This window comes from Pseudopodoces humilis, chromosome 1 (genome assembly GCF_049639895.1).
Source record: "Pseudopodoces humilis isolate 2021_Gansu_Grassland_sample_001 chromosome 1, ASM4963989v1, whole genome shotgun sequence".
Taxonomy (NCBI): Eukaryota; Metazoa; Chordata; class Aves; order Passeriformes; family Paridae; genus Pseudopodoces; species Pseudopodoces humilis.
Genome location: NC_142200.1, coordinates 119,015,912 through 119,088,000, shown reverse-complemented (window position 1 = coordinate 119,088,000; position 72,089 = coordinate 119,015,912). Strand labels below are relative to the sequence as shown.

The window sequence follows — 72,089 nt, the reverse complement described above, 5'->3', positions numbered from 1 at the left end:
AAACTCAGGAAAAACAAGAGTTTAAAAACCTCAGCTAAGGATCATTTACTGTATAAAAGGCAGATATTTAGAGACTGATAAATCACTCTGGCAATGTTGTTCACATCCTTGAAATGCCGAATGACTGTTGATCTCTCCCCCAATAAAATTTATTTCTTGAGTGGTCTTCAGAGGAAAAGGGAGAGTCACTGTGTTTGTTGTTGGAGATGTTGCTGTAGGCTGCAGAACACAGCCCCAGCTGGGCTTCTACCTGAAATGAGAAAAATTTTGTGCTTGTTTGAATAAACTGTTCTTTTAGGCACAACACCGTTATTCACATTCAAAACAACAGTAAAAAATGCTACTGTCTCTGCCCACTCCTGGAACAAGATAAGCAAAATCACCTCTCAGAAACCACCAGGACAAAAATACGCACAACTACACACATCTCTATATATCTATATCTGTAGCTTCATCTACATCTATCTATATATCTATCTCTATCTCTATCTATATCTATATCTCTATCTCTATCTCTATCTATATCTATATCTCTATCTCTATCTATATCTATATCTATATCTATATCTATCTATATCTGTATCTACCTATGTACCTATAACTGTATTTATATTTATTTATAGATATATACACATCTATAGATACATAGGTAGATAGAGATACAGACACACACATACACACATATATATATATGTGTATATATATATATATGTATATGTATCTATACCCATCTTCTGGGTAAGTGCAAATAAACCCTCATATTAAAGCAGTACTGGCAAGTCCAGCTGAGGGTATGTGCTGAGAACACCAGTTCAACACACCAGCACTGCAGCCAAGGCAGAGGGAGACAAGCTGGATGGAACTGCAGCAGCAATGCCATTGCAAGAAGGGAACAGAATTAAAAGCAGGAAACAGGAGAAGCCATGAAAGGACACGTTGCTGATTCATGCTATATCCTGAGTTGGCTCTCAGGGAAAAGGCATGACCTTCTCCATAATTTTTGCAGGTACTGAATCAGTTTTGCACATAGAGTTGCACACCAGTTCTACATTGCCGGAGGAAAGGAGATGCTACAGAAAACTGGGTGAGGTCTAATGATACTACCAGACCCTACTGTAATTCAAGACTTTGTGTTCAGTGGATTGTTTATCATCATTTGAAATTACTGACCTGAAACCAAAAAATCCTGCAAAAAAGCATGTCTTAATGTTTCAGAAAAGCTTGCATTGCTGAAATCATAGATGCATAAAGGAATCTTCTTTGCACAACAAAGAAATGGTAGTTTTATTAATTAATTTATAATCATGTGAACAGAATTGGGTTTTTATTTATTTGATTAATTAAAAAACAAAAAAAAAAGACAAAAAATAACCCAGACATACATCTGTAAAACTAGAAAGGAGAAATTTTTCACCAGGGCAATGAAGGCAATCACCTTATCTGCTGAATTTTTAAGCTTGATACTCCAACAGTTGTACTAAACCATATATCCTGTGAAGGCAGTAAAATCAGAGATTCAAGGGAGAAACAGCATCTCACATTGTTGTCACAGACATTCTGCAGTTGTTGCAGGAACATCACTGTCTATTACTGAGCAGCATTTCTGATTATTCGCTATGAATCCATCTACTGCAGCTGATAAATTTGCAGTTTTGGATGATGTTGCTAAATATTTCTTGATTTTGACAAGTCACAGCATGGTCAGTTTTCTGGTGAATGCATTTCTCTGAATTCAGGATTTTATATTTGGCAACTCCGCCATTTCTCTCACTGCAGTGTAAAATCCAACAAAGAAATAGGTCAGTGCAACTCTCTGGATGAGGAAATTTAAGGCAAGAGATACTACAGAGATACATCTGCAATGTATGTAAAGGTGAATAAAGAGTACTTTCTTCCTTAACAAATTAGGAATTACAAATTTTGATTTTCAATATAATTCTCAGTGATGTCAGCCCTAACAGACTAAGTTGCAAGTTTTCAAGGATTCCATAAATGATCTTAGAAAGTCAGATCTTATTTTCCTTAAATGACAACCAAAAGCTAGTTTAAACTAGATAACTACAGTTAAACACAAATAAAACAGGAAAATACTGAGAAATAAAAAAAAGCAGTTCTCAGCTACAGAGAACAATAACATTTACTACTACAATATTGATTTGTATTGTCTTTTGTGGTCCCATAGGCAATAACAATTTCTCCTTAGTGTGCACATGCTATAGTCAGCAAGCTAAAAATACCTCACATTTTTGTGGGCAATCTGTTTCAAAAAGCCAAGAGAACATCACCAGTCAAGATAAATACAGTTATGGAGGCTACTATACAGTAGCCAATATGTTCACACAGGTTGGACAACAGAAGGCTGCTAAATGCATTTTATTCTTCCACTCTCTGCAATTCAAAGGCTGCTTGAACTTCTTTACTGCACCTTTTAAATTACCAATCAAAAGGCAGGCAATGAATCATGTCTTTGGTTTTCCCAGAACCACCAAATGCTCTTTGTACTAAATGTACTGGGAAGGTGAAGAACTGAAAACCTATTTATTCCTTCCATCACCAAGCACCACAAGAAGCCTGGATAGAATGCAACATTTCTATTAAACAAAAGCCAGGTGAAACAGTGTGCAGTCAGCATGCACACTGAGTCACCTGAGAAATGCTTGTGTCCTGACAGTGTTAATAACCACTGTATCAATGATCCAGGTGGAGGTGCTTAAATCTTTTGCTTTTACAGAATAATAGTATTTTTCCTGGTAGTTCTTAGATAAATAGCAGAATTTGTGTGCTTCCCATCGACATTCTGCTGTTTCTCTAAACTGTCACGGACGTACAGGCGGCATGTCTAAGTATTCTGCACATCACTGCTTAGAAAATGTATGTTGTTTAAAAATTTAGAAAACCTAGTTAAATCTATCTTTTTTTGAATGGGTTGTTGACTTACAGCTGATTTTACTCCTTCAGGGACAACAGAGAACATAATTGCTAGGTTTAAGCATTTAAACATGTGGTTAGATATAAGACAATTTAAATATCTCAGGTGCTGCTGCTTTTATTTCAACTTCTGTGGCTAAATCACCAGACTGCCATGGGCAGCAGTGGTGGCGATTCAGTAGATGGCACTCCAGCCTGGGATTCACGTTGTTGCCGGCACCCAGCCCGGGCAGTCCCCAGCAGGTGGAGTGGCTGTGTCCGCTCTGCCTGGGCGGGCACCTGCGAGGAGATGATGGGGAGCCACAGGGGACCTCTGAGAACACCTGGTTGTGCATGGTGTGAGCGGCGTCGTGGTCTTGCAGGGAGTCAGTCATCCTTGCACCATCCTGCTGTTGACTCTTCCACGAGTTTCATGGCTAAAGGGACCCCAAGCTGCTGCTTTTTGACAGCAGATTGCTGCAGTCTGTACCTCCCCTTTCAGAAAGGTGCTGTGGGGGGTGATGTTTGGGCTTCCTCACATAATTACAAACAATTCATAGCCTGTGTGCTATTCTGCAGTGGAATACCTTCTGTCTGCTCTGTGCAATGTGTTTTACAACCCATCAGAATACTATGGATTGGGGTCAAACTAACAATGTACCCCTTTTTCCATGTTCAGAGCTCCAGAGTAAATTTGCTGCTAACGTTCTGGGTGCCATTTTCAAAACACTGTGCACCATTTTTCTGACAGACATAAATACTGAACTGTTCTTCAGCCATACTGGCCCTTATCTCAGTGGATGACTTCAAAGAATTGGAAGATGGGGCTTTGAGCAACCTGGTCTAATGTAAAGTGTCCCGGCCCATGGCAAGGGGGTTGAATTAGGTGATCCTTAAGGTCCCTTCCAGACCAAACCATTCTGTGATTCTATAATTCTACGCCCCTGTGACATAACATATGGAGAAGGGGGACCATGAAAGCAGCTGTTTCTGTATGGCCATCTCCCTGTGAAGGTCCACTCAGGATGTGCTAATCCCAAGAATGGAATGGCAAGCAGTGGCCAAAGAATTTCAGAGATGAATGGTGACTTCCCTCAAGATGGCTCCAGATATTGACATGTTGTCCAGGAATCTAATTATGCTCATTGCTTTCTAGTGACTGATCTATTTGCTGCCAGTAGATCAGCAATCAGAGCTCCTGTCATGAAGATTAGTGCCTCCATTAAGAGGATGTTGTGATCATTTAGAGGGAAGTAAGTGAACCAGGGGAATAAAGATAGTAACCTAAGTCTTCGACATTAACCGCTTAAGTATGGATCAAGGCTTGAATAATGAGATTTTGGTTTTCTTTATCTCATGACAGATATGCAAGATCCATGCTGAAGTCTGCAAATGCATTTTTAGGGTGAATGACAACAAAATATTAAACTTAAATTCAATAGATATGTAAAATGACATGGATTAGAACATTAAAATCCCTTACCAAAGATATTGTAAAGGACTGTTTTAAACTACCAACAATTCTGATGAATAAGAACAGCTTCTCAAGCTGATTTTGGGGGAGCCGTGGTTGTTTTCCTGCTTGTGATTTCATGCCTGTGGGTCACACTGGTGTTGGTGTGATGTCTTAAATATATGACTTACTATTTGCTTCATTGGCTTACAAATGGCCTTATTGAACATTTGGGCAGGAGGCAGATGTTGTTTAACTTCATCCAGGACAGGTGTGGAGTGGCAGGAGAGAGCAGATATTGAGGACTGCAGACCAGCTGTAAACGGCGATGTGCAGTTTGCCTGCTGTGCATATCTGAGCAAGAGCAACAGAAGAACCAGAGCAAATGGTGATAAACAGATATTTAGGAAACTTCTCAACAGTTGGAAGTGTTGCCTCTGCAAAATGTGAATATTTCAAATTGGTTAAAAGACTATGCCTTGATAAATCACTACCTTTCCAAGAAAGCTGTAGTGCTAAAATAGCCCTTGGAGCAGCACCTACCGAAACATTCCTGCTCCTTTTTGCAGTAACACCACTCACACCCTACAACATGTAAATGCTGGACTAGACTCACAGAGCAGACCTGCCAATGCAAGGCTGAGGATGCAGCAAAGCACTTGAAGAAGAACAGTGAAAATAAATGAGAGCGCTTTACCCATATAGATAGAATGATTGAGTATATACTGGGGATATTGTATGAAAACAAAAGACACAGAGTTTTTGGTGGTTTTTTTTTTACACATTTGCAAGAAACCTGTAACACCAATGCCATCACAGGCTTGATTCCGAGTGTACCCTTCACTCTTTCCCATGATGAATATAAACTTCCCTCAAAATAAGTAATGCTGCATTTTTAAAAAGAGGAAAATTTATTTGATAGTGCTTTGAAAAAACAAAATTGAAGTTTAAGGCAATACTGAAGCTTGAATTAGCAGAGGACAATGTATGTACCTAAAGACATCAGCACTGAAGTAGATTGCAAAGACAGTTACAAAGATGTACGTACATGCCTTTGTATACTTTCTCTTAGTGGATAAGAAAGATACTGGCTCTTAGTGGAGAAATGAGATTCAAACTTTTGAACCAAAACTGAGGTTCAAACATCCTTCTCTTGCTTACCACCCTTCATATTCCTTGCCATCTGAAGCTGCTCAATTAGAATGGCTACAGACAGCCCCCTGTGCTTGTGTCTACTTTGAACAAGCACAAAAACAGATCCAGCTTCATCTTTTTGTGTCTGACCCAGGCACATGTCATTGTTAAGACAATTTGTCAGGGTCTCACCTGAAATTTGCATGCCTGTTCCCCATACTTAGTGAGAAATTAATTCTGTAGCTGCTAAGGCTGGTCTGAGTGGAGGTCAGTATAACAAGGCCTGGACATTGCAGATATGAATGAAAACATGCTCTGCAAAGGCTACAGGTAAAGTAGAGTTGTTTATGTAGTCACTTGAAATCTCAGATCTCCCTGTTCCCCAGATATTATACAATGTTTCTGTAATCAGAATATAATCGGTGTAAGGGCAACAGCAAGCCCAACAGGGCTCCCCATTCACATAGGCAAAATGCTTCTATTACTTTGTTTTAATTTGTCTTAGTACAAAATACAAACACAAAATTAAAAAAAAACCCCAAAATTTAAAAGAATTAAAATTAATTTAAAATCATAATACAAAATTTAAAATACAAACATTTTCTGGGAAAATAAATAAATAATTGCAAAAATGCTTCTGGTTTCTTGCTTATCTGTGCTAATGAAGTGAGAGAATTCAGCAAGGTACAGCATGGAAACAATTACATGAAAACACAGCAAGTGCGTGGTAGAGTCCCACATCCCAAACTGAGATGAGACAGGAGGCATTACAAATCTCTCTAGGAATGTCAACAAACAATGTCAACAAATCTGAAATTCAGACCAATGCATACTGTAAAAATTTAATGAAGAAATTCTTACCAGTCTTCCCACATTATGTTATTATCCAACATTGGTAATTTACAAGGTAATTAAAAAACAAACCCAAATGTTTTAAAATTTGGAGTCAGAAAGAGGAAATTAAGCCACAGGTGGAAACTAGAGTCAATCAAATGCCTGAAGCTATGTCTAATTAAGTAACACATTTCAGATAGATCTTGGCATTAGCTTTTTTTTGGCCATGTAATATAATTTAAAAACCTCACTAGAGGACATTAAGGACAGACAAAGCAATGATCTATATCACAGGACTTGTCTACACAGGAAAGAGCTAAGGATAACCACTGCAGAGTATCTGTTCTGCAACAGCTTTCCATGGGGACTTTTTTTTTTGCACTAAGTGTGCATTTGTGTGGTTTAGCTGACCATGAGAAGTGAGCTGTGTAAAAAGCAAACAGAAACATCCATCACGGAAAATAAGAGCATCTTCTTTAGGAACTGGTACACCACAGCTTCTGGGCTCTCAGTTCTGCACTTCAGATTGTTTCCCAGTAAGCACCTTACACGGATCAATCCAAAGTGCACTACTCCTTCACTGTAAATGTACAAAATAAAGGAAATGGAACAATAGACCACATGGATTCATGATGAGGTAATAGTTAGTCAGAAGCTGCTTGTGGTGCTGAACTACTACTGCAACTCACACATGTAGCCTCACAAAGCCCAGGCTGCCAATTGCAAAGAAGCAATAGTCCAGCACCACTCATTCATTACAACATGTTTCTTTGGCTGTAAATGGCATTACAGATGCTTCTTAGACAATCAAGAATCTGTTTCAAATATACTAGTGCATACAGTGTAATTCATATTGTAAGTTCAAATATTACACAGATGTGATGGTTTATTCCATGTAGATTTTAGGCTGAAAAAGGTAGCAGCTTTTCTTCACTGTAATAACTTTAAGACAATGGATACACTCTTCTGAAAGCAACAGAATATGTGGGAAACAGGGAGGGCAAAACCTTCTGATGTGGCTGTGCCAGGCGACATGAGGCATCTGATGCATCTGACTTACTATTAAAAGAACTAAGCAAAACATCCTAAAATACCAGAGGTGATTCTGAACAACTGGTATTTTTGCTTGCCCATCTCCTATGCCGAAAAAACCAGTTGGCTCAGTAGATTTCAACCACATGGACTTGTAAAATTTATTTGCAGTAATGATTGATATAACTAAAAGTGACAGCCATTGACATGTTAAATGCTGTAGGCAGAGGTTGCCTGTGGGAATCTTATCACCACATGAGAGTAGTCTCAGTCCAATTGTGCAGGTTTGCCTAAAATGATAAAGCCTTGTCGAAGAGTTCCCTAAACTGGCATTCGAAGGGTATATGCTTATGCCTGGGCTGAGGAAAAGACTAAGATACACTGAGGTAATGTAGCTTTAAATCAACTTAATGCATTAATACTAGTAATTGTGCCAGTATATTTATTCTGGCAAAAAAAAAATGCCACCCTAAATGGCTCCTACACCAGCACAAACCCTGCATGTAACCAGGCTACACAGCCAAGGCAGGAGTAATGGCAGGAGGAGTTCACCACGGGAACAATCGTTCCTCAGCCTGGTGAGATCCATCCACAGGCAGCATCTCAGAGCACTGGGAAAGCAAGGTGACAGCCTTTAGCTTAAACCTCTCTTGTTTCCTGCTAAATGAGATTGTGTGAAGTGGCATTTACATGAACCAACAGCAGAGTCATTGAAACTCAGCTGGTGCACAGTAACTTGTTCAGCTGCCACATCTTCAGCAGAAGAGTAAGCCCTGAGACTTTGCTGTCAAAGTACCAATGGGTGAGGCTTGTTCTGGCTGTGGCTAGGGTGTTAGTATGTTAGGAAAAGGGGGCCATTCCCCAGTACCCTAACTACTGTCAGTAATTCCAGAGCCTTTACCCCTTCTGTTTCCAAACCTGCTTCTCCTAATTGCACCTCTGCTATTCTGGATCTTCTAACTCCATTGGTAACCACCTGTCCGCAGTTTGTCTTGAAATATTCACCACTAACTTGACCCCACCCATCTGTGCTCATCTAAGACAAAAACTATCAAACCAAATACCTTTCAAAATTACGAATTCCTCCCAGCCTCTTTATTGTCACACCTGGTTCCCATTGCTGGTACTCCAACTTCCTTCTGCCTGAGAGGAACAAAAAGTTACCTTATCAAGCCATTGCACAGACACTGTCTAGAAGTCATTTGCAAAAGTCTCATCCACCTCACCAGGTGAGACCCACCTGCCCCTCAGGTTTGAGGTCACATCAGCACAAGAAGCAAGTTTCCAAGGATTCAAGAGTGTGGTGAGAACTGTGGGGTAATCTGCCAAAGGAAAGGGATGCTCTTTGGAAATACACATGTGCAGCCTGCTTAAAGTACAGCTCCATATAAAGTTTATGAAGAATGGCTAATTTTTTAAGTTTTATTTTCTTTTTTCCTGGAATAAATCTGGAATAAATGGCACATGAGAGTTTATTACTAGTTTCTTCTTGTCAAAAGAAAAAACAGAAAGGTTTGTACCAACTGAGAGTATTTGGACCGAAAATATCACAAGCCTGCTCTTATTCTATCTCTTTTTATGAATGTATCAGGACAACAGTGGGCAGTACACAGTAATCCACATAGGCACTGCCTTTCATATGACATGCACATTTTCTGTGCCAACCAAATGGCAGCTCATGGCCAAGTCTCTGGAAACTTAAATAAAAAGCTACCATTTTATAGCCAGTCTGACCCAGACATCTCCCACTTGAGGTATAGAATTGCCATCGGCTGCTGTTCTGGACTCTGGGGGCACAGGTGTTTTGGGAGGATCAATTAAATCCTGGGCAATGTGAATTGTCTGAAGGAGAGGTTTGTATCTGCCTTGACTACAAACATCTAATTATGTTGCATAAGCAGGGAAAATAGGGCTGCCAGCTGCTTAGCTTTTGTGCCTTCCATCCCAGTAGAAAGGGACACAAAGAGAAAGGGAAGATAGGAAAGATGGAAAAAAACCTCTTATCTGGAGACCCTTTCAAGAGCAGGGTTGTTCTGGCCTCACATTCTGCAAGAAACCAGCACACAACCAAGAAACTGCAGATTGAAAACCAGTGTATGAGGCTCTTCCAGTTAACCACTGCTTTACACCATTATAACCTTCTCTGAAATAGTCATAAATATCAAGCCAAATTTTAGGCTTGTATGTTTTGTTACCTTAGAATTTGCCCTGGACGTTGATTTTAATTGGTCAGTCTGGTGTATTCATGCAAATAAACAGTGGCTCTATCCTATTTTATTAAACCTGACTTTGAGAAACAAAACTAAGCAAAATAAAAATTGAGTAGAAAGAAAGGGAGGAAACAATAAAAACCTGGTGAAAAGCAAATTTAGGGAAGAAAAAGAAAAGAAAGTCTTTCCTTTGCTTTCCTGAAGCAAAGTATTCCTTTGCTTCAACCAAACATGTAAAGGAGGAGATCCTTTAAAAACATTCATGTTTCTTTCATCCTTGTTTATTTTTTTCTTGAAGAGTACCATGCAAGTCCAGCAGGTTGACTAGACAATGCTATGCAAAACCAAGTGTGTGGCAACGAACCATAGCTCTTACTGATGGCTTTCAGTTTTTAATAAGGCTCTTGGCTTCAGCTCAAGCTGAAAAGATGGCGAAGGAATTTCATTAATAATCCTTTTCTTGGCAGTTGATAGTTTTCTTTTTCTTCACACTAAAAAAATCAAGGCTTTCCATTTGTCCTTGTCTTCATATCAGATATAATACAGAAAACTGGAATTACTTATTGGTAAAAAAAAAAGAAAAAAAGCAAAACAAAATAAACAATCCTTTTTCATATTACATGCAAATCCAAATAATCCTCTCCCTCCCACAGTCTGACCCAATTTTGCTTGGGCAGACTTTGCGCTTCTAAGCCCGGCACTTTTGAGACTGCAATTTAGCAGATGCTACTGAATGTGAGAACACAGCACTTGCAAAATCAACTCTAAAGCTACCACACTCATTGCACTAATATGTCCAGGGTCCTGGCAACTTGCTTGTTCTAACCAAAAGTCCTCCCTTGGACTAGCCATGGTCACCTAAATGGACAAGCTAAAACCAAGAGTTTCATTCCTTCAGCAGTTTTAGATAGGAGAACATTTGCCCTAGCTGCTTATTGCCATACATACTTGGAAAATGGATACAAATTAGTAGCAAGACACTGCAAAATGTGTTGATTTCATGCTTTATTGCAAATAAGCTACAAAGAAATCCCTCCTTGCCAAACATGGCACTGTAGTTGAGGGACAATTGTAGTTTTCCACCACAGAACACAAACTAGCAAGAAGAAACATTTTTAGAGTTCCTTCTTTTGTTCATCTCGCACTTTTCTTAATCCTTACACCTTCCACAAGATGAAAACACTGAGCATCTTCAGCAAGCATTTTTCAGAACTGCAATCATTGACTACTTCTCTCATTTTTTATTAATGCTTTCTAAGAGAAATGCCTAAGAATCCCACTGCAGCCTAAAGCTGCATGATTTCCTCCTCTTCAGCTGTGAAAAGGAAATTATGGGAAAGTCTTGAAAATAATTATTTGTGTTCATAATATCCCACATTTCTTTGTTTTTAACTCTATTTATTTAGTAAGTTATTTATTTAATAACTCTAGTTATTTAGTTTGAAGCAGTGAATTTTGCAAACTTAAGAATCTTCCTTTTTATCTGGAATTTTTCATTATATTTTCAAGCAGTCAGGATCCGGTCCTGTAAGTTTCTGGATGCAGAAATTTATTCAACTCCAATGAAATAATTGAGGGATTATAAACATGAGGTAACAAAACCAGGGTTGTAATCACTCTGTGACTTAGGCTAGGTCTATGTTAGCAAGCAGCAGGATTCCAACAGGAAAAACTCTGCAGTGCAAACCAGCTTATGTGGACGATGAAACCTTCTCCCTCTCTGTGCTCTGGAAGATTTGTTCCAGACTGGCTCCATCAGTGACTGGAATGCAGCTTTTCGTTATGTTTCAGGTGGAACATTTCTTATTATGTCTTTTGGGGCTGCTTCACAAAATGAACCAAAGAGCAGTAAAGGAGGGCAACCAGAGATTTGCTTCAAAAAATGCATACCTCACCTAAAACAAAATGTCAGTGTAGATGAATGCACACTTAAGCTTACCCTTATGAATAAATGGATGGTCATATCTGTGGCAGATTTAATCTGAAATAAATAAAACTGATGGAAAGACAGCAGAATTTTTATTCTGTTATTCTTTTTTCTGTAGAAATTTTAAGAAAGAGCTGTTGTGTGTTGCCCTGAAAATTAAAGCCTTCTGATAAAGTTTTCATAGTTTTAGTTACTTCCCCATGAAAGTCTTGTAAATATAAGTTGTTTATCACATTCCTTCCTTTTGATGGATGTTTCACATGACCAGTGTGCTTAGGAAGGTGGTAACTAAATTATCCAATCCCTGGTCATTGTGGAGAATCTATAAATACTGGAGTCAGAGAATAAAGTGATGGGTTTTTGTTCTGACACCGAGAGTGTCATGTGCATCATTTTGTGTCCTTTAGCGACAGTTATGGAATAAATTTCCCTCTTCTTTTTGTTGTTGAAACATGGAAAAAATAATTTACATAGATTTGATAACTCCCTGAAGCAGAATTAGTTTATCATAGCATTGAGAGGCAAGTTTTTGGCATAGGGAAAGAAGTCCCCTGAGACCAGCAGGTCAGCCAATGCCAGCAGCAGGACCCATCTCCCGTTCCAGCACCATAGCTGCACCCTGAGAAACACTTGGACATCGTGTCAGGACACTATGCCACTGGCAGAAGAAAAATGGACAAAAATACCATGATGACGTCACAGAAAATGCACAGGAATTTCCTTGATGCAAATTTTCAACAGAACTAAATTGGCAATACCAGCTTTCTAAAACTCCCCCTTGCCCTGATTTCTATATTTTTCCTTAGGAAATCAATCTCCTTTTTCAGTTATTTTGTCTTTTCCTCCTTCATCTTTCCTGTTTATTTTTTCCCCTAGGATAGTTTTTATTTATTTATCAGCTGTAATAATCTTGAAGTTTGCTGTTGAGCTGAAAGCTGTTTCTACTTCAGTAGGTCTGATGGTAGATGCCCTGAGCAGTAACCAACCAGTCCCTCTGAATCTTTCACCACACAGCTTTATAGAGATCCAGGCAAACTGAGAGCCTATTTTACTGGCAAAAGCAAGGAGGAAAAGGAGTTGGACAATACAGCCCTCATCATCCATGAATACATGGAGAGAAGAACATAATATAACATCATGAAGGTGATTTAGATTAGGAAAATTTTGTCCATGCTAACAAAGCTGGGTACACTGATGTCTTAGGTTGCAATGCAAGATTTAACCAAAAGTGTGTATTCTATTACCATCTGTTAAAATCAGCTGGGCAGCGTTCTTTATTTCTTCTATGATCCATCCCTCATAGCTGGAAGATATCATCTGTTAATGGGCCAACTGTTAAAATCAAGTGTGGCAGTGTTCTTTATCTCTTCCACAACCCATCCTCCCTCCAAGGGAAAATCTTCTGTTAATGGGCCATTGAGTCTCACTGCATGGCTGATAAAATTACATCAGCCCACTGGGAGATGCTCCACCCAGCATTCCTACCTGGATATAGTCTGAGATTTGGAACACCACAGTCAGCCTTTTTCCACTGGATTCCCAAAGGAAGACCAGACCATTCTACACCACCACTGGACCTTCAGAGGAAAACTACAGCCTTCCACAGGATCACTGTGTGATAAATGTGGCATTGGATAAAAATTCGTGAAGGAGAATAAAGAAATATATGTTATATTTATAATAATGTAAAGATATAAAATGTAGTATGATCTAAAGATTCCTTCCCGAGTCAGACGGTAACGATCCACAGCGACACTTATCAGCCCGAGATAAAGAGCAGGACATAGGCAATCAAGCCAGACAATGAGAGTAGCCCGGCTGAGATATCCATCTGCTTCGCACCCGACCTGGACACTCCACCCCAGGAGACCAACCAAAAGATGCAATCAGAAGGCACCCAGAACCATTCGCATGTAAAAGGACTCTGCCCAGTTGACTATTGACTCAGCTCCACGGGATCCGGGGAAATCTATTCAACCGCACATCTAGACTCTTTGTTGGACAGTGCCCACTCCGGGTTTTGCCTCAGGATACAAAATTCCTTATAAAAACCCCGGACTGCAATCCCTCCTTCAAAATCTGTACCTCTGGGTGCAGACCCCTGTCCACCCAGCGCTGCGCTGATTTATTTATTGTGGTTTTTTCTCTCGTTGCTTATGATTGAAATTGTTTTATAATAAATTGCTTTTTATATTAACCTTATTTTGCTATTACGTTTATAACAACTGCTTCAACAGTGACTGCAGCCACCACTTAACTGGACTGCTAGCAACACCCTGGCCAGCAGGGTGTCAGGTTGTATTCTGACTCTGTCAGTGGTTTTTGTACTACTGCATTTTATTTTTCCTATTAAGTTGTAGTTTTTTTATTTATACAAATAAGTAAAGAACTGAGAAAAGTTGTTCAGTTGTTCCTACTCCCATATCTTTGCCCAAGAGCCCCTTAATTTCAAAATTAGAACAATTCAGAGGGAAGTGGTTTACATTTTCCATTTCAAGGGAGGCTCCTGCCTTCCTCAGCAGACACCTGCCTTTTCAAACCAAGACAATTGACCAAACGAAGTAATGGAATGAGAAGGCCTCCCCTGTAAGGACATCCATCGAGAAGGGCTTGGACAGATCATCCACTTCAGAACCAGAAAATGTGAATATTATGATGATTGGCATCTGGTCCTCCTGATGAAAGCTTACCTATAAAAATAGGAAGAAAATTCTGTATGTACATCATTCACATCTTCAATCTGCTGCTTTTCACAGTCATCTTAGTAAGGTCTTTAATTTTCCATTATTTTCTGGAATATATCTGTGCACCATAGTCCTATAAAAGGTGATTCAGTACAGCACTGAAGTGGGACAGAACAAAAAAAGTTTGGAAAATGAATGAAGGATTGAAATCCTACAAATAAGCAGTTTGGAAGTTTGAACAGGCCTTCTCCAAAAGAAAAAAAAAAAATCCCTGTCATAATGTAATGGATTAGCATTTAAGAAACAAAGAGAAACACCTAAGCAAGTTTAGGCTGCTGGAGGCTGATGGGAGTTTTTCTCCTGGCCAACTACTGGCCATTTCTAGGAACTGACAGCAGTTTTGACCATTGAAAAGTGAGATCAACCTGTGAACACCACCTTAAGACCTAAGCCCAGGAATTTGTCTCTTTGTTTCCTGGCTGTGAAAGGTAACAGAGCTCCAGCTGGCCTCCCATTGCCCGGCCCAGGCCATGCGGTCCGGGGGTCCCTGGCTCTGAGAACCGCTGAGCTGAAACCTGGCACCATAAATACCTGCTGCAGCTTCAGCAAGATTTTAACCCTTTTACTACCCAGATGAGACTTGCAGATTTAATCCTTTTTCTAGGAAGAGGTCAAGAGAGAATGATCAACAGGTAAAGAGACAACATAAACTATCAAAGACAGTGAAGAAAGGAATTAAGCTTCAGAGGGGGAGAGAAATAAGGAGATGCTTTAAATAAGCTGAAATATTATTTTGTTAAAGCTATGGAGATGGACAATAATGTTCTGAAAAACTCCTTTATTTCATGAGAGAGTACTTTGGGGGGAATAGAGTATTTCAAAATGTGGATTGCAGCAAAAGTAATTAATTGATAAAGTTGAGTAAAATGGTGAAGTAGTTGTGATCTTATGTGATGCTGAAACGGAAATGGAGAAGTGAGAGTTGTTGAAAATTTGTGGCCCTTAAGAGGCAAAGAGAAAACTTCTGTTTCCAGAGATGCTTACAGAGACTGATGAAGAGAACTTTCACCTTTAAATAACTCATCCTTAAAATGACACCCCTTGACTTCATGGCCCAAAAACACACCTCAGAGTGGTGTGAAATGGAAGGAAAGAACTGATGACAGAGTTTCCAGGCAGCTGGCATCAGAAAAATAAAAAGCCATGAGAAATATGTTTTTCTTTTGAAAAACTCCATAGATTGGCAGAAGAGAACTTCTTTTTCTCTACGAAGACTGATGAAAAGGCTATAGCAAAATTATGACTGTTTTAACCACCAGGGTTTTTTGTCTCTGTGTTGTTACGTGAACAAGGGAACAAGAAATAAATTGGTTGGGGAAAAAGAGTTTCTGGAGGTTTTTATTCTGGTTTCTTATTCTTGTAGTTTTGTTAATAAACTTCCTTTATTCCTTTTAAGTTTTAAGCCTGTTTTGCTCTTCTTCTAATCCATATCTCACAGCAAGAAATGAGTAAGTTTTCTAGTGATTTTTTTTAGCTAATGCTTTAAAACCACGACACATAATTGTTCTTTATTCCATTAAGAACACTGGCCTGTATAGTCCCCTTTTAGCTAATCATGATTTTTGTTTTTTGGTGGCAAAATTGTGTGGCTTACAGATAGCACTATTTCACATTTATGCAGAGATAACCAAGGCTTATAAATCTCACTGATATTAATTTTTGAATGCTAGAATATAAGAAAAAAATGATTTCTTAAAATAAGTTTATACTGGCAATCCCACAGAGAGCTATTTAATTATGTTAGTCTCATTCTTTCATTTCAGCCTTTTCCTACGCTGGCCATCCTTTGTGAATCCTTTCTTGAACAGAGGGGTTGCTCAGAGCCACTGCTCAGCACAACATCTGACAGCAGTAGCAAAAAAGGTGATGTCCAGTCTTTAGGTGCTGTCACCATCCTACCACAAAATTTTCCACAACAGGACAAGTGACACTTGGAAGCCTGTCTACACCCACATGGGGTCTACTGCCAGCAATGGTGAACCACCATCAATAGATACCTTGTGGAAAATACTGATGCAGATACTTCATATAACATCCCTGAAATTCTCCGTAGTCTTGATCTCCACCTATCTCTGCAGGGTTTTGCTTAAGAGCTCTTATTGGATAAAAGTTCTGGACACGACACACAAGACAAATTAATAATTATTTTCTTTGAGAACTTTTATCCTAGAACTTGCTTCATATTTTGATGCATTACAGGAAAAATTAGTCCACAGTTTACAGAAAATAGCTAAGAAAAGATCATAGCCTTTCCAGTATTTAGAAATTAAGTAAATATGTATAATGCTACTAAAATTATTTATTTTTTTCAAAATAGAAGTTGCTCAGAGCCCCTGAAGATTCTTATCAGTACTGAGATAAGACCATTCAAGCTCTTCATGAAGCAGAAACCCTTACCCCTTCTTATTGCAACAGAAAATTAACTCTTTTCCTACCACTCTCATCAGTGGATATTTTCCAAAGTGCTTTCATTTATTACTCTTAAACAAATTTCTGCACAAAAGAAAAGCCTCAACAGCAAGAGACAAGCACTGCCACAGATAAATGATTTCCCCCAGTTTGCCAAGCTCTTTTTTAGAAGACAGATTCCAAAACCCAGGAATCCAAGGTGTCAGAATTGTAGCATAAACACTATTACAAAGAAAATCTCCAATTGATAGCACACAACATTAATTGTGTATTTCAAATCTCTCTCAGAATTTTATTACACAGTCAGTGAGGAAACAAAATTACTAGAACATTGATTTCCCGAGAAACCAATTAAAGCCGAAAATAAACCTTCAGGAGATATTTTATTCACCTTTGAAAAACTAGTTAATTTGGTTTCTCAATAACACAACAGAATAATTTAGGCTGGAAAATACCACCAAGATAATCAAATTCAACCTTTGACCTATCATCACCTTTTCAACTAGACCATAGCATTAACTCCTGTGTCTAGTCATTTCTGCAGGACACATTTCTGCGGTAAAACTCCGGGGATAATTTTTATTTCTTTATTTTTTTACCCCCGCTTCTTAACTAAAAGGCTTCTAAAATACTCCCAGCAAACCTGTACTTTTTCAGTCTGAGCAAGATGCGTATTTAGGGTGCAATGTCATAAAGCACACGGGGTGTCTACGACTGAGGTGTTACGAGCTGTAAACACCAAAGAGCCCCACTCAATCAAGGTGATCACGGGATGCAGATGTGATGAGGACGCGGGTCACAGGACACCTCCATCCCCGCACTGACAAAGCCGTGCTCGAGGAAAGCCGCTCTCTGCCCCTCGGGGCTCCAGGGCCCGGGCGGGGCGGGGAGCGCGGCCCCGCCCGCTCTCGGTGACGCGCCGGCTTCTCCCGGCTCTGGGCAGCGGCGGGAGCGGCGGCGGCGGGTGAGCCGTGTGGGATCGGGATCGGGATCGGGATCGGGATCGGGATCGGGATCGGGATCGGGATCGGGATGTGTCAGACCCGGAGCGGGCGCGGCGGGGCCGGCGGGCGGGTTGCCGGGGCTGCGTGTGGGGAGCCGGGAGCTCCGGGCCAGGGGTGCGGGGCGTCCCCCGGGCTGCGGGTGACGGAAGGCGCCGCCGGGCTCGGTGGCACCGGCCGAAGGGCGGCTCGGGAGCCCTGGCCCAGCTGCCCTGGCGGCGGCGCTCGGCTCCTCCCGGCCCTTTGGAGTGTGTTTTCCCCCTTTGACAGAGGGCTCCGCCGCGGTTTACGGCGCGGTAAATGACTGCCCTTAGCAATGATTAACGCCGGGCAGAGAGATTTACTACTAATCCCGTTTTGGCCCACTCCTCTTTGTTTTGCTATAGCAAATCCATCGCCTTTGGCAACTGAAGATCACAAAGATGTGCAAAAGCTCTATATCTATCTATCTATCTATCTATCTATCTATATCTATCTATCTATCTATCTATCTATCTATCTATCTATCTATCTATCTATCTATCTATCTATCTATCTATCTATCTATCTATCTATCCCTATCCCTATCCCTATACCTATACCTACATCTATGTGTATAGATATGTATATATATATTACTGTTGTGTATATACATTATATAACATTCAGTGTACATACACTATACAAATATATAATGTATATCATAGCATGCTTTTTTAGCTTATTCTATTAGTCAGGAGACTGCCTTATGTTATTCTGAAATTCTGTGTTATCTGAGTTAGGCAGCATGAGAAATTTTTAGGTACGTATGAAGACAGCCTATGAAAACACAGCCTGCAATTAAAACTAACTGATTTATAAAGCAAAGGAAGTTCCAGTGCCTGAGGGTTGCTGGGCTTGCCATGGGTCGTGCTCTGGAGTTGCCATGGGTCATGTTCTGGAGTTGGGCTCAGAGGCACAGGGACAGCTGCCAGTGCTTTTCCTTGAGGCGCCTGTGTTTGCTGCTCATCTCACACTTTCTGGGGTCACACCAAGACACAGTCTTAGAGACACAGTCGCCATCAGATCAGGACAATGGCCTGGGTGTTCTCACAGCCCTTCAAGGGTATGGCAGTTCTGAGTAAATATTGCCTAATTCTGCTAGCAGTATCCAGGGGATAAAGACAGACAGGATTGTGGGGCTAGGCTCTTGAGGATCAGGGTCTGGCCCAGCCAGGAGTGTTTGAGGCACCCACCTGGCAGGTGTCCACATCAGCCATGACCCAAGGGAAACTGCAGCTGGAGTTTTCATTGCCCACTCTGCTTCTCACATTGGCAGAAGTAGCTCAAGTGAAGGGAAAGGTTTTCCTATTTGTGCTAGGGACAACTGAAACTGAAAGTAATGCAAAGCAGGGTTTTCCTGAATTACACAATACTGGACTTCTTTTGGAAAAGTGGAAATACCAATGTTTGTGTAAAAGATGCAAATAATTATTATGCCTGACTCAGCCTAGGGTATTATTTATGATGCTTGACTTGAAATACAGAAATGTCTTGTTTAGAAAGTATATTTTGTGTTGAATCTAAGGAGTATTTGCCTTTTAATGAAGGCAAATATGAAGACCTTTTAAAGATCTTGCATTGGTACACCATGATTGTGTCCATGGAAATACTTGTACATTTATTATAGATGATAATGATGATGATTATTTTAAATTCTATTAGGAAAATAATGATACATAATTATTTTTTAAAAAGGAGGGAAATACTTTGAAAATATTACTACTAAGGCTTTGTGTTCTTCTACCATTGCAAAACAGCTGCTCTTTTCCATATTAACTCCTGAAGAACAGCTGTTCTGGAGGTTAGCCAGCCCTGGTGTATCTGCTTGAGCTAATTCTGAGATCTCTGCATGCCCACAGTGATGAGATGCTTTTAGTGTAGGTGCAGCGTGCAGGTCAGCACGTGAGCGGTGCCCTGCTGTGCCGAGGCTCCTGAGCATCCTGAGATTTCCCTTCCCAAGCACTATGCCATACTGAGCAAAAGCTACTGAGGATGTGGGTCAAACTGAGCAATTCTCAGGCATAAGAACAAGCTTAGCATTGAATCAAACCATCAGTTGGCAAACATGAAGCGACCTTTTGGTGGATTGCCACCATTGAGCCAGGACTGGTGACATGACTGATCAAAGGCTTTTCTGTGCCATCCCTGAACAGGTGAGGAACAGAGGATACTAAAGGTGAAGGCTCTGTTCACAGAAATCTTATGTGCTGCTGCACATGGATCTCTTGCAGAATAGTTTTTCTAGACATAGGCAGGGCAGTCATCAGTTGAACATGCCTAGCTAAGCAACCCTAGAGCACCTTTCCTTGATGCTTCACTCCTTTCTTCCCCTAGCAGTTTATTGCCCCTGCCATGGAACAGCATTGCCTTTGGCCTGAGCCTGCAGATCAGGCACTTGCTTCATTGTGGTGTTCCCCTTCTCCTGGGGAATGAGAGATACTGCCAAGGGTACCAATGCAGGAGCTGGAGCCTTTCTGACCATAAGGGGCTGAATCAGTCTTGTGGCCTCACTTTAGTCAGTTTTTGCTCAGTATGTTTCGTAATTGCCGTCGTTTCAGCGGTGACTGCAACCTTCCCTGCTTTATCATGCAATTTTGTAATTTCTCCATGTGAAAGAAGGAAGTAGTCCTCTGGCCGGTTGATTTAAAAAGAAAATGAAAACAAAACAACTAAAAACTCAAAATAACAAAACCCATGCTTTGATAAATCACAAAGCAAAAAAAGTGAACATTTACTCAGCAGCGTGGACTGCTGGGGCTGTTCCTTGCTTCCTGGGAGCAGGCAGGTAGTATAAGACAGGTGACAACTTCGGTGTATCATATCTCTGCAATGTGTCACACAGATCTTATTTCCATGTGTGTGATGTACAGTATGCATAAGGTTTTAGTGAACAGAGAAGTAAAAGAGGTCTCGATAATTTAGGATATTGTTTTTTTTTCTTTCTTCTCATTAAACATTTTGCATATTTTTATTATCGAAAAAAAAAAACAAAAACCAAACCCTCAGCTTTTTTGTTCTTCCAGTAAAAATACAAAGAGAAAAGCACAGCTATGTATCCTACAGGAATTTTCCGACTTCTTGGCAAAATAAGTCTTGGAAAAGCAAATCATGCTTCATGTCTACAGGGAGCTACATGCACAAGTTTGCTGCGTAGTGTTTGGCTCTGGATCTTTGTTTCATTGCTTGCTAAACGTCTACACAGAACTTAAGCATTTTGTAAGCATACTTCCTCCCCAACTTGGAGGGGAAAAAAACCCCAGAAGAATCCTTGATTAGTATGTTTACAAAACTTTCATGTTTTGTATATAGACATTGAAAGACAGAAAGGTGAAAATAAAAAGCTTGTCATGCCACTTCATTGGTGGCTGCAGGTGTGACCTCTCCACCCACAGAAAGCGGACTGCCATCACGATTTCCTTGTTGGCAGAAGCTCCAGCTGAATCACACGCTTGGTCAACAGCTCTCTGTGCTGTTAAAATCAAGCATCTGTGGGAGGGAAAGAAGAAGCAGAGAGACTGCAAAGACAGCTTGGAGTTGAAACCACTTGAGGCAGCCCTGGCACAGACAAACCTTCATGGTGGGAGATGTTGCAGAAGGAGCAGGGTCTCCTGAGGAATCTGTCTACACTGCACGTAGCACCAAAGTTCTGCCTGTGCAGCATCCAGCAGTTTGGGCACAGGTCAATGGCCTGATGTATGGGACTGTGCCTTTCAAGGTGACTGTCCAGAGGGATCCAAAACACTTCTATGAGGCTGGCACATGACCTGCAGTTGATGCACCCTCTTCTTGAGCAGGAGCTGAAAAGTAGGACACCTTGTGAGCATTCACAAAGACACTCAACATCTAAGTTTAGCTGTCTGAACCCTACTTGTCCAGACTTCTGTATGCCAGGTTGAACAGTGGAAGTTTTAATGGAACATAATCCAATGATGAAATCACAAATGGTTCTGCAGTTCGCACGGTATTCCTCCAGGGATCCTCTTTCAACTCGGAGAAATTCAAACCAGTATTTTTCTTCTTGAGGCCTAATTAGTGAAATGTTTTCACAGAACCCTTAAATGTCCTCAGGGCTGCTGGTTTCAGTTTCCTTTCTGATTTTGTTGGGCCTGTTCTCCACAGAGAAAGGAGAGCTGTCTGCCAGCCTTTGTGCTGTCCTTGACTTGCTCCCTGGTGCACTAGCTCCTTCAGTACTTAGGGGACAGACATAAATAACACACGTACTGTGTTCTTGCTTGTTTTCCTCTGCTTTTCTGAAAGTCTGCAGTTAAACAGGGTATGTCTCTGGATCGATGCTGTGCAGGTGTTGCTCAGGGTGTCCACAGTACAGCAGCACTGCACATTGCTCCACTGGTACCTCAGCATGACTTATGTCAAACTGTCTCCCAGTATGGCAAGTGAATTCATCAATAGATATGAACCTTGAAAAAGCTATTACAAAAAGCATCACTCTGTGGACCTGGTTCGAAAGGAAGTACTTGATCAGATTGATGGGAGTTTCTCTTTGCTCCAGCGTCTTCATGTGCCTGGTGTTACAGATCATCACAGAGCTGAGGGGTAGGATGCACACCAGGGAGTTCCATTTGTTTGAGAACAGGTAAACCAGCAATGATTTCATTATGGATCTTCTCTCTTGTTCATAAAAAGAGGAAACAATTTACGCTCCATGCCTGCTCTTTTGTGGTGTGAAGGAATTCCTTTTTCCTGATATTGAAAGAATTCATGGCTTGAGAAAATTACTTCTTCCTTTCCCTTTCTTCTCTACCAGAGATGTCTAGGAAGATGCACACATAGCTAAAACTACGTTTCAAAGCCAGATGTTCTACTCCTATGATAAACCATCTATTTTACTGTAGAATTGACAGTGAGTAATTTACCCTGACCTCTGTTTGTGTGCTGCCCACGCATTTTTCAAGTTCCTGCTCCTCCTTTCCCACAGGGAGGCCCTAGCTGCTCACCTACCTTGCTTCTTGCATACAGCAGCAGTCACCAGGTTGTAAGTTTTGCCTTCTAATAGTCTCATTGTTTTAATTGTGTAATGGTGATGTATGGTTTTAAATTAGTCATAACTTTAGCTTCTGTTTTAATGACTTCAGTTGTCTTTCCAGAGGGGAAGGCTTTGTTTTCTCAAGAGCAGTGTGTCTTTTCCCAGAAGAAATTAATTTCTGCTAATGACATGTGAATAGGTGAGGTGGCAGTGGAGGTGTTGGGGAATGATTATGGGGAGAAGGGACGTATCTGCAAGTCCCAGGCACTAAAGAACATCTTGATAATGCCAGAGCCTATGACGTGCCAGGCACTTGTGTATAAATAGTCACCTTGGCACGTAGTGTCATTGCTATCGTGCTTTGAGAACAGCTGAGTCTAACAACCTTGTCTCTCATGCACAGTCCAAAGACACCCTCACATGTCTTCAGACATGTGAAATAATACGACTGGTGTTTAATGGCTGAGGCACGAGTTGTTGTGCTGCCCAAGGATTTAGGACTACGTGGCATTTGCTGGATCTGTCTGGCCACTGGTTGCAGGTACGACTGTTTGGAGGTGGGGAGGCAGGAAGGCAAATCACTCATTCCAGATGAGATTTGAAAGCCCCTTGTCTCCCCCTCTCTGGGTAGATGAAGATGAATCACAGAATGTGCCAAGTTGGAAGATCTGTTTGACCCTCCAGCTGGGAAAAAGATGTCAACAGTAGGTATGTAATCCAGTGCTAAACCTTAGAGTAGAAATGCAAGATCCTCTCCCAGGTGAGGTCTTTTTTTGTGAGCTTCCCACACCTGAATCGCAGGGGTTTAATGCAAATCATGGTAGGTTGGTGTTAATAGTCCAGGTCAGCTTGCAAAGAAAGCATCTTGATTTTCTCAGGAAAACTATCCGTCAATATTTGCACTAAACCTTGTAACTAAGGCAGGATAACCATAAAGATAATTTGGAGTCCTGTGGACTATCTTTAAAAAAACATAAGGCAGTCTTTAGGCTTCAGTCAGAAGTGAATATCTTGTACTATGGCATATGTGCATAAGCAATGATTTTCTTTCAAAAAAGGATTCTTTCATTTTCTGCAGGATTTCCAGAGTCACAGATCCTTAGGACCAAGGCGAGTTGTACACATTAAATATTTCTTCTTAGAGTAATAGGTTTGCTTGAAAAAATAAGTCTTTGAGACTTAAAGCATCTGAACAACACTGTAAACGCTAGTTAACACTCCAGAATTATATTGACCACCTGAGCATCACAGAGCTTCTAGAGCTTCTGTCATTCCAACCTTGGGTGGTAATTGACTTGTCCTAGATATCTGAAATAGAGGTTTGTTAGCAGTGTGGAAAAATCATGAGTAGGATCATGTATCAAAGCTTTATTCCAAGGAGTGCTGTCTTTTCTCAGTAAGCTTGGCTAAGCTAGATAACTTTCCAGCCTTGAATAGCTTTATTCTCTCTTTAATGTAGATGAAATTCTGGATTTCAGCGGTCAGTTAATAACTGGCTTTTACAATTGCAAGAGTTGTGTTTTTTTAGTCTAGATGACTGAAACCTCTAACCATTCTCCATCCTGTTTTCCTGCTAGAACAATAATACAGACCCTGTCAAGGACAGTACTATCTTTACAGAGTGCTTTCCGAGTAAGTAAAACACGTGCTGTGCATAATGTGGTGCACGATTTGAAACTCAGGTATAAAAGGGAAATGCATCCTCAGTAATGGTTGTTTACATCTCCAGTGGCACTAAGTGACCTAATCGTGTCAGTTCTGCAGAAGAGTTACAGGGAGTGAGGAGTAGGCTTGATACCTGCAGTGGGGCTTTCTTCTGTGGGCTTCCAGCTGCAGGGGGGGTGTGGTAACTGGACCTTCTGCTCCTGCTTGGTCTGGGTTTGGTTTCATTAGGGTGCCGAGACTGCAGTTTCCTTCTGAGAGCTGCGCGTAGCCCTGGGCCAAAATGCCATTGTCCCTGCTGCATCACTGTGTTTCTACAAACCAGTAGAGCTGGAGAGGATCTGTTGGTGGTTATCAGAATCCTACCAGCTATGTGATGGACATTTTATATGGATACAATTGTAGGACCACAAAGTCCATACGTAACGTGTAGGTTTCAAGTGGTTTAGTTAACCAGTGGTTAACTGGTGTGGTTATATGAATTGACACTTGTTTCTGTTTTAAGATTGGATTGTGGTGTTTTTTTGGCCTGAAGTAAATATATTTAAGTGAACTTGAAATAAGCATTATTTAACACAAACCAGTTTCCTCTTGATCCACTGTTTTCCTGTAGGCTTGCCCTACAGATCTGTGCATTGTGCTCACTTCGGCAGCACCTGCTCTGAGAGTGTGAAATCTTTCTCCTACAGAAGGCAGAAGTTGTTCAGACCGCTTAATGGTCTACTTGAATTCATTGTTGGAAAGATATCACATGGATTTGGGCACTGTGAAAGCAGTGAGCTGTATTTGTCCTGCAAGCACTGTCTTCTACCTTTGCTTCTCTTATCTTATCTTGAACAATGTTTGTTCCAGGCTGACCAGCCATTTCTTTGACTTAGCTGTGATGGTGGAGCAGTCAAACCGAAGTGCTGCTTTTCTTCTCTCCCTCCCATTTTTGTGTATTTTCTGTGCCTTCTGCTGCTCTCTTACAACTTCATAAAGAAGTTTGTCACTTCACAGATGAGCTTCCTGTTCTGGGAGTTGGCCAAAAGCTGGTATCAGTCTTATAAAGTCAGGGTGCAGCAGTGGGGTGAAAGCAACCAAAATCACATCTTGATGTTCAGTAGGCACAAAAATAAATGAGAAGTAGAAAATCCAAGTATATGGATGAATCACTGATTTTCAGCTTGCTTTTCTTACTGGTCAGTCTCAATTAAAGCCATTTTGTTTCTCAGAATTGCCTGCTTTAATAATAAATAACACTCTTTAGAAGCTATTTTCTTCCAAAATACTGTTTTCATGCCACTGGCACAGTCTAGCCTCTAGAAAGATAACAAAGCCTGTGGAACAAGTGAACTGCCCAGTCACATTCACTGTTAATGCATTCTTAAATGGTTAATTTGATGATTGATAGACCCAGCCCACAAACTATGTTTGCAATATGTGGATGCAGCTACACCAATGTGACAACAGTAAGATTTGGTGTCAGTGATGGGCCATCTGGTGCATTCTTCAGGGGAGGAGGGCCCAAAGAGTGAATTGCCATAGTGTGAAAGACTGGAGGTCTGATCCAGCTGCGCTGTTGTAATGGTCCATCATCGGCTTGATCAACTTAAAAGACACAGGGGACACAACAGTTTGAAGAGAGTTGATCCAAATGCTTTGTGGGCACACTGTATTGACTGCAATATTTCCTGTCTTAACCACTGTTTTGAGCTGCAGTTACACAGACTACTTAGGATCAATCTGTCTCAGGATGCTACTGCTTAGCTGTTCATTTTAATTTTTACTATATCTGTGCTGGGTCTTTCCCAGCCATCTCCCCAGACATGTCATGAAACTGGGACTTCTAAATCTGTGGCTGTGACCAAAACTGTAACTTTTCCTTTACTTTCCTCTCTGAGCACAAGACCAAACACTAACACATCCTGGATTGGAGCAGGTAGCACATCAAAAAAATAGATGTTTTGATAGCATAAGGAAATCTGCAGCAGGAAAAAAAAACGAGCTAAAACATGTAGTGCTAAGTAACAGCAATTCAAGCAGCAGACAAAAATTGTATCATAAATTAAAAGACTTCGAAATAAGAAAAAAAAATGAGAAATTTCTGGCACATGAGATTCAAAGTGTTCCAGTGTGTGAGTGAGGAAGGGAAGGGTCAGGTGATGGCAGCCTCTGCATCTGAGAGAGAGAGAAGGAAGTGTAGCGATAAGACTGCATAGTATTTGCTGACTTTTGCTCTGCTTACTCAGCAGCAAAGATACAGCTTCCATCAACCCTTCTTGTCCTGTGTTGGGTGAAAAATAATTATTACAGACATGTCTTGAGAAAGATACTATTTTTAAGGCAACTTAATTTGATTTAATGCAGTGAAATATTTAATTCCTGAGAAAAACATGAATTTTGGAAAGAAAGCCATATACATTCTCTGAACTTTCCTTTAGAAGCAGCATTTAATATTTTTATTAGGAATTTAATCTGTGTTCTGAATGCTGAGACATTAATCTCTCTTTACATCCCCTACCTTGTTGATTTCTAAAAGTAACAGCTCTCTGATGTGTTGTTTGTAACTTGCATCATGTAAAAAATGCCTAGTGGTGGCTTATCTGTCTATGTTGGTGTACCTCATCAGATCTGTGTATGGTTTATGAGTGCACAGTGTGCACATCCCCACTCATCACTTCTGCAACTGAACGGAACTGGCACTTGCAAAGTACACAGCACAATCCAGCAAGTGGTTTAGCCTGGACATTACTTGCTTCTTTCCCTTCTCAGTTTCAGTGCCAGTGGTCTGCCTTTTCTGTGAAAGTATCAGCAAGAAGCCTAGTGCCTGTCCACTGTTTTCCATGTTGAGTACAGCTGAAAAGATAGTTAAATTTGCCGGCTTGCCAAGGTTGCTGTTTCTTCTGAAATTGATTTCTTCTAGCTCAAGGGATCTGAAAAACTCTCTGGAGCAAGCACACGTTCTGAAACTTTACCTTGAAGGTCACCAAGGCTTCCTTCAAAGACTGCCTTATCTCTTTGTAAGCCTTCTGAAAGTGTCCTAGCAACAAAATCTGTGATTATGTATGCCACAAAAGAATTTTGTGTAGTTTAATCTACTTCTTATGCACCGTAAGAATTGTAAAGAGTAGTAAAGGCAGGCTCACATGGCAGACCAGCTTGACAGGCTGCCTGGAAAACACAGGAGCTGGAGCTGCAGGAAAGTTTTGAGTGGTCCCCTGGTTGTCTGCAGAAGCAGTGGCAAACACTAGCCCTGAGTAATAAATAATTACCAAGACCAACTCTGACATGTACTGTTCTTTCAGTGACTTGACCCACAATTACTGTTCTGTAGTCATTGCCTAAAATCTAAAGATGCCAGTGTTAGCCTTACCAGTAGTTTCTATTATGAGAAAACCAAAGTAATTGTTGCTCTGAGATCAGCAACGCACTGAAATCGCAGAATATCCATGAAGTCCTTTGGTTGTGCTTATGTCTGCAATTTGAACCTTAAAAACAAAAACCAAAACAAACAAAACCCCCTTCCCCCCAAAAAACCAAACCAACCAACAACAAAAAGAGAATGGGGATACATCTGACACTCTCTCCTACTCTGAACAGATTTCTTAGTATTTCTTCCTAGTTTATCTTTAGGTTTTTAGAGGTTTCAGAACGGATTGGCATGTAAGTCATGCTGCTGTCCAGTAATATGGTATTAACTTGAAGCAATTCAAAGCATGGTATCATACCACTGTAATTGGAAATCTGTGACCCACACCTGACACTAATCCTTGTCATGTATTTATTTTGGAGGGTAGAGGGAAATTAGTATTTTTCATTTACTCTTTGATTCTCAAGGTCCTCTGAAACAAATGAAAATTTCTTATATACTATCTTTTTTTTTTTTTTTTTTTTTATTTAATGGTCCAGATTAATTCTTCTGGTAAAACAAGTCTTAATAGTCAGGAAGATTGCAGGACGGGGGAATGGCTGACTGGGGAGAAATGCTAATACAATGGTTAAGGAGAAGCTGTCTTATACCTTGTGGCCATAAACAAGTGTTTAGAAACCAAATGGAGTGAAATTCTATAGGAAGAAGTAGTTAACTGAGCATCTGGGCAACAGTGCCTGGGAATTTCAAGTGCAGCCACAAAGGCATGATATTTAGCAGTGCTTTTCTACATTGTATTGTGGTGGAAGGGAAGGTGTGTGAGTTCTGTCACTAGTTAGGAAAACTCTTCTTTAAAAAGCAGTTTAGACAGTGTGCTTGTTTTTTGCTCAGCAGTGAAATGATTCTGCTCCTACTCTGATACAGCACTGGTACCTTTACCCTGTAAAGTAAGAAAGATTTGCTTAAGGGGTACTTCATTTTGTTGACTTCAGTAAGCAGGCTGTGTACTCCTGACTGTTGTATGGAGTTTAGATGAACATGCTGATGTCTTTCATACTCTTTTCAATTCTGACCAACAGACCCTTATAGTAATTTGCTGAGGGAGGGTGAGGCAAATAACCATCAGGATAGGCGAAAGGAGGAACATGCTCTGTGACCTGCACAGTTTCAGTCCTCACATGTGGTTCATGGACGCTGAGGAGCAGAAGTGGTCTCACGACTCTGGTCGGTACAGTTGGCTTGACCCCAGGTGTTAAGGTAGAACAGGTGAAGTAGAAGGCATTAGCTTACAACGAATTTGAGTTATTCTGCACTGACTGACAGTCCCTGATTGAGGAACAGCATTTGAATAAGATTTTTCCTATCAACAAGAGCAGTAATTCTGTGATAGCCATGTACCTGATTGCTGTAAATTCCAAGCTGTGGTAGGATGTGGTCAATTTGGCAACACAGAATAGTGAGTTTTTATAGGTTTAGGGTTTTTTTTAACTCTCCTGAGCTTCTCTTACTTATTTGTCATGTTCCTCCCCATTCCACCATCATCCCTGCATGTGTATTTTCCTTACAAATCCACACAGATCACTTTCCTTTCAGGAATATAGTGTGGCCAGGTGCATATGGGCATGTTCTTTGACAGTGAACTTCATGTATGGTTGCAGCTGAACTTTCTACAGGCTGTAAATGAACATTATTATGACTTACTTTGAGTCTCAAGGTGAGCAAAACATAAAATGCAGGAAAGACTTGCAGGCTTTTAGAGATTCAATTTTTCTCTCTCTCTTGGTCATATTGAAGCCTTGAATGAAAGTTTCATTTGATACTGATGGTGGGAACAACCTTGAAAGCACAGCTGAGGACTTTGCTTGTGACTGGATAGTACTTTAAATCATCACCAAGGTCTAAAACTAAATCACACTTCCCCATTAAAGCCTGAAGGTGGTAATTTAGTTATATGATTAGAAATAACCAAAGGTGGGTGGATGGATGGATGGATGGATGGATGGATGGATGGATGGATGGATGGATGGATGGATGGGCTGACTACCAGCATATTTTCTTGAAACACTGACTACATGGAATTCATGAGCTCTCCCAGAGGAGATAAAGAAATTGCATAAGCCCCTTCACAGTAATGAGTGAAATTGTAAAATTTCAGTGCAGCTAAATACAGCTGCTGGTGAGGCAGCCAGGAGGGCTTGCATTTGTTCATGCTGTTCTTAGAGCAAGTTGACATGGTTTTTGTCTGCAGTGCTTGAATTTTCATCTTTCAGTTTGGGAACGCTGGGGAGAAATCACTTCCTCCTTTAGGAGCAGTCCATCTACATGATAAAAGGGTATTTCTCTAGTAGTGTTAGATTATCTGTTTTAATTTAGATTTTAAAATAGAAACTAATCTCAAAAATATGAAATAAAATATAATACTTGATATTATTTATGTATTACCTTTAAGAAGAGCACTGCAGTTTATCTGTTTTCCCTAAAGAAAGCACTACAGTACTCATGTTTTTTCCTCCCGCTTCTTCCTGATACTTTTTTAGGCACAGGAAGTATGGCAATTCATCCTATGTAATCTTTTTGCTTTTGAGTGGTTGTTGCTGGCAGTTGTGGAGCTGTTCCCTGGCAGTTTTGTTGGTTATGTAATTAAGAACCATTAAAAATATGTACTGCAAGAAGCAGTTCATATAGTAAGTATATGAAACAAAAGAAAAAAGAAGTCTTTAGACTGAGAATGGATCAGAAGCAGAACAAAAACATACTCAAAGCAGTGGGGGGGGGGGGTGGGGTTTCCCAGTCTCAACAGAAAGTGTTTTATCAAAACTACAGATTGACCACTGGCTTTTTTGATTCTGTTTCCCAGCACTTGTTCATTTCTCTGTCAGAGAAAATTTTGTTTAGTGTAAAAAGACCAAAATCCTTCTGTTTGTCTTATGATGGCTGCTTTTCTCCATCACTGGTATTTTGGGTAGTTTTTTCTCAAGAGAAAAAGATAACTTCTTAAGCAGAAGTTTCACTGGCTTCACTGTGTGTTCTGCCTCACTTGCTTCTCTATGTGTTAGAGAAGTCCCCAGACATATGTCTTGCTACCAGACAGAATTTTGCATTCAGTATATTTGCAAGTGGCTGCAGCATGACTGGGCAATCTCACTGAAATCAGTGAAAAAAGGCAGCTTTGCACAGCTTGCGTTTCCATTATTGATTTATTTTTTTTTATTACTTGATGAAAATCTGATGTATTTTAAATACTTTAGGAAGCTTTTTGGTGTTGAAATATTAATTTTTTGCCATGAAATATTTAAAATTGTGGTGGCTATATGGAGTTTAAGCTGTTCTTGCTAACCTGCACCAACACATAACTCGGTCATTAGAAAAACAGATGACAAAATGAAACGTGCTATTTCAGCCTTGTCATTCGCAAGCAGTGTTAGGAATGAGATATTTTGGGCTTGCATAATTTCTCACTTAAATCAGCTTATGCACAGGAGAGAAACACACTGCAGAATTTGATGGAATAAAGATACAGAACTGGAAAAGAATTTGAACTGCCACTTTGAAAAAAAACATGATACATTCAACCAGATCAGAATGGGGGGGTAAAATAACCTCAAACTATATAGGTTTACAGCTATACTCAGTGGGGAGAGATAGCAGAAAGAATCTTCTTCAAACAGCCCGAGCCCAGCACAGTGTTTTTTTTTGTCTGTACTCAGCTGTGGGTTTTTTGTCTGTACTGTGAGGCTGCACCTCGAGTCCTGTGTCCAGTTCTGTGTCCCTCACTTGGAGAAGGACATCTTCAAGTTCTTCTTGGACAGAAAAGGGCAGCAGAGCTGGGGAAGAGTCTGGAGAGTGAGTCCTACGAGGAGCAGCTGAGGGAGCTGTGGCTGTTCAGCCTGGAGAAGAGGAGGCTCAGGGGAGACCTTACTGCTCCCTACAGCTGCCTGAGAGGAGGCTGTAGCCAGGTGGGGATCAACCTGTTCTCCAGGCAGCTGGTGACAGGAGAAGAGGGTATGGCCTCAAGCTGTGCCAGGGGAGGCTCAGGTTGGACCTCCAGAAGAATTTTTTCACTGAAAGGCTTGTTAAGTGTTGGAATGGAGCACCCAGGGTGGCGGTGGAGTCACCATGGAGGTTTTCAGGAAACAACTGTACATGGGCCTTAGTGACATGTTCTAGTGGACAAGGTAGTGGTCAGTCAGAGGTTGGACTTGGAGGCTACCTAAATGATGCAATTCTATGAAAGATCTGTGATATGTGCTTACGCTCTCCTGTGAGGTAAAAGCCATTTATCTCCCCAAAATGAAAGTTCCCAATATACTTTCTCATTAACAGCAGTTAGCACCAGTGAGCCAAATTTTTACCCCCACCTTGCAGAGATGCTTGACACTGCTGAGCCTGTGCAGCAAGCAGTGTTTGAGTGCTCTTCTATAACTTCAGCTCGGAACATACATACTAGTTAAGCATACATAAATGGAGTTAAAAAAACCCGACAAAACAAACATGAAAATTTGAGTGTGTTTTTGATATTTCTATTTTGTCAGTACCATTCTAGCTACAGAAGTGAAATGATGGCCTTATCTTTATGGAGATGGGAACTATGTTGGAGTCTATACAATACAATGAATGTATTGTATATATACAGTGTATAGAGTCTATACTATACAAGGGCACCCTTTAGGATGAAGTCTTATGTATGGTCGTTTTTATTTGGAAACAGAGTATCCTATTTTGATATGACTGACCCTATAGAAACTTGACAACAAAGTGTTTCAGAATAATTTCCTGGGCAAAGAAATGTATGTGTGCTTATCTTTGTGCCCTGTTTTATTAAAATGGGTGGAGTTTGTAATTTGAAAGTGCTCCTAAGAGGCAGTGGGCAGGGGTGGGGTGTTCAACACTCCTTGGCTGGGCTTGACCTAAATATGTAGTTATAACAAGAGCAGCTTCAAGCTCTCTTATCACTAAACAGGAGGTGGTGTGTATATAAGCTGGCAAGTAAAAAAAGCTGTCCTGCTCTTCCTTGTGTGGGTACCTGTCCTGAGCAAACTGTCTGGTTTATTGGATTGGACTGCAGACACAGTTAAAAATGTACTGGGATTCTCAGTGTAAGAGTAGGTTTAAAAATGTAAGTTAATGACAGGATGTTTCAGTTTGGTGTAATTACACCCTTCCCTACATGGAGGTTTGAAAACACGGATGCTGTGAAATTTAGCCTGAATTTTAGCTCTCCTGCAGGATCCAAGCAGTTTGTGTCTCCAGTTTGCTGAGTTTCAGGAAAATGGTTGAGATGGGTATTTGATTCTTTTGACTCAGACGTTTTAGAGTCTCTGGACTTCAGCTGCAGTCATGCCGACCTGTGCTTGGGCACCTGGGAGTGTGGCACAGGCAGCACTGCCTTGGCTGTGTTTGTGTGCTGGTAATGCTGGCTGAGTGGAGATGTTGGGAGGTGCGTACAAGGATGAAACCCTGAGATGGCTCTTGGAACAGAGAAGAAAAGCACTGACTTCCAGAGATGAGCATGCATCACTGGACTGTCAAATATGACAAATATGTAGAGAAGGGGACTAGCCCAATGCTTCTAAAAAGGGATTATTTTTTAAAATGAATAAATTCTGAGATACAGGTAATGCAAACATATTTTCTGCTATATATGGCACTAAGCCTGACTTTTTCCACTATCTATTAAGAGCAAAAGTGATACTGACCTTTAAATAATTACTAAATACCAATCTGATGTCTATTCTGTTTTATTTTTTCAGGTTGATTTTTTTTACTACAAACCAGTGAAGATGACGCCAAAACATGAAAAACAGGTAAGTCATATCTAAGCTTTAATAAAAAAGGATTCAAGTTTGGCAGCTATGGATTGAATTTCATTAATGTTCACATGGATCAGGGAAGATTGGTTGTATTCTTCATACTTTTAGTTGCCAGGATACAGAATATTCTGGAATGATGCAGTGCCAGTTCCTTCTGTTAACGTCTGATAGAAGACTCAGATATTCATTCAGAGTAAGTGACTGTCCATAAGGGGCTCAGACAGGAGAGAAGGATTTTGATGGAGTCTTCTTTTTTATCAATTTTAGATATTTTATAGGACTAATGGTGGGATCTGGGTCTGAACTCTGATTACCAGCTGCATGGACCACAAGAATCCCACTTACATGTTCTCCTCTGCTCAGTCCAATGAACATTAAAAGTTTCAATAAATTATTTTGTTTCAGCTCTTAGTTTCTTATCAGCTTTACTGCACAGCATGTGTGGAGTGAATATGCCAACACCCACAACATGGAAAGTCTCATGTCCTTTGTGTCTGATCCTTTTACTAACAAGCAACCTGGTGGGATATACTATTTTTCTTGGGAGCTTTGTGGAAAATTACTCTTCAGGGGTTACTGACTAATCAGATGTGTAATAGGAGCACAAGCTCATCACCTGATACAATCCTGAGCATAGATATTTGAATTAAAATGCAGCTGAAATGATTAATACAAATAATCAACCAATGTGAGATTGTTTTTTTATTCCTTTTTCCTGTGGTAGATTTTCCCCTCATATTAAAAATAGATATTTCCATGTCAGATTTCCTGTTTTCCTAGTAGGAAAATGTTAGAGATTTCTGAGAAAGGCACATTTTTTGTAGTCAAATTCTATATAGTAAGGCTTCTGCTTTTTCTTGAGGAATCCACTGCATTATGCAGAAATATATCCAACAAAAGAAAAGAGAGAAGGGGAAGAAAAAAGAGAGAAAGATTTCTTGTGTTTGCCTCAGCTGCCTTTATGGGTTGTTCTTCCTTTAGAGGCAGATCCAAAAGGAACATTTTCTTTTAACATGCTAGTATCTATGTGACCTCAGTGACACCACCTTTTAGTCTGCTGTCAACACTCATGTTCTTTGCATAGATCTGTATCCATGAGGGAGTAGGTGTAATCCAGGTTTGGGTGTCACTTTGACCGTTTTGTCATTTATGTGTGACTAGCTACTTGGACTGCTCCTGGCCTTGATGACAGGCTAGCAAAATACCACCAGTGCCCTGCTTCAACTGGCTGGTCTAGCCGAATTAAAAGACACATCCAGACAGAGAAACTGCTCTGCAGTTCCTGCTTAAGTAGTTATGACTACTTTCAGGGCAGATCTGAAGATTCTGAATATTTATGAAGATGTTTAGGCCAGCGTGGCTGCTGGGATCCATATCAAAGTCATAGCTTTAGCAGTTCGGAAAGAAAATTATTTGCCTCTGAATTTAGCAGTTTCCAGAGAGAAGGAATAAATGGAGATGCCACATCTTTCAGTAGCTTTCTCTTGAGTATATACTGTTCCCAGTACAAGAGGCCTCCTTGCCTAAGTCTGGACATTTTTAACAGTCAGCAGCAAATTTTGGTTTTGAGAGAACTGTTGCTCTGAAGTGTTACAGGACACATTCTTGAATTCATTGATACAAATGCTTGTATTGTGCCCCTCAATTAAAAAACCCCAACAACACAACCAAGGAAAAAACCCAAACAACAACAACAAAGACAAAAGCCCAAACTGAAAATACTTGGAATGTGACATAATAGCTAGATTTGCAGTTCTGGAAAAACCAAGCAGCACTTGGCAGGGCAGTAATACAACTTGTAGAGCATTTCAGCTGGCAAAAAAAAAAGTCCCTGAAACCTTGTTTGTCTTTGTACCAAGTCTCCCATGTTGTACAGCTGGATTGCAATACAGTTTTGTGACAAATTATTAAGTTAGTCTTCAAGTGGTGTGTGGGAGGGAGAGGTCAGCGTCACCTCCCCCAGGTGGACAGTGCATGACTTGAGAATAGACATGTCTGTTGAAAGTGTCCTCATTTTTATAGCAAGATAGGGAGGGAGTGGAATGCATACAGAAGAGAAAGGCAGTTATTACCCAGTATTGCTGTAATCTGCTGATTGTTTGTGACCAATCAATGCAGGATGGACTGAGCATATGATGGCAATCTTGCAGAGGAGTATTCTGCCACCTAACTCTGCTTGGACAATAACATAGCCTGTATGTGAATATTGGCCTTTACTCTAGGAATGCAAAAGCATAGGCATCTTTTCTGGCAGTGGATCATCACTTATACTGTGTGGTTAGGTCTGCTTTGATTAAAGCAATGCTGTTTGCCCAGTGGGATCTTGTATTCTGGAGAAGACTTAAAGGCAAAAGGTCAAAAGAGAAGGAACAGTCTATATGTGCAATGCCACTGTTTCAGAGCAGAAAAATCTGTAATGGGAATGCACTTCCTGGATTCAAGAGATGAATAGGGGAAGTAACCCAAAATCTTGAGAAAGGCTGTACATTTTTATTTTTCATTTCTAGTTGCTTACTGTTTATCTTGCTTCATTCTAAGCTCGGTATTGTCTTTTTTTAGGTAAATAAGGGGGGAAAAAAAGGAACACCCAGTCTTCTGTTGAAATCCTAGTGTTTCAAATCAAAGCTGACAGTGACTGTGTGTGAGGGCTGCATTTTGCTGAGGTGCTCTGCTGTTCTGCAGATCATTTTTCTTCTTGCCTCAGTTCTTTCCTGCTTAGACACTGCCTGCCACAGCATATACAGCAGGTCTCATTTCTTTGGTAGGTAGAGTCTGAAGGGTTTTAACTTCCTCCATGTTGAAACTCAGTGAATAGTTAATTACAAGTTAAAAGTGTACAGAAGTTTTCCAATGTAAATCTTGTGGTCTGGAATGATTTGCAAGGTAAGCCATAGCTGACAGCATATCCAGTAGCAACTTTAAGTCACAATACTTTGGTATTACAAAGGTTTGAAAGAAGTATACTTCTTCAAAGACTGTTTTGATTCTGTACAAAGGAGAGGGTTATGGAAGGTTATTTGGAAATGGGGTAATGTGGGGAACCTGGACAAAAGGAAAGTCAACAAGAAGCTGATAGAGCAGTAGATGAGAGGAAGGAGACTGGGGTCAGGTTATAAGCAGGCTGCCTGAGGTTGTGACTCCTGTGCTGCAGTGGTTGAGGGGAGGAGGAGTGCAGTGTCCTGTTTAAGCTTCTTGGCATAATTTATCTTCTTCCACTTGCAGGACTGATGCATTTAGTGCTCAGCAAAGGAAAGAAAGTATGTTGAGAAGTGGTTGCAGCTTTGGAGAAGATTGGGACACAGGGAAATAGGAATTTTGAGAAGACAAAAACTTGTGATATAAAAAGATAGTACAGTGGGTCTGAAAGTCTACTTTACCTACTTACCTATGTATGGTAAATATTATAGACAGTGAGGCAGGTGGAGAAAAACAACCAAAAAAATTGTGTCCTCTCCTGTGTGTGTTCAGCACATTGCTGAATATCTTCTCTGGAGCAGAGATAATTTCTCATATGTCACACTAGTGATTTTGTAAAAGTAAAGGCATGATCCTCAGCTGGTAGAAATGATTAAAGCTCTGTTCATTTGTTCCTCTTGTGTCATGCTGTCCTGGGGTTAAAAAGCTGCGGGGGAGACTTGGCCCTCTGATGCTCTTCAGTGAAGAAAGAAGCAGCAGAGGTGGCAGGAGCCTTTAAAATGTGCTTTCTTTGGCAAGCTGTTCATGATACTCACCAGAAGGGTAACCACCACTTATACAGGAAACACCACTGGGACCAGTAGCTGGGCTAAGTGACGTAAAACCAAAAGCTGTGTCCAGCCATCAGGTAACAGGCTTCCCGTCTCTGAAGCAATAATACCTGGAAATCAGGGAGGAAAATGATTTAATCGAGACCTTGAATGTCTCACTGCTACCTACATAGTGCCATGGCTGTTCAGGAAAAAGTGTATCTTCACCTTTCAAGGTTGTTACTGTTCTCCTGTCAGTCCTCTGGAGGTTTGCAGTGCTGGTACATGCAACTAACTGTGTTAGAGGAGACGACTGGGCTGAAGAGTAAAGCTTTTATTCTTGTATCTTTGGTTTGGGCATAGGAAGACACATTTTGAGAGCTTTCTAGTTCAAGATTTCTTGATTTATGCAAATATGTACTAAAAAAAGCATGTTTTTTTACCAGAGACGCTGTCATTCCTCCCACAGTCGATTCCTGTAGCTGGAGATCTTGCGCAGTGCCTTCCTCTCAGGGGGACTATATCTACAGCTTAAAGTGATACACTTTTCCTTAAGTGGTTGGATTAGCTTTTGGGGTGAATTATTTAAGCAACTGGAGTAGGGTAGCCTGTGCTTGTGCTCCAGAAGTAGCAGGTATTTAAGCACACTTCTGACCTTTGTATTTCAAAGGAATGTTTTACATCCTAACATGAATATACAGATTTATCAGGATTTTGTGGTTTGGTTTGGTTTTGTTTTTTCTACAACAAAATTTTGATCATTAGCTGGGAGTATTGAGAAACATTTAATTCTTCAGTCTCTTCCAATTCACGTTAGTGATGCCCAGTTACATTACAGTAACATCCACAGGCCCTCTCTCTTTTGGGATCCCTCTAAATTATTACATAGATACAATAAATTACAAGGAAGTAAGCTAGATATGACAGCTTCTACAACAAATACTCTATATGATTGTCCCCTCAAAATGGGGAATTTTGCTGTGCAGTGTAGCTGTGTTGCTTCCTTGGGCAGGTTGATGGGCAGATTGGAACAGAAATGCCCCAGTGCTGCATCTTCAGCTGTACTCTTTGTCAGTGTTGATTACAAATGTGGGAAAAGCCTAAAACACCTGCCTCATCCTCCTTTATGTGTGTGACTTTGAATGTTAGACTTTTAGTTTGTCACTACCAAGATCTCAGCTCCCATGTGTGAAACATGTATGAGTTTTCAGAGTGTTACTTCATCTGAAATACTCCTTTTCAGCTAGCGGTTTGGCAGGGACTTTCCCAGACATGTGGTGTAGCTCAGATGATTCATTGCTTTATGCTTCTCCATTTATAGGGTTGCAAAATTCAATAAAACAGCAGTTCATCTTTTAATCTGACTCAGTAGTTTGTGGAACAGCAGAACAATCAAGAGTCTTTAAGGCTGCCTTTGTCTTCTGAAATTAATTGCTTTTTATTATGCACTTACAGGAATTTGTAACTGTCTTGGTGCGAGACCCCAGGATACAGAAAGAAGACTCATGGCATTCCTACATAGACTACGAGATATTTATTCACGTAAGTATAAAAATATGAGAACAGATTCTTTGGGCTCTTATTGCTGTTTCTGTCCAAGCCAGGGTTGTCTTTGGGATAAAAATGGAATTTCTGCTTCTGGGATGCTGGAGGCTATTATTCTCTTTTTAACAGCTGGGATGCAGTGGAACAGGTAAGGTGGGGTTTGCCAGTGGCCATGTCGTAGGTCTTGCAGAGCTGGGGTTGAACCTAATGTGTTCACATTTGCATTCCACAATTTCTTACAACAGGCAATTCTTAGCTTTACTTATCAACTAGAGGACTGTTACGGTCAGTGATACCTTACCATTGTAAAAGAATGTTGATGTTCAGGTATTCATGGGAAAGCAACTTCCTTTTCAAGTTACTACCTGGATATTAGTGCTTTAAATTTTTCTCAGTTCTTTTTGCCACGTTACTTGGTTGATGCAATGTGGTTGTTTTCAGTGTACCTTGACATTCATATTATGCTAATTTAGTGGTGCTTGGATGTGTGAAGTAGTTGCATTTGGATTTGTGATTATAGTCCACCATACGTTAATGGGAATGCACTTGGCATTATGGTGCTTTTGTGCCTCAAGTCTGTCCTATGGATAATTTTGTTTTCTTGGTTGTTCTTTGGTGGATGACATATGGAAGGTGTTATCCTAATTTGCCAAATCTAGATCCAAGGATTTTAATTGCAGTGTAAAATAGAGGTATTTGAGAGCTCCAAGTTACATGGTTAATGCTTGGCGTAAAACCAAAAGTATTTCCTTCCTGTGTGGAAGGGTTAAGCAGTTAGTGTATAACAGCAAGCAGTCAAATGATGACTTATTAAATGTTGGTGTGACAAGTACTTCTCTCCTGTGTGGCAGTCATAGTTGTGAAACTTAAATTTGCAATGTGCTTCCAGTACTGCTTCCAAAGCAATTATATTTTTAATTTCTGGAAAATAGAAATTCTGTAGATTTGGCAGGGTGGGTGCTGTATTAATGTTTCACAGACATCAGTATCTCTGAATAGAAAGTGTATTAAGGCTTTCTCAGTGACTGCTGAGCTGGGGAGATGTTGTTTAGACGCAATGTGTCTTCATTCAAGTCCAGCCAGCAACTGAGCACCACACAATCTAATGCTCACATCCCCTCTGTCCCACCAGCAGGATGGAGGGAAGAGAATTTGGGGGGTGAAAGAGAAAACTCACGGGCTGAGATAAGTTTAATAATCGAGATGTAGTAATAACTTTAATAATAAAATAATAATAATAACTAGTAATAATATAAATACTAATAAAGAAAATAAAAAAAAAAAATAGATAAAACTGTAGAAAGACAAGTGATGCAAATGAAAACATATGCTCAGCACCAAGTAACCAGTGCCCAGCCAGTCCCTCAGTGGCAGTCCCCAGCCAACCTTCACCCTAGTTTATTGCTGAGCATGATGCCGTATTGTATGGAATATCCCTTTGGTCAGTTTGGATCAGCTGTCCCAGCTGTGTTTCCCATGCACTCCCAGCCTGCTCACTGGTGGGGTGGGGTCGAGTGAGGAGCAGAAAAGACCTTGGTTCTGTGCAAGCCAAGTTACTGCTCAGCAATAACTAAAACATCCCTGTGTTACCAGCACTGTGTTTAGCACAGATCCACAACACAGCCCCAGCTACTGTGAAGAATATTACTTTTCCCCCAGCCAAACCCAAATATATGATCCATCATTGGGCATATCCGAAGCTATTAAGCATCAATTCAACTTCCTGCCACCACAATCCCAGGGGTTTTGGAGACTAAGTCTGCCTGGCTTTTAGGACAGCTGAGTTCCCCTTCCACCCAGCTCTTAGAGCATTTATCTTCTTAAACTGTGTGGTACCCTAGGTATGCTCCTAGGGTGCTTCTGTTCCAGAAGGCTGTCATCTTTGTGCTCTCTACAGTCTGCATCTTGTGGCTGTCTGGAGTTAGGGCTCCTGGCAGGCAGGGAGGGTGGGCTGGACTGTAGGCAGTTTTCTAATGGAGTCCCTGTCTGGTATGTGGGATTTCATCTAGATGTATGCTCTATGGGAAAATTTGGCAAAAATATTTAATTTCCACAGATTGTTTCTCTTTTGATGAATTGGCATTTTCCTTGTGAGCTAATTGTCTTCTGTGGGAAAATTTCCAAGTGCTGCTACTTGCAGAGAGCAGTCACATTGGTTTCTTTGGTTTGACTTAAATGGGACTGCACACTGGAAAAACTCTGTATAGCTGTTTGCAGGATTGTAACTAGAACAGATGAAGATCTTTTTCCCCTGAAAAGATTGGCATTATCTACTGAAACCTTTTTCTGTGGTCTATTTTTCCTGTTACTGTAAGTTGTACCGTAATCCAAATCTCTTGCTTTTAAAAAGAAAGCAATGAAAAATATTTCCCTGAGAAGCAGTAGAAACTGTCACCAGTCTTGCCTTGAGTTAAAGCACAGTCTTTAACATAAACTGAATTAATGTCAAGCTTTCCATTGGTATCTCGGGCATTAGCAAAACATCTTGGATGTGTTGTTAATACCATGCCTGCACTTTAGCTTAAGCTGATTTGCAAAGTAAATGTTTTTTATTTCCCAACAGACAAACAGTATATGCTTTACAAGGAAAACATCCTGTGTTAGACGACGCTATCGAGAATTTGTTTGGCTCCGGCAGAGGCTTCAGAGCAATGCAGTGCTTATGTGAGCAACTTTATATATGGCTATTTAATAATCAGTCAGGCATGGAGAGAAGGACTGTTTCATTTTAATTCAGAGAACTGCAGAAATCAGATCTGGAAAGTATCCTGTGTTTCTTAACACATTTATTCTGTAAAGTGCATTTCATGTGCTTTAAACCCAGAAGAATGTGGTTTGTACTTATAGCCTTTTTTTGGTGAGGCCCCCCCTCTAATTTGTAAGAGACTTGATCTGTATTTTCTTCTATGTACAGATAGCAGAAATAACCATCTAGTGTAGGTGTTTGTACCTCCTCTTTGTTCTTCTTCAGTGTGCTTAGGTCTTGCAAGCACTATAAGAAATCTAGCAGACATGGATGCAGACTTAAGAACTTGACCAGAAAAATCAGATTAATTTATTTTCCCCTTTGAGGTGTGTGAGAAGCCCTTCAGTTTGTCAACCTTGTGTTCCTAAATTGATTTCAAGAGTTTCTCAAACATAACCCATGATTTTCACATGCTTGAGGTTGACATTTGCTTACTGCATTTTTCTCTGCTGTTTCACATTTGGTTTTAACTGTATTTTTTTTCCTGTTTATAAAGACAGCTACCTGAACTGCCATCCAGATCTCCCTTTTTCAATATGAACAATCCTAATCACGTGGACCATCGCCGTCAAGGTCTGCAAGAATTCCTGGAAAAGTGAGTACAGCCTATCCAGAGGTGTTGAAATTTTTATGAGGTCATCAATTCCTTGTTTAAAATAGCTCATCTCTGGTACTTGAGAGCCACCGTGTGGTCATCTGTACATCCTACACGTTTAGTTCTATTATTTTACTTGCACTGTCATAATTCATACACGTGACTTCAGCTCTATTGATTACAAGGAGACTTCAGCTGGAGCTTTTCCATTGTGTTTCATTGCACTGATTATAGATAATAGGCTTAGATTTAAATCACTTTGCAATTGCATACTTAGTTTGGGAGATCTTTCACTGTGATGTCTATTTGTAGCTTTCAATAAGGAGCTGGATATTCTTGTACAAAGAAGAAAACCACCCCCCTTTATGTTCATGGAAAATTAATGTCCCTGTGAGCCTGGGAAAATTCTCTAGTGAGATCTCCTGACACAGAGCTTTCATATAATGCAAATTACTTTGTTTACCAGTCCCACTAACATAAGCAAGCTCTAGCAGTTGTGACTATTTTCAGTGTAGCTGCAATCTGTATAAAATCATTCATCAGGTTTAGCTAGACCCTGACCTGCATTACAAAGGAGTAGTGCATGAGTTTCAGTACTGCATCCCTCAGTCCCACTGCTGTGGCCACTTCACCTTCTGCAGCGGCTGAGCCCCTGTTGATGTAATTTTCTGTTTTTTCTCTGCCATTCTTGTTGCGCTCTGGCACTGCTGGCGTGAGAGCAGGCTGCTCACAGCTGCTGGGGTAGGAGCTGTGTGTACCTCTGCTGGCTGCCTTTAGCTGCTGCTCGGGGTAAGGGCATGGTGAAACACTGCAAGTAGAGACTATTCATCTTCTTTCCAGTCCATGTATTATAAGCCTCCCTAACAGACAACAAATCATCGGTCCCGAGGTATATTTGTTAGGCTTAGCAGCTGAAGGCAGGGACAGCTAACTGCTGCAGGAATAATATTCTGCATGCAGTTATATAGGATCTGTGGCCAAAAGGTCAGCCAATAAATACTGGCTGAAGGCATGTGAGACAGGGAAGAGAAAGCAGAAAAGGATTAGAGGGTATTTTTACGCCTCAGGAAAGAAAATCAGTGAAATGGAAGGGCTGTGCTCCTAGAAGCATGTCAGTGATAATATGAAGAGTGTGGTAGCTCAGGTTCCTGGCTCTGAGCAGTTCTGTCTTAGCTGTGCTGTCCCACAGAGTAGTGCATTTAAAAAAACACTGTCATTTTAAAATGGCAAAGAGGCCAGCCTGGTAACAAGGTATATCGACATCAGAAATGTTTACAACTGCTGTCTGCCCTTCAAAAGGCAAAAGAGAAAGGTAGATGATCTTAAAAGACATCCTCATGCTCCAATTTTGTGGATGACTGTAGCTTTAAATGAGTACTGTCAGCAGAAAATGACAGCATGTGGAGCATTTCACCATGCTGCTGTTAGTTCAGGAGTGGGAAAAGAAGCAACTCAATGGAAAGGTAATGATTTAAATGTTTGAACTTGAATGGAAGGAAAGTGTCAGCTTTCTCTCAGCCCTGGGAGCAGTTGGAAGGAATTTTCAGAGGTTGTGTGCACTTCACTGTACCATTGCCCTCTGCTGGCTGGCCCCGCTGTGCTGCTGCTGCTGCTGCTGCTGCTGCTCCACACAGAAGACATCTTCCTATTGGCTCAGCAACGCTGCCATGATGCTTTCCCCCCCCATCCCCCCATTTTATGACTCTGTACCAAAGGTTATGATTCTTTTTCTGAAATTGAATTTGTGGAACTCCCTAACGACAGTTAGTATAATATATATATAGACATGTGTATAACATATAGGTATAATATACTTAGGCATGTAAAATACACACATATATTCTGTATATATGTATGTTCTATTTGTACAATATGCATATATGTACAATATACATATGTTACATACATATTGTATATAATACACACGCTTGACTTTATTGAAGCTCTGGGTCTGGATGTTGCACGTTCTGTGGGGTGGCAATGCCAGGTGGAGCAGTACCTTTCTGATACATTAGAAAGGGGGGACCCTAACCCCAAACTGCTAAGCTGAGAGCTCCATTCATCCCAGCAATGACAGCAGTCACTGTGCACAAGCTCACAATCCTACTGGTGTTTCTTTGAGGCAGTGGGAAGAAATGAGATTCGAGCCTATGTGGACCTGTCTGGGGAGAGGTTCGCAGGTAACATTTTTAAATGCCTGCCTGTGATGCTGAGATCTCAGGTGTTGTCAGGATCCAAGACACCTCTGAAAAGGGTGTTTAGATCTTCAGAAGTCTTGGTTAGTGCCTTGTGTCTGTATGACCAGATTGCTATAGTGCCTGCTTGTGCAGGAGCCACATGCCTGTGGATCAGGATTGAGCAGCTGGAGGCTCTCTAGTGCTCATCTCCTGGCCCTGGGAACACTTCTATACTGCCTATATGTGGATGGCTACAGAGTTCTCTTGTCTGTCCTCACTTCCCCCTCCAGGGTGAGTTAGCACAGGGCACAGAGTGTACTTAGAGCCTTTGTGGAGCCCCTCCGTGCTGAGCACAGTAGCGTAAGAATTAGGCCAACAGCTGGGAAGTTAAGCACTAGACTTTGGTGAAATCTGGGAACAGGTGTCCCATTTTGATTTGGTTTTACTGCACAAATGCAGGGTAAGATCTACTTGGCTTACAGGTTATTATCTCTGAGTGATGAAGAGCTGTAAAGCTCACTTCTTGTCTGGGCATAATTTAATATTTCAAGAGTCCATTTGCATTAACGGAAGTCAGCTAGCCCCTTTTCAATTATGAATTACTTTGTAAGAATAAGGAAAATTATGTGTTTTTCCTGCTAAGTATCCTCATCCTTTGAGGATGCCTGTAAATTCACAGGAAAAGTTTATTTTTAAACTAGAGGTCAAAATTAAAACACTATCTTATAATTTTAGTTTCTGTAAGATCCTCTGCATGTCTAACTTTGGGATTTAGATTACCCGCACAGAAGATGTATTGGGTTTGCTCATGAGAAAACTAATTAAAGCCATTTTAAATGAAGTTGAGGTCAATTGATGACTTTTAAAAAAGTTGAATATAGTTGGATCCCAAAAAATTATGTGATTTAGGGAGAAGGATTACTCTTCAATCACTTTTCAGACATGCAGTTTATTATGGGGCGGAAGACACTGAGGGTTTTGAGAAAGGAAATGCTTGGATCCACAGGGAACAGAGGGCATCCATAGTGTTGCTGTTGCAGAGGGCCATGCATTGGGCTTGATGCAGCAGTGAGCAAGCCACCCAAAATTCATCTGCCTAAGGAAGAGCCATTTTCTGAAGGTGTCTGGTGTTTTGTCCTTTTCCTCCCACCTCCTTTTCCACTGCAGTCCCACAAGCTGCAGCTGGTGCAGGGCCAGAGGTCTCTTCTGGAGGTGTCTCCACTGGGTGCTGTCTCAGGGATGTGGAAGGTGGGAGACTGGCTCCAAAAGGGATGGATGCCAGCTTGCCCCTGCCAGGGGCTCAGGCCAGGAGCATTGGCAGTTGTGGGGCAGGTGGAACCACCTTGGGCAAGATGCCTCTTTCCAATGGAGCCTTGCTGGTATTTCCTATCCGGTGAGGGAATAATGTGTAGCAGGCACATGTGGCTAAATCTTCTCCTAACCGCACGCATTGTCACATACCCAACAGTTGCTTCACAGTTGCTTGATACCAGTAACATTTCCTCCCTTATAAAAGTGAAGGAGGAAAGACAGTCAGCTTTTTTTAAGAGGAAACTGGGGCTTTGTTTGGTGTGGGCTGGGGCTGAGGGGCTGGATGCTCAATAGAGGGCACCACAGCACAGGCTGTCATCCCCCGCCTCTCAGCTCCTTGGGTTTTTCCCTTGCTCTCCGTCATCTGATATAAATGGGCAGAGTAAATTTGTCGAAAACAAAATCGGAGTGTTAACCTTCCACACACATTCAAGTGTGCATCTGTCATTGTATTAGGTTACAGTAGATACAGGAAATCTTTAGTTAGGATTAAGTTGTACTGTTCAGCCATATGTTGTTTTTCTCCAGCAGAACAGTGTATAATATACCTAATAAAATCATGTTGAAGAAAACCAGATTTTGGACCTTGTCCAAATAAGAAAAAACACATGTTTTTCCTTTGTAAATATTTTTGCCTTAACACAGGAAAAGATAAATATTCCTCCTATAGTATCCAGCATTTCCTCAAAAATGACATTATTTCTTCTGCTTGTGAAGTGATGTTTTTCAGTCCTGCTTCTTTAAAGGTCTAGAGATCACGAGCATTTACTGCAAGATTACAAACAAAGATGGTTGTGAATAAAAAAATTATTTTATTATCTCTAATTCTAATGTGTAGCCTTATCCTGCAGCCCCCTTAATCATGTAATGTCATTATGCATGTGAGCAATCTGGCCAAGAGGAGTGAAATCTCTGACAAGTAATGACCACTGATGGGATCAAGACGTGCAGGGTTTAGCCTTTCATTCTTCTTGCAGGCGTGCATAGAAGGTCTGTTGTTCTCCTAAATATGCTCAGTCAGTTTATAGGAATTAATACCATGAGCCGTGACTCCTGCAGTAGCGCAAAGGCAGCGAGTGCTGATTTACATCACTGTAAGCACAGCCCTGCCTGGCACTGGCTGCAGGGAAAGTGTTGAAGAAGCACTGGGAGCGCTACCAGTTGTGTTGAGACCGCGCACGCGTCCAGCCTCCGCAAAGACATCCGAGTGTTAATGCTGTGACACTCCTCCCCTCCTCTTGCCTTTTTCATTTGTTAGGTCGTGGTTTGTAATTTTCATTTTTTAAGTCCTTGAAGCCAAGTCTACTTTTTAAATGTACAGTCCTTCACACAGTGAGCCCCCAGGACAGCAAAAGCCCCAGAGAGCAACTGCTATACCAACACGTAATACTACTAGTACCATCTGGTGACAAATGTTGGGGTATTCCCTTGAAGAAAGAGTATTTTGAACAGGAAAGTGTAACACTTATGGGTAGTGCAGAATTTATTGCTCATTTTGATTGCTTGAAGCATGCAATTAAAAAGCAGTCTAACCTGTTGGTTCAGAGGGGGCGGGAAAAGAAGCAGCTATTTTTTAATTAAGAGAGAACAGAAATTCTTCAAGGGTACAAGCAGTTAAAAGGTGTCTGTATATTTGCTTTCAGGGTGGTTTTAAATGACTTGCAAAATGCATTGAGTGTTTGGTCTCAGTGTGAACACACACATACATATATATATACATATATATGAGTGTGGGTGTGATTAGCTCCATGAACATCTTTTCGTTGCTGCGCCTTGGTTTCTCTTCACTCCCTTCACCTCCAGATGGCACTATGAAGCAGAAAAGAAAATTACTGTGAAATAATGAGTCCAATGTAAAGTAAAATTGGAAATTGAATTATAGCTGCAGAAAAAGGACAGTAGCCTTGAGGTCCTGATCAGTCTGTACTCTTATCACTTTTGTTTGCTGTTCCATGTGTTAGGTTACTGCCGAGTTAATAACAGTGCTTTAGCAGTTCAAGGCTTAGCAGAATTGTACTGGACATGAAATAAAGCTAAAATGAATTTGTGTCCAATATCATTGACATTAGTGCTCATTACTTCTCTGGTGTAATGCCTCAAACCATCTAAAATCAATTTTAAAGATTACCCGTTATTTTATAAAGAAAATAAAATACATTTCAAACAGCAACAGAGCTGTAAGTGTAGTGTAATCTCATGAACAGTTAGTTACTCGTGTTTTCATTGGTTGGCAGGAAACTTTTGAAGGTACAGCAAGAGGAAAAACTGTGAAACTAAATGCCATTCATAGAATTTAATGACTTGGCTTTTTGCTGTGTTACTTGGCATTAGACACGCAAATGTTAGAATTGCAGAAATGTGCATCCCCTCACTATGCCTGGGAAAAACAATAACTGTAGTTACTCTACAGGAAACTCCAGCACATTATTTTTCTTTTTTTTTTTCTTTTTTTTTTTTTTTTTAAGAGAAGTAGAAGGAGACTATTTACTCTCCCAATTCCATAAACGATAAAAGTGGATTTATTGTCTGGAATGATGCCTCTGCTTTTTGTTGCAATGTTTGTCTTTGTTTGGAATGTGGGTTTATCAAGATTCAAGGCTGAAATCCTCTTCTAGTGGCTGCTGAATAATGGCTTTTCAAACTGTAATCATGAAGCTGTTGCTGTCAAGGTGTGTGGACCTGTAAATTCTGAATCATTTTGAATCATTTGAATCATTTTTACACAGCCTTTGCTGGATTTTAGACTACAAAGTTTTTCTGTCTACTAATGCATTACGCACTTTGGTTTTACAGATGTCTATTTGCTGTTAAAATTGCAAGAATTCGGATTGGATTTAAAAGGCTTCTCTGTGTATGAAAGTGTGCTTATTTTGAACTTGAGCAAAATCTGGTCTTTCTGAGACTCCATTTCACCCACACCCAGTAGATCATTAGGGTCGTTGGAGACATTTCCTCATTGGAAGGTGTCAGAGTTGGAGTTGTTCGGTTGAGACTGCGTGTTCACCTAGGCAAGTGAAATGTGCATGCACACAAGTATCTCGTGGTTTCATGTAGGCATCTCCTACTACTTACTTTAATTTGACAGATTTTTATGGGCTTGAATGAAGCCAGAAATCCTTTCGTGTGTTTATTAAATGTTATTGTAACGTTGGCCGCTTTAGAGAACAGTTTTCAGAATGTATTTGTGTTTAAAACGTTACGGTCCAAACACACCATTAATCTTATTCAAGAGAAGGAACTAATCAGTTACACTTTTCATTTTAGTCAGAGTACCTTTAAAATGCAATATTTCTTTCTGCTCTTAGTAGTTCTTACATTAATGTCATCTCTTGTTTCCTGCTGCACAGCAATGACTTTTTTTGGTAAAAACTGTAGCCTAAATGGGTGTAAATAGGTAAATATTGACTCTGAGTAGCTTGGAGTTGTTTAAAGATATTTTAATAATTTTCTCTGGAGCACTCTTTGGCATAGTAATAGCCTCTGATGTCTTTATTACATGAGTAAAATGACACACACAAATTGAAGAAGTTTCTTGTTAATCATTCTAGGATTTGTATAGTAAAAAACTCCCTTTTAAAGAATTCCCATTTAAAGAAATGTTGAAGAAAAGTTGCATATCTTTTCTTTAAAAATAGTGATGATGATCCACAATTCTCAGGCCTTGAAAAAGTCTCTCTACAACTTTCTGTGTTACTGAAATGTATTGTATTTTGTTTACTGTCATATGTTTTAAGTAAATACTCTGTGCTAAATTTATTCGGGACTTAATTTAAAATACATATGAACCAAACTTTAAAAGTGATTTTTGAAAATTTAAGAGTCCCTGAAAACTATCTGCAAATAAATTAAAACCAATGTTCAGTATTAGCATTTTTGTTCTAGCTTAAATATTTCTGACAGTGTAAATAATTTTGACTCGGGTTGGCTCAGTTGTTGACAGGTATTCCAAGGTCCTGATGTTGCACATGTATGAAGTCTGTTTTGCCTACACACTGTTTCTCTATGCCACCAAACAAATCGGTGACTTGTAATTTTTATAAAAGTTTGTCTATTGAAAAAAAGAGAGAGAGACCAAATTTTTGTAAGAGTATATGCCTCCAACTGCCTAAAAATCATTAATTGATCCGTGTGGTAATAGCAGATGGTTAAATGGAAGAAATGTCCTTGAAGTTATTCTAATAGCAGATGTGCCTAACTATTAGCTTCATGTTTTTACTCACCTAAAATTCCAAATAACGCAATAAGAAAGTGACACGCACCTAATCATTTTAATACGCTCATTGCCTTCTGTTACTGATTTAGGATTCATCTGAAAACTTTAAAAGCAGGACATCATTTAGAATTTGTTCTGGGAAAACACTTTAGAATATATCTGTGTGTGTCTGTGTGTGTGTGTGCAGGTTATATATAAACATTTGCCTTTTTTTTGCTTTTCCAGGGTCCTACAAGATGCATTATTGCTCTCAGATAGTAGGCTTCACCTCTTCTTACAGACTCAGCTAAGCCCAGAAGATATGGAGGCCTGTGTGTCTGGACAGACCAAATACTCTGTTGCTGATGCGATTCACAGTTTTGCCTCTCTGAACAGACGTTTTCCTATAGAAGATGAAGAGAGGAAAAAAGAAAAAAACGATGCAGACTCTGATTCAGAGAGGTGATTTCTGTATATCCTTACTTTCTGAGATTATATATCCATACATACACATGCACATGCTTCACTTTTTTGTTGATGTAATACTAAGATAATGAAAAAATTAATTGACTGAGATTTTATTGAGCTGTGACAGCTCATCATAGAAGTCTTCACACACACCTCCACACTGAATTAATGAATGCAGTAGAAATTCAATTATCTGCATTCTGATTATGTGAATTTCATTTAGTCAGACTTGAATTATTCGCGTTTAAATTATCTTGCTAAAAAAATATCCAACTGCACTCCAAATGGCTAATTAAAAGTCCAAATTTCCTGTCTCTCTTTGTGACTGGAGATAATTAAAGTTCTCCTCTGTTACTCAGGCTTTGAGTGTGTTGTGAAAACCAATTTCCTCCTTTTATTTTTTTTTTCTCTCCCCCCCTCTCCCCTTTTCTGCAGTTCATCCTCCGGGCTCGGACCTAGTGATGACAGCATTTCATGTGGATGTAAAGCAAGCCCAGCTTCTGAAGAATCATGAAAAATCATTCCTGTATTGCTACCTTAAGGACAGTACAGAGCAGTTTCTGCTTTGTTTACTGGTTATGTGTACCACACAAACAGGGCTGTCTGGTAACGTGTACCTCAAAGACCCATCGTTAATGCAAACATACGTCCTTACAGAATACTCAAAACAGATGCTGAGACTATCTTTCTGGTGATTTTTTGGGTTTTTTTAATGTATCTTGGTGTAGGTCTACATTGCTACCTATTTATGTTTTTGTGACTATTAAAATCTCAGTATTGGGTGAGTCATGCTCTTCTGACATATGTGGCAGTTAAAATAATTCCCTCAGTGAGTGCATGTCTTGGATTTGAAAAATAAAGATAATTTAATTCTTCATCTTATAAGTTGCTATATCATATCAAACATATTCAAAGCATCTTTTAGTCATTTGCATCAGAGAAGTTTCATCTTTAGAAGTCATTTGACATTGGTGATGAAATTACACACCCCACCAAGGTACTCACTTTTTAAAGTAGCTCAGCAACATCAGCAAAACAACTTTCGTACAAACTATATTCTGCTGACAATTTGAGATATAAATACATCTTACTCTGGTCCTTCTGTAATGTTTATGGAAAGACTGTTTTTATCATGCGTAAGTACTGAAGGCAAAAATTCTTGAGCATGGTTGCTTAGAAGTTTAGAAATATAAATAAAAATTACATCATTTCTAGGCTTGCTGGAGATTCTCAGCTCCCAGGGTATTATGGATACACATTCCCGGAGAAAATCGCAGATGAGGTCCATCAAATAGCTGAATTTTGCATCGACCTCGCTAGGGCCGGGATTTCACCCAACATGTTTAACTATAAGCATTTATATTTGAAGGTGCTGGTAGAGGTGTTCAGCAGCTGAAATGGGGAGTATCTCCCTCTGAGAGGATGATAATCACGTAGCTGTTAACATCCTGCATGGATGTGGCTCTCTCCACTCTCTCTGAGTAACAGGAGCCACCGATTTCATTGTGGCTGTAGTTACCACGCTGGAATATTGACTTTTTCACAAACAAAAGGCAGGCTTGAACACAACTTCTTAACCACCAACACTTACTTTGATTAAATGTCAGTTTTGCTCTTTATTGTTCACAGCAGCTGCGTAGTGTCTTGTCCCAGATCCTGTCAAAGGAATATGTTTCACTGTGGTGTTGTATTTATATTTGACATTTAACTGCTATTAAAAAGAGCTAGGGGGTCTGATCACCCTAGCAAAGCTCCCATTAACTTCAGTGCGGTAGTTACCGGCCTAGAAATGGATATAAATACATGCCTTTTTTTTTTTTTTGCCTTTTTTTTTCTTTTTTTTTTTTTATTTCTTCCTTTTTAAAGAAAAACTGTGGTTACTTTCAAAGGAGCATTTTAAACATGTGAATTACAGAAACAACAGATTATTAAATACACAGTTAGTAAGGGGTAGTATAAACATGTGTGGGCATGCTTTTTTAAAGCATCCAGCTGGGAATCTGTGTAATTTTAGAAACAGGTTTTAATAGCTTGAGAATAACATCTCTTAGGTAACTACTTTAAGCCACTGTATTTTGTTGATGGTAGCACTTTGTAAGATAAATAATCTGGGCTTCTTTTTTGTTAGGTCTTACTGAATTGCACAAATGTATCTATTCACTGTTTCAGCTTGTATGTGACTTAGCAGCAAAGCTATTTTTAATGTAAAAGTGATAATGTTTAATTAAAGCAACAAGTTATCACTAAAAGTAGCTTAAAATAGCTGTTACTGCCAGTCAGAGATTTTGATTACTTGATTTTTTTTCCTATATTTTTTTAAGATGGACACATTAAAAAAAAATGTTTAGCAAATTTATTTAAAAGGTGGGAAGGATTAAAAACTGGAATAATGCTGGGAAGGATATTACGATTTTTATTTAAGACAGTGTAGGTTTTTATTTTTTATTTGGAAGATTGAGCTAAACTCTTGAAGCACTTTACAGTTCTGGCTTACTAACACATCCTCAGTACCTGACAAAATCTACAGAAACACAAGGTTTGGAGAGCATTTGTGGCTGATTTTAATTCTAGGAGCTTATCAGTATGCCAGCGAGTGTTTTCCAAATGAAGATGTTTCTGAAATAAATATTTGTTTTCTAATAGCTTTATTGTTATTCTCTTATTTTCTTCATCATTCTGTTAAAAAAATCTGAGACTACTATAACTTTCTTTCCAGCTTTGACAAAAATTTGTTCAAATATTTATTTTCTGAATGTTGTTTGTGTAGGTAGTGTTACCGGAATTTTTCTTGGTAATGGGGGAGGGAAAGTACCTCATGCTCTCTAGTATGTCTCCGTCATGTATCAACTGTCTAGAATCACATATAAAGGCTTTAAGGCATTTTGTTTCATTGGAACATTAAATGTAACTTTTGCAAATGTAAATGTTAAACAAAAAATAATTTAAATGTCTTTTATTACTTCAGTGATTTAGTAACTTTTCAGTACTATGACATACAGTTTGATCAGCTGGTCACTGGTATTTTGACTCTCATTTTTTAGTTTTGAATAATGCTGACATTTCCTGCTAGCTATTTTTTAAAAACCAGGATAATACCTAATTTATAAATTAGAAGTAGTAATCAGATTACATTATATCTAATTGCAGTAATTCTGCATTCAAAATCTTTTCTTTTTTTGCTTATAGCTTTACATCCTCATTTTTATGATGATTTCTTAAAAGCTTTTAAGTAATTAAATAAACCAAGTTACTACTTTCTAGCTCATGTTTAAACCTGACAGTGAGGTTTCCTTTATTTCAATATCAATATCCTAATCACTTTATGACTTACCATGTGTAATTTACTCTTCTGTTATTTTTTTAATATGTGTATATATACATAAATATATGTATACTATATACATATATAGTACATATATATATATATATGTACACACTGTATGCACAGACACTTGTGTTTGGGTTTTCACTTCTTTACATTTCCTACAAAAAGAATAGCAGAGAAACTCCACAAAAAATGCTGTATTTGGAGTGAAAATAGTTGTTTACATCACAATGTACTTCTATAAGCACCGAGGGAAATTTATACTCTAAATCTCATGCTGTGGAACAGTGCAAACTTCAGTGTCCACATCTTTTTTTGACAGGTGACATACTGAATTTGTTTTCCAGATTAATATTTAAATTTTATATAGTTACTGTGAATTATAAAAACAAAAAATGTTTGTGACTTGCTCTGTTATACACGGTATGGATAAGAAGAATAAACCTGGTATGGTCCTGTGTCGTTTCCCTATAATTGCAGGACTGGGCTCAGGGCTAAGGACCGGGGGCTTTACTTTTCTTCCCTAGCTTTTATAAGGTGGCAAAAGTGTAAAAAATAATTTCCAGTCTCAGGCTGATTCTTTTCACGAAAGGCCTAAACGCTTTAGGAAATTAACACAATTATTCTCCGCTTCGCTGTTAAAAATGCGCCATAACGGGTTAAGTCGTTTCTTCGCCTTCTGGAACAAAACCTCCTTAGAAATTAATTCAAGTGGCCTTGTAAAACAGAAATCGAACTGTGGCCTTCGGGCTCGCTTTTGGCTTGCGGGGCGCCCGTGGATGCTCCGCGGCTGTGGGTGCGTGTGCGCCGGCCGGAGCGGTCCGTCAGCGCCGCCCGCCCGCGGCGCTCCGCCGCCGCTACGAGCGGGCGGCAGGACTTAAAAACGGGGGAGAGGGGAAAAAAAGAACAAAACAAACAACGGGGGGAAAAAAGGGAAAAGGATCCCAGATCGCGTTCCCCGCTGCGCCCCGGCCCGGCCCTTCGTCGCGCCCTGCCCTGCCTTGCCTTGCCCCGGGGCCGCGGAGCGGAGCGGGCGAGAGCCTTACCTGGGGCCGCCGCGCTCTCCGCCCCGCTCCGCCCCGCGCCCGCTACTCAGGGAGCGGGGCCGCCCAGCCTTCATCCGGTAACTCGTGGCAACCGCAGCCCATGGCAACGGCGGAGGGGGAGCCGGGGCGGGGGCGGCCGCCCGCGCTGCCGCAGCGCTCCCTCCCTCCTCCCTCCCCTCCCTCCGCTCCCTCCTTCCCTCCTGGCTCCCCTCCCTCCTCCCCTCCCCCCTGCCGCCCCGCCGAGGGAGGGGCCGTGCCCGCCCCGCTCCTCGCCGTCGCCGCCCGCCAGGGGGCGCTGTGCGCCAGCGGGAGGCGCCGCCGGGCGGGGCCGGGGCGGAGCGGGCGCGGCCCCGCGCCGGGAGCGCGCTCCGCGGGCGCGGCTGAGCGCGGGAGCGGCCGAGCGTTTCTGGGATTTTTCTGGGATATTTCTGGGGTTTCCTGCTACCCACAGGCTCCCCCCATCCCTGAGCCCGCTCCGCAGCCGGGCAGAAACAGGGAGGCGCCACCGCGCTGGGGATGGGCGCACCTGCCCCCCACGGGAAAGCTCCCGCCGCCCCTCACGCACCGACCCGCACGGCTCCCCCGTATTCGGAGCGTGCCTGTTACTGTTTCTCAATGGATTAATTTATATTTTTATACAAAAGCAGTTAGGGCCCAGGCATGACATTTGGCGGCCTCGGTGGCAGGCAGGCTGCCGTTAAGTGGAGGCCTCTCTGCGGAACAGCAAGAGCCAAAAGGCCTTGTGTCACCCAGTTATGTAAGACACAATCTCGCCTGAAAATGCACAATGAATCGGGAAGGATTTATGTAATTAATTGACCAGTCTTAACCTGTTATCGTGATGTAAGGAATTTGGAACTCATTAATTTGGGCCCTGACAGATTTCATATTAGAGCTGGCAAATATGGATTGAGCCTCTTATTCTTGTAGCAGCTGGAATTTCCATGACAGTGAGGATTAGTGAAGAAGACCTATTGCTCAAGTCAAACTGACTCTTTTGTAATCAGCAGCCCTGCTCTGCATTAAAGGGGTAATAGGAAAGAGGAAAAAAAAAATACAGAGAGGAAAAAAAATGGAGAAATGTATTTAAGTATGGAGCAGAGCAAGGGAGGGAGAAGAGCGATGTATGTGGACAGCACAGGCACCAGAGTGGGGTTTTCCCAGCTCCATGACAATGCAAATGCCACAAAGGCAGCCCTGGGGTGATGGAAAGTGCCTGGAGGACAGGTCTGTGCAATCACCATGGGCCTTGCCTCTCGGGCCAGCTTTCAGATGGACCTTCCCAGGAGCCACTGAGCACTTGGGGCCGCAGTGTCAGAGGTTCTGGGAACAAGGTCTGGGCTGCCAAGAGCAGGAGGGATTTAGGAAGAGAAGGATTTGGGTCATGATCCTGGGGAAGGCAGGACTGAGAGATACCTGTCTTTCAGCTTGGTCTGTGACACCCTCCCTCATGGGGAAAAGGATGCCCAGGTGGGTAAGAGTGAGATCCAAGGACAAGGACAGGCCTCCATGCAGCCATGGCAAGCGTGACTGCACATGATATGCCTCAACTTCCCCAGTACAAAGACAAGAAAGAGTAAGAAAAGTCCCTTTGTCTGCTGCTTTGTGACAACCTCTCAGTTCAGTTTTTCATGGTGCCTGGCCGGGGAGTGCCCTCATCCCATTATCATTTCTTGGCATTGATGTGGTAGTAATAACACTGAGTGCAGTCTGTATGGAAACAGTCTAGGAGCTTATATTTTCTCTCCTGGCAACCTGTTAATGACTGCCCTGGTAGTGAATACAGTTGTTAGCAATGACATTAAAAGGTTTTCATGAGGCCTCATCATAGTTCTACATGCTAAGCATTTACCTACTCATGTAATAAATGCCATGAAGAAATGGAGGAGTGTTTTTCCTTTTCTCATTTTTTCCTTGCTTTATGCCATTTGGCATTTGAACATTTCCCCTTCACGATTTCTTAGGTCCACCATTTGCTGCTCTGAGGAGAAGAAAAAAGTCATAAAACAGGGGTATGGACAGTAAAACCACAATTGTTTGCAAAGACTGTAAAGTCAAATGCAGATTAAAAATAAAACACAGCTAATAACGCATACATGGCTCTTATCCTCTGGACATCTTTGACCATATACACATCTGCCTTGATGTCCATCATTGTGTAGAGATAATTAATGAAACCTGGCACTAAAATGTATTCGGTCCTAAATTTGGGCCAATAATCTGGGTCATAGCTTTGATCTTCTTGATGTAAAATAAATAAATAAAAATATATATAAAAAAAAATAAATCAGACCAATACATTGCAATTGGATTGTTCTCCTTCAAATAATGCATTTTGTCTTACTGTCTCCTGATACATTAAAAAAATCTTCACACATGTCAGCTATCTCTTATTTTCCCAAAGGTAGGGAATAATTCATTGTTTATGACACCCAACTCAACTCAACCATTGTCTCACTCAGTTTATCTTCGCTTTTCTAATGATTAGGAGCAGTAAACCACCCAGGTTCTGCTGCAGCTATAAGTTTTATCCAAATGTTCCTCTTGTTAAAATGTTGATCAGGCACATCTAATTTCCATGGTAAATGTGCCAGACATATGTCTGAGTTTAGAATTATTTCAAACAGCAATAAAAAACATTTTGAAGTTTAAATGCACATTCTCTGATTTCTTCCCATGGTTATACTTAAAATATTCATAAGTGGTAGAACTTTCCAGTGATACCCCTGATTTTGAGTGCTTGCAAAATTACTTCTAGTGTCTGCTCCTTTTTTTTTTTTTGGCTTGTAGATAAGAAAACAGTCATCAGATGAGATGAATATTTTGTCAGATCCTTACAGTATTTTTATTCTTTGATGGTTAATCAGAAAGCGTGGAAAAAATGATAAAGAAAAGAGCCCACAGTTAAGCCTTCTGAACAAAAATATATTTGCTTCAGATATTTTGTTACTTAGAACAATACCAGAGGACTGGTTTAGTTTTTGTGGAAATACTAAATGCAAATTTCACAGTAAAAGTGGTTAAGACATATCAAACACTGTTCCAGTTGAAGTCAATGGTAAAAAACTTTGTGCTGCTTCTATGGGGGTTTTCATTCAGAAAACAGAAAATTCTGTTTTCTGAATGACACTGAGATAAAAAATTACATCCTTATTGGAACCAATTTGTGGTCTTTTTGAATGTGCTGTAGTAATTTTTTTTCCTGAAAACAGAAAAATGTTTGCTTTGAAACAAAAAAAAACCAGTAGTTTTCAAATTCAATGATTTTTGTTGTTGTTGTTGTTTTGTTTCTGAAAGACAATATAAGGATGAACTTCTGAATTGATTTCCTATTTTTGGTGTACTTATGTTAAGTCATGGGTCTTAATAGGCTCATAGAATGGGTTGGGTTGGAAGGGACACTGAAGTTCCAGACCCCCTGCCATAGGTAGGGACACCTCCCACTAGTCCAGGTTGCTCAAAGCCCCATCCAACCTGGCCTTGAAAATTCCCACAGGTGGGTAGTCAACAACTTCTCTGGGCAACCTGTTCCAGTGTTTCACCAACCTCACAGTAAAGAGTATCTTCTAATATCTAATCTTAACCCACACTCTTTCAGTTTAAAGCCATTTCCTTTGTCCTACAGGATCAATAATGTGACGATAAAGTGGACTACAAAATCTATCCTTTCCTTTTTCATGTTCATGCTTTCAAAATGCCATATATTCCAGTTTCTAAGACCTCTCATAAGTTCTTATTTCCTGTTATTTCACAGTTAATTAAAATGGTTTCAAAAGAACAGTATCTCCTTGTGCTTCAGAAAAAGATTACTTGTGATTTTTCTGAAGTCATTCCTCTGTGCCAAGTGTCAGAAATCTTGATTCTGTTTTACTTCCTATATAAGCAATACATTCTTAAAATGTTTCTGCAAGGAAAAGGCAGTCAGCAGACATAGGTGCCCAAGCCTCTTAAAAGCCTGGGTCAAATGGGGGTGTTAAAAACCTGAAAATGCAGCCCTGAGTAATTCATAACACTCCTCACTTTTGCCTGGATGAGGTATTTTAGCAGCTCATTCTTTGACCTATGCATTTCTGGACAAGTGATTATTTTGTGGAGTTGGTTGTTTTTTTGATAAATTTTGGGCTTGTGTTTTTGTCCCTTTGTGTGGATAAGAACAGCCAGTGTAGGTCTGAGAGCTGGGCAGATCTCCTAGGAGAGAGGCACCACCCTATTCCTGTCTTGCCCCTGCATTCTACTTTCAGCATTTGGTGGCAGTCCCTATCCAAGAGCAGATTCAGAGTACCAGGACCTGGTGCTTTGACCCAGTTCTTACTTTTCTTGAAGGCAATGGCTGTCGGGCCATAACGTAGAACTTGGTCTGGACCCAGCACTCATCCCATGAAACTGGGCTTTAATTAGAATCCTCAGTGTGGGACAGTTCACCCACAATGTTCATGGTGCCTGTGTTCCCATTTGTGTGTGCACAACACTTTTTACTTTTGATGGTCATTTGAGGGCTTTGTGTGTTGAATTATAAGACTGAGGTACTAAAAGTGTGGGGAGAGCTTTTCTTAGAAGCTAATACTGACCTAGGAAGTTTGGTTCCTAAACAAATTTAGTTACTCTGTCTCCCTGAAGAAGTCCATCACTCCCCTGATGTGCAATAGCCTTGGGAGACCTGGTTCTAGGGCAGAGTGTCTACCTTAGGACATTCTTGTAGCCCCAAGAAATAACTTTGTTGGAAGAGTAACCTCTTTATGTAAGACAGCTTCTTAATTTTTGGCAAGAAATGCCCTCTAAGTGCTGTTTATATGAATCTTCCATCTCATTATGATTTCCTGCTTTCTAAAAGGCTCAAGATTTGCTGCTTCTAATGATCTAAGGCATTGGGAGAAGAGGTGGGATATGAGTGTCTGTCCATAAAAATGCTGCCAATTTGGTTACGTACAAAAAGAAGTCTGAAAGCAAGTTTGGCTCCTGGATGGTTTGAGTTTTGCTGGGAAATCAACGTCCACCTTGGCACCAGAGTCCACACATCATGGGCTGGATAAAGGAAGTTAATAATTTGTCTGTGTTTATGAGAAAGCTTTCCTGTCCAGAGTCTCAAAGTCTTTTGTGATGAAGAACTAATTCAGCCTTCCAATAAACAGGATCTACTTTTTCACAGCTGAGGAAACTGAGGAACAGTGTGGTGACCACAATGATGTACATGGTATCTCTCAGATGAGGGAGGAATGGTGTTCCTCCTTCTGCTGAGCTCCACTGCATTATCTGCTGGAAGGGACAAAGTGCCACGCTCCTTGTGAAAATTGCACCCCAGCTATCAGCACAAAGCACTCCAAAGAGGTAGCAGAGGGATCCTGGTTTTTGGTGTTTGACTTGAAACACCGAAAAAGGATTTGCTTTTTCCTCCCAACACTGTGTACTCTGGCACCTGGAAACCAAACTCCCTCTGGAATCTATTGCATTTGTAAATTTTGGGCTAATTATCTTTTGGGTTTCAGCATTCATAACAGAGATTTATGTCTATTTTGGAAAAAGAGAGTTACTCACTCTTTTCACTAATTAAAAAAAACCCAGGAAGTGAGATGAGAGATGTAATTAGGGTACCCTGTTTAGCTTGGTTAAATAAGTAGGACTGACAGGATTTTCTTTGAGGGACACTTGCAGAAGTGCTGCGGTCTTGTTGATACTACTAGATGGTGTTATCAATAGAACTGGACTGAAGAAAGCAGAGCTGATGTTGACTAAAAAGTATAGCAAAGACTGATTTTGGCCAGATCATTCAGTCTTTATTCATCCATCCATGACACTCGTTAAAACAACTTGGGACTGCTAGCATGAGTAAAGACCGTTGGTGTATGTGAGAACTGCAAACTTCCTTTTCCAAAGTTGTGTTCCCTGTTCAGCTGATTTCAGCAGACCTCCTCCCCTCTCTATTTTGCTGATGGGATGTATGACCTGGCCTCTCATAAGTAAAAACAATTCTCAAAAATTGACATAGGATGTAAGCACTATAGTTAAATACAATTTTCTAGATTACTACAACCCCTTTAATTAAATCCAGGCAGAATCTTTCAAGGTTCATATTTTGCTTTCTGGACAGATTTTTTTTCTTGGGTTAGTGACAGAGACACTTCACCAGAAGACTCTGCAAGCTTATCCTTAATTCTGTATTGTTTGTAGAAAGTGATGATGACTTCTGAGCAGGAGATGAAGACTGTGCCAAGGACAGGGCATTGTGCTGTTCCTGGAGCTCGACTGGCTTTTCCCTCCTACTTTGTTTCTTACTAATCACAGTGGCTTCCTACAACACATTTATCAGGGCATGCCATTGCCTGTAAATAAGAGAGTTTTTGTCCTTTCCAAAAGCCAGAAGTACAATGTTATCTTTCCTCTTTCCCACAGAAGAGAGCCATTAGGAAATTCCTTGTTTTAGTTTGTCCCTCCTTGTTCCTGGATGATGTTGGAGCCATTGTAAAAAGATGAGGCTTATGTTTCCTTCTGAAGATGGCCAACTCATTGATGCTTTGGATTGATGAGGTGAATGTTCCCTGATGCATTGCATTCTGTAAGAAGAGTATTCTGGGCTACTTCAGGGCTTAGGAGTCCAAAAGGAATTTTGCTGGTCTGAGAACTGAATACTTGGTATTTTTCTGGGTGCAACACAAGAGATCTGAATGTTAAATTTGGTGGAACATGATTTGGGGACACAGATCATGGCAGTGGTGGTGATGTGCTTGCATTAATTCAAAACCATCAACCTAGCACCCCTTATTTCTTAGAAGACAGGACCCAAATTCCCCTGGGGGAGCAACTCAAGAAGGAGACCTTAAAGGTTTGCCTTTGTAAAGGCACTTCTCAGTTTCTCTGTCTACTATAGCAGGGAGGACATGAAGGGGCCCCTGGCTAAATCTCTCCTGACCCAACAGGGGCTGTGGATAGTGTCAGGGATCTCAGCAGCAGGAGAGTCACCTCTCTTGCTCATTCCCTGTTCTTTTATGTGGTCTTATTTGGCCCTGCCCAAATCTCCTCCCAGAAAATGCTGAGAAATGTATGCTGAATTCTGTCTTGGATGCATGATGGTTTGCAGCTCCCCTGATAGATCTGAGAAGTTCAAGCTTCCCTCTCTGTTATGCAGGTATTAATACTGTGCACATGCAGAAACTCTACAGACAGATAAAAGGTTTCACTTCTCGCCAGTCACAGATTAAAAACCAAACCATCCTCACTTACAGAAGTCATCCCCTGGGGTCAGAAGAACCATTTGTGTTAGCAAGAGAGGTGAGACCTCCCAAGATGTGCCAAAATCATCCTGAGATGAAATTGCTCCATTCTTCCCAGGAGGGCCCACAGCATCTCGCAGGGTCAGCTCCATAAATTGTATGTTCTTCAGGGCAAGGACCTTGCCCTCTGATTTGTCTGGGAAGAATGTGTTTGGTGTGCCATACCACAAATAATAAATAACTGCTTTGGCCGCTGGCTGGGCTTGGGATTATGAGGCAATTCTCCCTCCTGATTAGTTTCTTGTTCTGAGATACCAGCAATGCAATTTTACTGGAGTATGTCAGCACTAGTGTTAGTCCTCTGCTCTTCTCTTGCTCACTGTAAGGCAACTGTCATCTCCTGTCTGCAGCATACTTCACAGCACTGAGGAAGAATATTAATAAGATTTCCAAAAGGCTTGCTGCCACTTTGGGTGGAAAGGTTTCCTGCAAAAATGTGCAGCAAAACTCCCAGGAGACAGACAGAGAAAACCCTCCCACCAAGAAGAGCTGGTGTCATCCAATTTCATTGTCTCTGTGTCACTGCAACACCCTTGTGACTCTGACACACTGCTCTGTGCTGCCCTAGCTTGTGTAGTTCAACGTAATTTTCTTGGTTGAACATCTTTATTTTAAAATTGTAACAAGGTATTAACTAGTTTCCCTATGCCTAGCTGTTGGCTGTTTGCTGTTTAAATAACAGTCTCTTTCCTGTTCAGGTCAGCTAGATTTTTCCTTTTACCATTTGATTTTGCATCACGTTTTTAAGAAAGAAACAACCTTATATGTCATATTTCCATGTAGGTTAAGTGTTCAGGATCTCAAGAGTTCATGTGACAAGGAAACCAGAAATACCCCTCATTAGTGAGTAACAAACATATACAGCCCAGCAGTCAAGAAAAGAAGGACATAGACATAGAGAAGCCAAATATTAGTCAATGAGGCCTGAGGTTTACTAGAAGTGTTTCTTTTGGGGAGCTGGCAGAAGTCAGTGAAATACTATGAAATTTCTAGGAGTGCCCTCTGAAAAGCAGGGGGCAGCCCTCTTGTGCTTTCTTAGCTGTGTCTCACTTGCTGCCATTGCACCTAAGCTTGTGTTGGGAGGTCCTGAGTGTGGCTGGCTCTGCCCTGCTCCAGTGGGACAGTCTGTGGTCCCACTGCCCCTTGCCAGGGAACACCTTCCTCTCCATGAGCAGCTCTGGCAGGGTGCAGCTCTGCCAGAGGCACCTTGTCAGGGTGTGCCTGCTATCAGCAGTCAGGGGACAGGCTGCCTTTTCCAGATCTGCTCCTGAGAACACCCCTTAAATGCAATCTGGGAAACCTCAGTGAGTCTGTGGACATAAGCAGGGCTGCTTTCTAAATTAAGTGATAAAGTGCAAAGAGAGAAGGCTTTTAATGTAGGAAACCACATAATGTTAGTCTTTGAAGAGCTCCCATTAGATGCTGGCATCCTCAAGCCAATCCAGCAGCTGCATTTGCAGGTCTTGACCTTTGTTATTTTTGGATTCAGGGAGACAACTCTTAAATGGAATTAGGAGTCTGTGAGCTGGCTCTGTATTTTTAAGCAGATGTTCATCAGATTGACCAACAGATTGCCATACTTTGTATTGCTCATTTATGCTTCATGTAGATATATCTATATAGAAAAGTCTAGTACTGTAGAATAAGTCTAATACTTTAGAAAGTTTGACTAATATATCAGTTGCATCATCCAGACATAAATTTTAACATCAAGCAGCGATACTGCTTTGTGTATTCAAATAATATATCCCTAACTGTGTAAGGCACAGTGAGAATTTCTTTCATTTTGTTTTCAGATTGAAACCAGGAAGCTAATGTACATGAGTTGGCCTGTTCTGAATCTTTGTCATCTTAGACAGCCCTGCTTATTGCCAGCTCATTTCACAGAGATCTATTTCAAATCAACTCATAAATTATTAATAGTACATGTGTAGGTCAGAGAGATGCTAACCCTGACAATCACACCCTAATATTCTCTCTTTAGCATCAGAAATAAGAAAGGAGATGTGAATAATCAATATTCAGCAACCATGGTACGTCTCATACAGATATGGTATATGCACTTAGGAAAAAAAAAAAACCCACATCTTTGCAAAACCTGTCAGGCTGGCATTAATCTTGCATGATGAATAATGTGGCAATCTATGAATTTTTAACACCTTTAAAATGATAAAATTGTGGAATGTGATATCCAAAAGTAAATTTGTTCAAATTGGAGAATATTTTTGATCAAATGGAGATATTGAATAATGTGTAGAGAAATATTTAAACATCAATTTAAATTGCACAGCAGGCAAGACAGTTTGTATGGGTTTGTGACTGGGAGCAGCTTTCCGTCACAAATAATTCGCCTGCAGATTTAATTATAACTCAGAGCTTAAGCAGTAACTCTTGTGAGAAGAGCTCTAACTCTGGAGGCCCAGAGCAACTCCTTGGGCTGTCTGGCAGCCCAGGAAAGGCCACACAGGTTCCATGCCTTGCCTGGTTCCTGTTGTGCAATGCCCTCTACAGAAAACCCCAGCAAATCTGGAGTAGGATGCTTCCAGAGAGGATGTAACACAGCAGCAGAAAAGGGCAGGAACAGAATTTCACCTTTTATTTGTAGCAGGGATCCCCAGTGAGCAGGATCAGGCCCTTGCTCAGCTGATTGTGTTTGGTGGGAGAGGTCAAGCTCAGGTTTTCAGTCTGGAAAAAAATGAACCACTAATATATAGGAAATAATGGGGTAGATGCTGTCCTGCTTGAAATTGAGTACAAATTTGTTGTTGACATTCATGGGGACAGGATCAGTCTTTACATTTGAAGTCGCCTCCCTCTGACAAACTGCCTGACAAACACTAAACCAAAATGCTTCATTTAGAAACTGTCAAAAGGGAATTACTAACCTTTTATACTTATTAAAATTGCTATATGTGTTCCTGTAAAGGGACTAGAGAGCAGCTGGACACTTTAATTTTCACTCTATGCAAAATAAAAATGACACTCAAGAACTTTACCTATTTTTTTTAATCCTTCAATGAAAGCATTTTATTTTATTCCATTTTTATTGAACAGAAAATAAAATGTGTTTGTTTCCCCAGGTTTGAGGAGAATTAACATGTATCTGATTGTTAATATTTGATCCTTCTTTAATTATTTATGGTATCAAGGAATGAATCTGTCAAGTAAATAATGAAATGCGTACATGCAGCATATGTAATTAGGTTAGGTGCATAAATCCAAAGTGTTCACTTTATAGTTGTCAGTGCAAAATTTATTAATAATGAGAAATGCTAAGTGAAGAAAATTCCTAACAGTCTACTCATTAGTGTAGGTTAGAACAGTTGCTGAAAAGGAAAGTTATCATCCCTCTCCTACTGTATTTCATCATTTCAGAATGTTAGTAAATCGTTATATATTTTCCTCATCTCTGCTTTAAATGTATAATAAGGGCAGTGTTTAAGTTGTGCTGGGAAGGTGCACTTTATCGTCACTCTGCAAACAGACAGCTATCATAGAGGGGTTTTGCAGCTTTGTGTAGTTTAAAGCCAGTGTTATACCCCACTCTTGCTTCCCTTAGGACACAGGGGTTTCCCAAGTGTTTTGAAGGGATGAACTGCACTGTCTGTATCCCCTGGTATTTTAGGACTGAAGGTGGTGAATGAATGCTTACACACAAACACAAATATGACTGTACATTTGTCGGGGGGGGTAGAACACAGGCGGTATAAATGGTGAGTGATGCAATCTGTGTTTGCTCGTGTTGTGTGTTGCCTTAGCAGAAGTCACACAGACACAGCCTAGGGCATGCATGTATTAGAAAAGCTCAACTTTTAGAGGTCTAAGCCAGGTGTAACAACCACAAGACTTGTATTTTGATGGGAGTGGTGCGTCTGAGTACTTCTTGGGCCATGGGTGAGTTGGTCCAGATGAACACAAACCTTAATGTATTGTCAAGGGTGGTGACCTGAGCGAGAAGTTGTGTGGCTGTGCCTGGACCCAGGAGTATATGAGCCACACTAATAGGCTTTAAAAGAGGGGCTATGTCCCATGTCACTCTTACCACTCCTTCACCTTAGCTTGCTATCAAGTTGTTCTGCTTTTGGCAAGTTAAGGGAAAAATGGTTCTAGTTAATAAAAAACAAACCAAAATTACTCTGTGAGTTTATGTCTTCTGGGGTCTGAGAAGAATGTGTGAGAGAGATGAAACACCTGTTTGAGACAGAGAAGTGTTGTTGTGGGACCACAAAAAATCTTTCTCAGTCCCAAAAGGTATTTTTCAAAGCTCCCTCTCTGAAAGAAGATTTGATTGCTAAAAGCATATTTAAAACAATATTTCAATATCATTTTGAAGCTTATCATTATCACAAGCACTTCACAGGCTAATTCCCTATATCCAAGGATAGGCATTCACCCCAGCTCACTTTTGCTATGGAAAATTAGATATCTAGTCTGAATTAGTCATCTGGGTTCCATTCACAGTCACTGAGATTCATCCCAGCCTGAAACTGGTGCTGGAAGCTAAGCCTAAGTTACAGGAGGTGAATCACTCTCTGGAGATGCCAGCTCCCTTGCGATGCAGAAAGCTGATACTGGAAGCCTAACTTTTAGTCTGCTAAATGAGATGAGCTGAATCCCAAACTAGGCATCTGGATCTGACTTCTACTGAGGATCTTTAAGGGAAGGTCATCAAATGATGACCCTAAAGTAACTGAAACTCTGGGAGACTGACCACACAACCACAGCAAAGTGCTTTTGCTGGCTGTGCCTTATATTTCCAAAATATTAAACTAAAGAGGACTGGATCTGCTGATCAGCAGAGGCTGACCTAAGCCTGGCCTGTCACTGCGAGCCCCCATCCTGAAGCTGCATAGCTATATCTGTATCCCTCACTTCTGCTGGCCTCAGCATCCACACAGCACAGCAGGCAGCTGCTTTGAGAGATGATTTGGCTGAGCACAAGTCTTTGGGGGGTGTCACAATGTAACTTTTCATTTTTAGAGATCTAGCTGACCATGCAGCCCCACAAGTCACTCGTGCTGGCACAAGGGAGAAAGATGTGAAGGCAGTGATTGCCGATGTTGTGAGGTGGCAGGGTTGCTGCTGCTGGTGGCAGTGCAAAATTAAACAGATTGTGAAACTGAACCCAGAGCAAAAGGATGCTAACACCCATTCATTAAATTTTGTATCCTGCTGTTAGATTTTAATCACAATATTTTGGATCAGAATCACTAATCCTCTTATTTGTCATAAGAACTTCTTTCAAGCTTAACATTGTTATGCTTCATGTAGGATGCAATAATATTCATCTCTGCTAGCCAAGCTTAGAAATGCATTAAACTGTCCAACCAGAAAATCAGGAACAGGCATTTAGTGATGCAAAATGGTCATTCTGTAACCTAATGCCTAAGGGACAGATCAGTCATCACAGACTCCCACTTCTGCCTGAAAAGACCAATTAGGTGACTCTGTCTATTCAACTATCAATACAGGATTGTTCCCAACAGTATATTCCCCTGTGCTTTACCCACTCTAATTTTAAATTACTCAAGTGCCAAGACTTCTATCACTTCCCTGGGGTGACCATTGCACAATTGAAAGCCTCACTGTGAGGAAATGTTTCCTTATATTCTGCCACAATTTTCCTATGCTTAGAGTCATGCCTTTTTACATAGTCACATGTTCTAGAACAGCTCTACCTTCTTTTCTAGCCACATCATTGCAAAACATAATGACAGTTACCACCCCCCTTGCTTTTTTTTTGTGTAATAATTTCTAGGCAGTAAACACATAAAGGAAAAGTCAATTATTTCAGCCACTGGTTATCATTATTGGTGGTGTGCCAGTGGTGCTGTGACCTGATCATTCTGCATTGAACAAAGATGCTCCAAGAGGAAAAGTTTTCTGAGCATTTCGTTTGAGAAAGGATGATAAAGGCTGAACAAAAGAAAGTCCAGAAAAAATACTCACCAACTTTTCAGGTGTTGTGTACTACTGTGGAAAGAGGAGTTTGCTACTCACACCTGAGAGTCCCCTAACAACAAATAATTAAGATAAAGCTCCTTACAAGGAGAGCTTAAGTCTTATTCTGTATTTCCAGGTTTTGGTAGGTAGGTAAACACTAGAGCCCAGTGGGTTGTGGCCGGTTCAGGCAAGGGGCAGAAGAACTGTCACAAACCAGTGCTCTCAGGCACTCTCAGGCACCCTTGCTTCAGGAAATAAGGTTTAGATGCATCTTGTACAGCAGGAAAAGACTTATCTCCAAATATCTTGGGCAGGTTAATAGCAGACCCCCTCCTAAATAGTCTCTTCATGCTCAGTAAAGGGGCAATAATATTATGTTCCAGCTCCTTTCATCTGAACCACCACCCTGAATTTTGGGTCAGGTCCATTCAGAATGAGCTTTCCCAAAGTCGTTGCAGGACCTTTTGGCCTGCTTTAGGTAGGATTTCTTTTTGAAATTTTCCCCCACACAGTGAGTGTCGTATAGTCAAACCGTTCATCTGTTTTATCAGACAAGCAGAACTGGGAGTCTGATATCTTTTAAAAAAAGATACAGCTCTCTGATTAACTGAAGAGTAATAGCATGAAATTCTAGTCTCCAATAAGTAACATATTGATGCTTATGTCTAATTTAATCAGCATCAGGGGGGACAGGGGTGCCCATTCCTTCACCATCAGTTATACAGCAGTTCAAGGTGATAAATCCTATCTGCAGAATGATATTCTGTCGACATTTCTATAATATTAATTAGATCTCCATGTCTGGCTGTAGGAAATTTGCTTAACATTCATTAGAAATTTCTTATAGATAGATAGGCATCCCTCCCTCCTTCTCCCCTTGCTTTCTTTCTTCTGTGATTGACAGATGAGGTCAAGCCGGAGACAGCCCCCCTTCTCTCCCCGTGCCTGAAGAGCCAGGTCACCGGACTCCATAATGCATGGGGAGTGGGAGGGGAGGATTATGCCTTGAAGAGATATCCTATTAAATTGGACAAAAGCTCGTCTGCCTCCAGGCTCCATTGCCAGGCCTTTTCAGCTTGCAGCCAGCACGCAGAACGCAGGCGAGTGTACGACGCAAAAGCCATTTGCATTACCCTGCAGTCATTTTTATATGTGGAGGTAATGAAGTTGTCAGCGGAGCCTCGAGTGTGGCAGAGCCTGATATTCAAATAGACCTGCCAGCTCTCCCCTCTCCTCACCACCACCCTCTGCTCCCCGCTCTCCCCCCATCCCCACAGCTGATCTACTGACTCCCCGGGTTACTGCTTCGCTGGTTCCCCGGCTCCGACTGCACTTGCACTCTTGCCCCTGTCAAGAGCTTTTGTTTGCAAGTCAGGGAGCGGGCAGCCTCAGCCTGGCTGCGCACCGCTGCCAGCCTCCCACCCTGCCCACGCACATGGCATGGGCTCACTGAGGTGCCTGGACCGCCACTCCATGGCAATGCCTGCAGCCAGCCTGCAGCAACAGTGCTGACAAGCTTGCGGGGAAAGCTCCCAACCACATTAATCCCAGGCTGAACGTCTGGGGCACATCGTTGTGGTCAGAGAGAAGAGAAGGGTTTCGCGTTTCTGTCGATTTTGGAAGTGAGGTGGCGTGTTCGTGCTTGGTGTGCCCACCATGCCCTTTTGCTGTGGTGCAAATTGTGCATGCAGCTGGGAGAAAGACAGCAACTAAGTGGTACCCAGCACTCGTGTTCACCAGTATCCAAGGGATGCTGGCAAACGGCATTACAGAAATACCTTGTCCTCATAAAAGGAACCACAGGATCATAAATAACAAGGCAGTCAGAACTGGCCTTTGGTAAATTTTACATCCATTTTAGGAGGAAAAGAATTTAAAAATTCCCTGTGGCAAAGCTGCCTGGTAAGCAAAAGGTCTGAATCAACCCCATTAGCCTTGGAAACTAGCTTTTACTAAATATGGGGCTAGGCTGTCAGCTGGTGTTAATTGGCACAAACCTACTGAAGTCAATGGAATGACAATGATTTATACCAGGATGAAGACTTGGGGGATGGATTCTTAACATGAAGGCTGTCTTTTCTCTGTTTTCACTAACTGGACCCACTTGTGGTCACAAATCATAGCTTCTAGGTTTGATGGGCAGATGTCATTAGGTAGATAGGCATCTGCAGGTTGTCAAGTACACATTGCAAAATGGAAAACCATTAAAAAAAATTCATCACCCTAGTAAATATTTATCTGCCTCAATAATTTCATTTTTGGATCAGCAACTCATTCATTATTTGCAGAAAAGGATACTTTCGGTGCTCTTATGAAAATGATCAATGATCCTTTAGCACAGAAAGCCCCTGGGATTAATTTATTTTGTAAGCAGCTTGCTAAAAAGACTGGTTCAAGCATTTTTTAAAAACTTACAGGAGGGTCAAAACCACAAAGGTTTCAACAGCAGCATTTTTTGGCCTTTGTTCTTACACTGAGATTTTGAAAGATTCCCTGGAACTCCAGCAAGCTACAAATTTTCATGGCATGATACATCATTGTGCCACTGGAATTCATATGCCTTCAAGAGCTCCTTTTGGAGAACCCAAAATTTATTTAAGAAAGTGAACTTTATGTTTACAGTACAATAGTTAGCCCACAAGAATTTCCAGTATACAAGGCTACTCTAAATGCACCAACCTGCAGATTAAAGGCTCCCTGAGTATAAATTGGCATGATGCACTGTAAATGATTCACAAATGGAGGAGTCCCTAGGTGTGCATTGACTCGCTACACCATAACGTCTCCTACAGAGATTTTACAGCATCATATGCCAATGATCCATGGATTAAGGGCTCCCTAAGTGCACATTGACACGATAGACTGGAGCTGTTTTGGTCTATCGTGTCAATGATCCGGTGATAATGACAGTGTCTTGTGAAGATCCACTGAGACCAGAGTTGTTGTGGTTCCTAACGGAAAAGCTAAAATTGTCCCACTTAAGTCATATTGACTATTTTGGGTGCTACAGGAACATGGACAAAATTTTCACAATGTTCTTCTTCATATCAGTTGAGGAATGTCTTCAGTGATGCAGTTTTGTAGTCTGTGTGGTTTCTGCTTGTGTATGTACATGCATATGCAGGCTCATAAAAAAAAATGCGGACAAATGCACTCTTATACATTTTATATGCATAAATCTTTCTTCATAGAGAGGCAGACTGTCACACTAAAATTTTGTCACTGTCATTGAGGGTACCAAGACCCAAACTGAGGGAGAGTCATTCTAGATACAGATTGACTTCCTATGCAAAAGAGCATAGTTATCCCTACTATAGAGCAGGATATGGAGGGGAAATGAGAACCCAAACCATAATAATGCCTAGTTATTCTGTTTACTTGCATCTCAGAAAATGCCTCTCCAACAGCTGTAAACCTCCCCTTGCACAAATGGGAATACTGGTAAGTAACAAGTTTAATGTGGTAAACCTGTGACTACAGTGCAACTAGGACCAAAATGCAGCTTTTTCTCATGTGCCTCAAACCCAACAGCAATGGTTTAACACATGGAAAATAATATCCTTTAGTCCTTGTACTGTTTTTGTGGAGACAGGAGAGAAGAAGTTTGGAAGACAGAGGCAGGTAAGAAGGGAGTATTAACAAGTGTTTGTCATCCAGAAATTGTCTGGGATTTGCAGCATCCTGGGTCAGCATTTTCACCTTCAGCTACTCAAGCTTTAGAATTGCTGTGGTGGAGGAAAAGATGTCAAAAAATCAGGTTGCAAATGAAACAGCAGGAGGGACAGAGTCAAAAACATTAAAAGCCCGAGTTTTGGAGGATTGAAACAAAAATATAAAATTTTAAACATACAATTAAAACTGTAATTCCATCAACCTCCACAGAGCTATCTCAGAAGAAACTCATAATACTTTGCACACATTTAATTGAAAAAGGGAGAAAGTCTTTGACTGTGATTACAATATAAACAAATACATCATACATTGACAACTGGATCCTTTGATGAAATGCTACTTATATATGCATTATATTGGCTTTTCAGGTCCACTGACATTCATTATAAAAATTTCCATTATAATATGCCATCTTCTGAAATGTTTAAATTCCTTGACTCCTGACAGGAGAAAAGGTACATATTAAGAGTATTTCTATCTTCTGCATAATTTTACCTTCACAGAAGGTGAAGTCTGACCTCCATTTTATCATCAGAGGTAAAATATGTGCTACTGAGAAAACTGAGAAAAAACACCTTAAGGAAACTGAGAAAAGTCCA

General features: G+C 40.7%; 1 protein-coding gene and 1 long non-coding RNA gene across 6 annotated transcripts; one reads left to right on the top strand and one right to left on the bottom strand.

Moving 5' to 3' along the window:
* The first annotated feature begins 17,561 nt into the window (after window positions 1-17,561).
* SNX10 (sorting nexin 10) lies at window positions 17,562-54,022 on the top strand. Of its 5 annotated transcripts, XM_088062004.1 has the most exons (8): window positions 23,028-23,197; window positions 23,288-23,364; window positions 33,421-33,474; window positions 38,661-38,747; window positions 41,314-41,414; window positions 41,993-42,091; window positions 50,018-50,233; window positions 50,675-54,022. In XM_088062004.1, exons 3-8 carry the CDS (start codon window positions 33,451-33,453, stop codon window positions 50,751-50,753), a joined length of 606 nt encoding a protein of 201 aa, XP_087918130.1. In that variant the 5' UTR covers window positions 23,028-23,197; window positions 23,288-23,364; window positions 33,421-33,450; the 3' UTR covers window positions 50,754-54,022. The 5 variants fall into 5 exon arrangements, with proteins under 5 accessions (XP_005518952.1, XP_087918130.1, XP_087918138.1 ...); XM_005518895.3 differs by lacking the exons at window positions 23,028-23,197; window positions 23,288-23,364 and adding an exon at window positions 17,562-17,614; XM_088062012.1 differs by lacking the exon at window positions 23,288-23,364.
* Window positions 49,002-54,738, bottom strand: LOC148185208 (uncharacterized). Its single transcript, XR_015773718.1, has 3 exons — window positions 54,611-54,738; window positions 51,831-51,895; window positions 49,002-50,175 (listed from the first exon to the last, which is right to left on the bottom strand). It is a non-coding gene; the product is annotated as an uncharacterized LOC148185208 (long non-coding RNA).
* Between the last annotated feature and the right edge of the window lie 17,351 nt (window positions 54,739-72,089).

What these genes read in the sequence shown, in the direction of transcription:
- SNX10 (XM_005518895.3), top strand. Translation starts at nt 33,451, where the DNA reads ATGACGCCAAAACATGAAAAACAG. An exon ending in CAGAGCAATGCAGTGCTTAT is followed by an intron (nt 41,415 to 41,992) that starts GTGAGCAACTTT and finishes CTGTTTATAAAG; the next exon opens with ACAGCTACCTGAACTGCCAT. An exon ending in GCAGACTCTGATTCAGAGAG is followed by an intron (nt 50,234 to 50,674) that starts GTGATTTCTGTA and finishes CCTTTTCTGCAG; the next exon opens with TTCATCCTCCGGGCTCGGAC.